Source organism: Gymnodraco acuticeps, unplaced genomic scaffold (genome assembly GCF_902827175.1).
Source record: "Gymnodraco acuticeps unplaced genomic scaffold, fGymAcu1.1, whole genome shotgun sequence".
NCBI lineage: Eukaryota > Metazoa > Chordata > Actinopteri > Perciformes > Bathydraconidae > Gymnodraco > Gymnodraco acuticeps.
In genome coordinates, this window is record NW_022990295.1 from 3,845,586 (window position 1) to 3,917,674 (window position 72,089).

Sequence of the window (72,089 nt, forward strand, 5' to 3'; positions counted from 1 at the left end):
GCTCTATAAACAGATCAGATTAAAATATTCTCTTACACACGTGTGCTAACAGTCTAGCCGTGAATACATCTACGTGACAGTTTTGACATGTCTTCAAATGCCGTTGCCTTGGCAACACAATGCCCGCTATGAAATACGGTTTTCTCATAATTTCAGTGAAAATGCTCCAAACGGCCCAAAACTTCACAGGTTTGGTAACGATGCAGCCATCAAAACATCTAAGCGTATTATGGGGTGTCATCAAATATCATTGCCATGGCGACAGATCATTCGTCATCAAGTTAGTTCAATCGTTTGCAGTTCAAATATTCTGCTGTTTTTCCAATCTTTATTACTTTATTTTCTTCTCTTACATTCAAGCCCCCAGTGTTCATGTATCATTTGAATCTAAATTCTTCACTTTCTTCTTACACATTACATTTCGGAATAACAATTCAGCGTCAGCTTTTCAGCATAAAGCATTCCCACTAGCAATTTCTTCAGGAATTGCATTCTCTAGTTACTACTACTACGCCTTCAACTGCACTCACTGGCAGTTCATAAACCTAATAACCTAGGTTCAAGGTTGGAAATCAAGTACATAGTTCACCACTTGGCAGAATAATTTCTATGTATTAGTATGTAAGGGCGGCAACCATGGGGGCAACACATCATGTATACAAACTTTCTTTTCGAGATGATACAAAAAATAGCTGAAATACTTTTATGCAAAAACATTTACTAAGGAGCTTTAGTTAATTAGCAGGATGATCCATGTAGAATGTAAGCTATGTGGACTTTGCTAAAAATGTAGCTCAGCCTGGCAACTTTCAAAGATGTGTTTGTTTCCACAGATTCCAAAAAATGCAGAACCCTGTCTCTGCTGCTGCTTTTCTTGAGACACTTATGGCATTTGTCTGCGAGCCGGCAGCCTGCCTGTTGGCTGCATGTCATTAGCTCTAAAACTCTGCTTTGGCAAGGCAGCATGCCGTGCATGAAGAATTGTGGGAAATTCAGTAGGCGACCCCCCCACCTCTATTGTTTAGGAAGCTTCTTTAGTACTCTAAACATGTAGTCTGGGGTCGTAGGAGCGCAGCTGTTGAAACCACAGTGGGACCTAACAACACACACATCTCATTTAAAATGTCTTGATTTACATAGATGTGATAGAGCCGCATCATAGGAAGAAACATTGTTATATTCCCCCAACTCGCTTGGTCAGGACACAAGAACATAATGGTAAATATCTGAAAGCACGCACACAGTAACCATACAATAAATGTTTAAATAAACAGAAACACAAATCTATTTACTATATATTAGAGTGAAATCTAAAACCTATATGTACCTTTAATTATCAGTACCAAATGTATATCCAAAGCCATCTAACCTGTATGTGTGTGCCTTATGTACCTATTCCAATGGTCTCTTCCACTTCCAATGGAACAAATATTTAATTTATAAACAAAAAGATGAGCCTATTGCCACTCTCAAATTGTTATAAAAACAGTGAGAATATCATTTAGCTGTGGCTGCCAAACATATGATGACACACACAGAACAAAACTCATATTGTCACTAAAGTGTGTATGTGGGGAGGAGGCTGACGGGATTTAACTAGCATGCTTTGAGCTGAGTATAAGTGAGGAGGGGAAAGAGCAAGTGCTTCAGAAAGGGCGAGAGGGAGTGAGGGAGCATATGTGCAGGAGGGTGGGAGGGTAGGAGAGGGAGAGGGAGCACGAGCGGATGGGTGCTGTGCAATCCGTAAACAGGGGAGCTCTGAGCATTTGTTAGACGTCTTGGCTGCTTGCCCAACTTGGCTCATTGTAATCAAGGCATGATCGTCGACTCCAGGCAGCACTCTCTGCCGTCCCGGCTGCCTCTCGCCTGGACCCTGCCCAGCTCTCAGCGCTGACATGGAAAGACCTGTGAGTGCCTTCACTCTCCTTCTCATCCATCTCTCTATCCCTCTCTCTCTCTCTATCTCTCTCTCTCTCTCTCTCTCTCTCTCTCTCTCTCTCTTCTCTCTCTCTCTCTCTCTCTCTCTCTCTCTCTCTCTCTCTCTCTCTCTCTCTCTCTCTCTCTCTCTCTCTCTCTCGTGTTAGGTTCCCCCTATTCCTTTTCCTCTGTCGCAGATTTAGCTGTGGCTACATGCAGCGTTTCTCTTTCTCTCCCTGCTGTAGCTCCTGTAGGTGGCAGGAACGCTGGGTATGGAGTAAGCCTTGGCAGCGTTCTCCCTGCAGGGCCCCCTCCCTCTGCCTGTCCTGGGCATGGGTGCTGTCCGCTGGCAGACCCACAACGTCTCTGTGTATTTTGTTGTTGCGTGTGTTTGCGGCACAATCACAAGACTGTCCGGCAGAACCCAGAGGGGTACCGTGCCCTTGCAGAGTATCCCCACTTCAGTTTGTGGAGGCCGGGGTTTACTTCATAGCCATTGGCCTCGCTGAGATTTAGATTGGGCAGCCGGACTCTCCCTTGCGCCTATTCTTGGTGGTATGTCCTCATGGTGTGTTGTGTTTGGATACCCTGACAACTAGAAGCTGTGAGGTAACCACTTTTCAGCCTGACACTTCTCTGAGTGAGTCCCAACTTCTGCTCACGTTGTCTTTCCAGGCTTGACACAAAACTGCATTCAGGATGTGTAGTTTGCTATTATACTTAAGGCTGTGCAAACACATTCAACATCTCAGTGTCAGCTAATCTTTGTAGGCGTAACAAGGACAACGGTGGAAAAATACACCGAATAATTTCTTGTCAGTACCAATGTGTTGGTCTTCGTGGGCTCACTAGCTGTGAGTCATCATTCTGTGTATCATCACATCAAAGCTGCCTTAACTTTTTCGTCGTCACTGGGGGCAACAATGGAGATAGACTGACTTGTTTTGGCACATCTACTTCCTGTCTCTGCCGAGAAGGTCTGACCCTTCTAAAATAATTCCTACATGAGTGTGGAGAATGGGATACATCGAGTGAATTATGAGTTTTCACAGTTTCAACAACCACCAGTCAAAACATTTATATTGTCACTTCTTCTCAGCTTTATCTAACAACAGTCAGTGATCCATTATTCATTCGAAGTGGGAAATACTTGTTTTAATTGAGTCTACATTTGAACAATGGTTTTCATTTATTGGATATTATCAGTGCTGTTGTTGTCTGCTGAATGAAAACTTTATTACTATATGAGGAGAGATGCAACCCCTTAGTTGCTGGCATAAAATAATCTAATTCATAACTCTAGTCTTTTTTCATCTTTTCAAAAGGTTTGGACATGTTTCAATCTATCACATCACTTTTTGTCCAGAAAACTAAGGGAATTATTACAAAAATTGACATGTTTGTGCCTTTTCCAAGCTTAAACTATGAGATGAGCCAAAATCAACCATCCGCTTCAGAAGATAAATGTTTTTCTCTGTTTGTATCATCACATTGCCTGGGGCATGTATTTATGAAACAACAAAATATGAAGTAAGGAATTATTGTGATCAGTCCTCGTGCTGGCATTTCAACCTGGTGTACTAATTTAAAGGATTAGTTCAACCTTTTGGAATATGCACTTTCTTGCCAAGTATTAGATGATAAGATCCAGACCACTCTTATGTTTGTAAGTTAAGTTTGAAGCTACAGCCAGATGCCAGTTAGAGCTGCAACGCCAACAGTTTTTATAATTGATTAGACCTTAGAATAATGTTTGCCTTTAAAGAAGATTGTCTGCATTTTCTCAGTTTTTTATAATATCATACTTAATAATATGAGTTTTGGACTGATAAAACAACTTTATTTTAACGACTTAGACTTGAGAAGCTGGGATCGTCCTTTTTTACTTATTTCAGATATTTGAATAAACCAAACAAATAATTTAGAAAATAATTAGCATATGAATTGATAATAAAAATGAGTTGCAGAATTCTAGTTATCTCTGGCCTCTGGCTGTTTTGTTGCATCTCTGACGTGTCATTAATATGATCCTATAGTGATTCTTAAACCTCATGCTGCAGAAAGGAGTCCCTCATAAACCAATCTCCTCGGACATGTGCCTCTTTAGTAGCCAGTTAAAGAAACCCTTAGGCCCCCAAAGAATATAGACCAATATAATTAATGTGCTGCAGGCAAAAGAAAATGATTTGGGACATGGTTAAGGCCTCATCGTTATCATTCTGTAACAATATCCTTATCTTTAATATCGGTGCACATTTCTTAACTCAGCACCTCTCTCTCACATGTTGCAGATGGTACAGTAAGTTAATGAGGGTCCTTTATGAAGGGAAGTGTTAACACACATCTGGTTGCTGCTCCATGAGAGAGATTATCAGTATGGGGCCTCTTGTCGTGTGAGTAGGCCTGCCCTGCTGACCACATTAGGATTTTTAGGATACTCCGCATATGCATTCTCGCCCTGTATCTGAGCTCTGTAATGAATGCTCCATCTGTGGTTGTTGTGCGGGTGTGTTTGTGCTGTGTCTTTTATCACGGCACACTTAGTGGTGTATTGAAAACCATCAAGCACTGTATTTATTGGCTTCTTTAATCAAATGTTATGGACTATTTTCAATGAGTTAAAAAATAAAGTATTGGGTTAGTACCCCCTAGAACTGATATGATATCCAAAAGCTAAAAGTTACAAAAAGGTCTGTGATATGGCACTAGAGAAAAATTGAAATGTGTTAAAAAATGAAATGTGAATTAACTTTTTTATTGTGTCAATGATCTTTTATGATCTGATTTTTTCCAGGCCCCCAGTGACATGATGCCCAAGAGGGATCATGAGAGGGACCTGGAGCTGGACAGGAAAATCGAGGCTCTCCGCAGGAAGAATGAGGCGCTCATGAAGAGGCACAAGGTAAGGACAAGTGCCTGGAGGCAGAGTGGCTTCTGAATGTAGCTCGTGCAGGCTTCCTTATTATTCTATTGTTTTCATTGACTTTCATTTAGGAAGTTGAAGAGGACAGGAAAAGGGCAGAAGAGGAAGGAATTATGCTGCAGAGCCGAAAGGGCAAAGCTGAGGATCTTACCATCACAATCAGCAAGACCACCAATGTGAGTTTGCTATAATGATGTGACTGATGCTATTGGTGCACACAGTCTCATTTAGTCGTGAAAACAAGATGCCACAAACACTGAGAATATTTTTGTTTCTTTGGTTTGAAGCAGGATAGTCGGGTTGTGGTGAAGAAGCCATTCAGCGGTGGATCACCAGCAGGTAAAGGACAGGAGGAGGCCGGGCCCAACATGGGAGAAGAAGGCCCTCCGCAGGGTCCCAGCCGGGGCCACAGGAAGCAGCTAATGGTCACCATGGCTGGCAAAAAGGTAAATACACCTCAGTGCCAATGTTTGCCACTAGGAGTTAACAGCTCTTTTGAACCACAACAGTGCTCTGATCTAAATGCTAACTTCTGCATGCTAACATGCTCACAATAACAATGCTAAATAGTAGGGCTGTGCAATTAATTGTATTTTAATCGCGATTACGATTATGGCTTGCGACGATTATGAAAACAGCATAATTGACAAAATACGATTATTTTGCTGGGTGCGCTTCACCCCTCCCTAAAAGCCCACTCGGCCACGTAGTAGTGATATGTGTTGTGAGTGTTCAGCGCAAGCGCAGATGTCAGAACAAGAGCAGCAACTCGTTAAAAAGAAGGGTACAACTATTTCCACTATTTGGAAGTACTTTGGCTTTCAGGAGTCCGACGTGGAGCAAAAGAAAGTAGGCCTACAGTGCAGGATTTGTTACCAGGTTGTGTTGGCACCACACGCTAACACAACCAATCTCTTTAATCATCTGAAATACAACCACAAAGTGCAATACGACCGGGCAATAATACAACAAAAAGCAGATGCCGCTCGACTTCATCCACCACATCATCACAGTCATCGATTCAGGACGCATTGTACAGAGCAATGGCCTACGCGACGAGCTCGCAGAGACAGAGATATTACAGGTGCCATTACATTTCACATCGCTAAAGATATGTGCCCAGTTAGCACTGTTAGCAACCAGGGCTTTAAGCAACTTGTCAACACGTTGGACAAGCGTTACGCGATGCTGTCTCGGTATTATTTCATTCGGTATTATGTGACAAATGCCGTGGGGAAGTTGAGAGAGATGTGGCTTCAGCTGACTACTTTGCCACCACAACGGACCTATGGTCTAGCCCAGGGGTGCCCAACCAGTCGATCGCGAGATGTGTCTAAAAATAGAACAACAATATTCTGTTTTATCGTTAATGTCCTGTAACATAATCTTCCTGTGCCAGAATAATGCACTTGAATGCATCAAAGCTTTGTGATTGGCCGGCGTCACCCCTGTGTCGGGGCGTGGCTGAGGGTCTTCAGTACAGGTGGCAATATCGTCACCTGCCTGCGCTCATCTCTGAAACCAGACCATGTAAACAGCCTGGTGTTTCTTGCAAAGCATCTTTAAGAGATGACATGAGCAGCCCTACCAGCATTTGCCATGGTGGCCTAAACATTTTTATTTGGTCTTAAATTGTAGTTCAACATTTATTTCCTGTTACTTCTGGACCATGACGGTTGGCCAGCCTTCAACGTTTAACTGAGTGGAATATGTTGAATATGTTTTACCAAAATGTTGGCTATATGTTAAGGAGTGTTCAGTAGGTTGTGACAGTGCACTGCAACATGTTTGATTTCATTTATTTTGGTCTAATTTATTTTTATTTATCATATTAATAATATATGTTTAGTATGGTTTTGGAAGAGCGCTCCAACATATTTGTTGATCTTGTTTATTGGTAAAATATTATTTGTTTTAAAGTTCAATAAATGGTCAATGAATAATCGTCAAAATAATCGTGATATCAATTATTGACCCAAATAATCGTGATTATGATTTTTGCCATAATCGCACAGCCCTACTAAATAGTCTTTATCATGTTTACTATATGAGGTTAGCCTGCTAACATTAGCTAGTTAGCACAAAATAAAACTGATGCTAGAATTGAGGGGGGGCAATAAGTGTGTGTGTGTGTGTGTGTGTGTGTGTGTGTGTGTGTGTGTGTGTGTGTGTGTGTGTGTGTGTGTGTGTGTGTGTGTGTGTGTGTGTGTGTGTGTGTGTGTGTGTGTGTGTGTGTGAGCGTCTGTGACACTGCATTTTATATAAGTAAAGACATGTTTACAATATGTTAGGAATGGGGGGAATGTATTATTCAACTGTTATCCTGTTGAATAATGAAGATGCTTGATTCAATTGTAGGGTTTTGGTAGCTCTTTCACAATCCTTTGACCACATGCCCATTGCTACAGTACTGATACCCTAATAAGAATGTGTGTCTCTCCAGGGTAAGAGGGTGGTGAGTGAGAGGCCAGAGAAGAGGCCAGGCTCTGCGGACGTAAAGAGCCCTGCAGATGACGGACAGACGAGGCGTGTGGAGTCGTCGGGGAGGGTGAAGCATCCACCTCACATGACCAAAAGGGACACGGCAGCACAGGTGGGAATCAGTCAATTATCATACGCTCCAGCATTTTAAACCCCGCCATGCACCCTCCAGTGTGTCCCCACTCTCTCAACCCCCCTTGTTCATCCTCTCGTGCTGCACTGATGTGTTTTACATAGATGTCAGACATGTCGGCTGGCCACACCCCTGCAGTGATGGAGCACAATGGTGTGTAGACAGGAGGTGGACTGGAGCAGTGACGGACTAGTGTGGGATTAACGGGGAGTGGGCTAATAGAGCTTTATGTTAAGTAGATGCACTGTAGATCCTACATATCAGTTTCAAGGCCTACTACTTTTGTGCAGTCTAATCCTAATTACAGCTGCAAAATAACTGTTATTTGCATATTTCCTTTCCGTTATTTATCATTTTTATCTACAGGATATTTTCTACATGAATCGATGAATCATGCGGTCTGTAAAATGTCAGAAAACCGGGAAAATGTGTCTTTATATGTCTTGTATTATCAGTACAAAACCCAAACATATTAAGTTTAGTTTGATTAAACAGAGAAAAGCAAAAAAAAGATCCTAATTTAAGAGGCTGAAAACAGCATTACTGCCATTTTTGGAGAAAAAGTAACTTTACTACTGATTATTTTGTAATGAAAACAGTTTGTTTTTCTATCGAATGACGAATTGAAATATTTTCTAATCGTTAAAACTAATGATTTTAATCAGGTATGATGGCTATTTATCTTCTTCCCCTATGAGCGGCTTTTATTTAGCCATTGGGCGCATGGATCAGGCTGTAAGTCCCTCCAGCTCTTGCAACACAGTTCCTTGTTGTTTGTAGTATGAGATCAGAGACGGCATGTTTAACATCAGTAGCTTCACTATATACTGTAGGTCTCAGACCACATGTTGTGCACAATGCAGATAGGCAGAGACCATAGGCGGCGGGTGAGGCTCAGGTTTGGGAAGGCTATAACCAGAGTTGGGTGTAATAATATTACTTTGTCGGTAACGGGGTAGTGTAACGCGTTACTTTTATAATTTAGTAATCACACTACAGTTACTAACATTGCCCCGACACGCGTTACTTCGTTACTTTTATAAAATAATCACACTCACTGACAGACTAGAGGGGTTTCCGCCGCAGGTTTATATACATGTAGGCCTATGTAATCTGCGCGATTTGCGAGACCACATCTCCGCGTGCAGTGCTGCATAAACATGGCTGAGTCTTGTCATCTGTAAACTCCCTCAACGGGCCGCTCGCTCTCTTTTGTTGATCGCCCTCTCACGGGTGAACAGTTCAATGTCCCGCTTCATTGTAGGAATTCTGTCTCTACCACTTTAGTTTGACCATCTCTGTTACTAAGTTATGGAATACTAAATACATAAGTCATTAGATACCTTACCGTTACTGCGCTCATAAAGAATGATAAGAATAATGCGTCTTGAACTGGTTTCATTAATTAATGTCTTGACGTTTCACAGACTGTTAGCTTGTTGTGGTAGGCTGGTAGCCTATTTTAGAGCATATAAAAAGAAAGACTTGTGTTATGTCTTCCTTAATGCAATAGTAATTGGGGGTGCAAGTGGAGTCTCGCAGAGGCAAAACTGTGGCGCGCACACTGTAGGTGCGCCGCAGTCTGCGTGATCTGCCAGTAGGGAGGGGCGGGCCGGCCCTGCGAGTAAAGTAACGAGTAAAGTAACGAGTTACTTTATGTAGAGAGTAACGAAGTAGTGTAATATATTACTTTTTTTAAAAAGTAATATGTAATATATTACTTTTTTTTAGTAACGACCCCATCTCTGGCTATAACTTTTTTTACCTGACCCTACCCGCCTCCGGCGTCTATAGAAAAGAGATCAACTCAGTGTGCGGAGTTTAAATCTCTCAAATCATATTACAGGATAAAGGAAATACAGTTTAAACTGCGGTATGCAGAGAAGACGCCGACGTGTCGCACGTATCATTCATATTCAGTGTTGTGCTAGTTACTGAAAACCAGTAACTAGTTACCATTACTAGTTACTTCATTTCAAAAGTAACTCAGTTACTTTACTGATTACTCACACCAAAAAGTAATGCGTTACTGTGAAAAGTAACGTTTTTTAATTACAAAAAGGGCTCCCATTAATGCCCTTATAGCCTTCATTTCAGTACTGTTATTGCATTGGAGAATAATACAAGTCTGTTGATCAACTTGACATGCATTATATGCAATCTGGATTGCATCGATATTAGCTGGCTTTCCATTTTTGTATATTCTTTCTCCAGGTAGTTGGAAAAAGTGTTCCGTCCCATATGCCGTGTGCCGCCCGGACATGCTATCATGCTAACTAGCTCCCTGAAAAGCGGGTGACTCCACTGTAGCAATAGCCTGCATGTGTTCTACAACATACCGTGCAATGGCTTTATCGACTTTTCCCTGGCTAGCAGTCCCTTGGTTAAAATCCAGCCGCTGTTGCTTAGGTGGAGGTGGAGTGGCGTCGGCTGAGTCTCTGTGGTCTTAGCTACTAGCTTCGTCCCAGCATGTTGTTTTTGCAGATGTTTTAAGAGATTTGAATTGCTGTTTTGGGCAGTAGATAGGATCTTTGACCCGCCAAGACACAACTTACATTTAACTAAAACGTTCTTTTCTTTGTGCTCGACAAAAGTGAAATAGTGAGAATATCTCCAGGTGGAGAAACTAGACTTGAGCTCTGCCGCCGCCAAGATAGTCTTGTTAGTAAACAACACAAACACGCCCACAGCCCGTCTCCGCATGTGACACAGGAAGTATCTAAGTACATTTACTCAAGTACTTAAGTACAGTTCTCATCTCTGTTCGCCTGGCTGTTGACTATATAAAAAAACTAACGGAGTAACGGAGTAACGCACCATGTAGTAACGGTAACCGAGTTACTGGAAATAAAAAGTAATGCGTTAGAGTACTAGTTACTGCCAAAAAGTAACTTTGTAACGCGTTAGTCCCAACACTGTTCATATTACATCATCAATCATATCATCGATCATATAATATCATAATATATCATATATTTCCTTATCTGAATCAGCTTCTCCAGCCGTATCTGGCCGTGCAACACTCACAGTGTCACATACTGTATGCAGAAGTATTATTTTAAGCAACACATTATGTTGACGAAACACTCGAGTCAAATGTAATTAAAGTCAGATCCACTCGTGTCTTAGATGGGGCAGTGATATCATAAAACTATACGCTTTCAAACACTCGGTAGGCCTAGTTATTTTTTAACCAGTTGTTCTGTATTCACCTTGCAGGGGCAACTCTGTGGCTTGTATCCTGGATTATATGTTTAAATCATGGATGTTTAAAGCTCATATTTGTCTAATATTAGTTTACTTTTCATTAATGAAGTATGACGCTGCGCTGTCAGTACACTTGTCCCTGTTTGTGATTGGTCAAATGTAGCTAACCCCGCCCCCTTGAACGCGCTCTCAGCTGGTGAGAGAAACCCTGGCTTGATTTACCGAGTTGATAACCAGCGTCGTAGGACCGCTTAGCGAGATCTCGTGTGTTAGTTTGTTGTTGTTAGTTAGTTTGTTACTCAAACATATCCAGGGTCTGTTAAACTGGCTTCGTAGTACAGGGCACAGGTGGCTAGCAGCGCTAATGTCAAAGACACAGACATTATTATATTTATATTTTACCAGGATGCAGTGACACAAATATTTGGGAAGGCTTAGCCTTCGCTAGCCTACAGCACCCGCCGCCCCTGGCAGAGACACATGTACACATGCAGTGTCCCTGGTAGGGCTGTGAAATACCAAACTGTCATTGACCTTAGCCCCCCCCCCCCCAGGGTATGCAGAAACCGAGGAACAGCTGCTCTGCCTCAGTCTGCCTCAGTCACACACACACGCACACACACACACACACACACACACACACACACACACACACACACACACACACACACACACACACACACACACACACACACACACACACACACACACACACACACACACACACACACACACACACACACACACACACACACACACACACACACACACACACACACACACACACACACACACACAGCTGCTCAATCAATGAGTTGCTGCACAGCACAGACATCACCAATAGGCGCATTCACACCGCAGTACTTTTCCCACAAAGGTTCATGAGAACTTAGTTCATGAGAACTCTTTAGTTCTCGTGAACTAAGTACAGATCGCATTCACACCGGAATACATCCCTGGGGGTGGATTAGGCAAATGAAGCCGCTGACGTCACTTCTTCTTCTTCTGCTTTGGGTTTACTGGCAGGCCGCAAACCACTTCACGGCGTATACTGCCGCCCAAAGTCCCCGGCCGGAAGTCCCCGGAGTTGGGGACTGGCTTCAGAGTAAATCGCCAGAAGGCCGACACCTCCTCATCTCCAACGCTCCCATGTTTTATTTTGTGTTGCCATAAGTTAGTCTCTCTGCGTTTCTGCGCTGGGCTAATGCTAATGCTAATAATGCTAATGCGAGGATAATAAAATGGCGGCTTCACAAAACTTTTTGGGAGTTTTACGGGGCGTGGTTTGCAATCCGCCCAGCCAATCAGACATAGGAACCTTTTTCTCCCACGAAAGTCTAGCAGGGACTGAAAAGGGGGGTAAAAAGGTTCTCATGAACTAATTTTAGTACCGGCTCTTTTTGGTGTGAACGCGACAAAAGAGTTCTCATGAACTAAGTTCTCATGAACCTTTGTGGGAAAAGTACTGCGGTGTAAACACAGACACAGTCTTGTCTCGGGAAGGGTCTCCGGACACAAAGCTAGTGGCAGTGTTGCCAACTCCATAGTAAGGAAAGTAGCTATTGGCTGTCCGGAAAGTCTTGCCATAAGTCGCTAAATGACGTCATCGCCTAATTTGCATATCATGTAATGGCGGCTGTAGGAGAGAGCATGGTAGAGGGGAGTACAAAAAACGTTCCCAACCCTTCAAGGATCAAATTCTGGACTTCTCCAGGAAAGCATCATGATGTTTAGCTTGTCACAGATATGTTTAGCTTGTCACAGAGAGGCACACACACAGTGGACGAGGTGATTGAGTGACTGAGGCTGTGTGAGTCAAAGCAAAGGCAGTTATTTATTATAGTGTGAAAGTGAGTGAAGAAACATTTACATTTTACATTTAAATCCCGCTCAAAACCAGGACGGCTTGGCAGTTGGCGCATGCGCAATTCATTTGCAGTCTCGACGCGGGGGAGTGTGGTTGTCTCCTCTCTGCTCTGACTGCAGCAGCAGCTCTGCTGCGGCCAGGCAACTGTCAGTCTGAGCGCCTGTGAGTACTATGGGAGGGAGGCGGGGCTCACGGCAGCACCCGCGGCTCGTTAACTGCAGAACAATACGTGAGTCTCCAAACACCAGAAAAGTCCCTAATAACACCATTATAAATCGTTAGATTAGTCGTTAGTCGCTTTTGACACAAATAAGTAGCCGGAGGGTTTGGAAAGCCGCCAAATTTAACGAGAAAATCGCCAAGTTGGCAACACTGGCTAGTGGAGGCTGAATATGTGTGTAAAATACATCTGCCTCTGATTGGCTGCCTACTGGCCTCAGTCTGAGTTCATGTGCACTGTATGGGCCGAACACGGTGTTCTCCTTTCTTTGTTTCTGGCCCTCTTGTTCTGTCCCTTTTTATTTATCATGTGGACTGAATCAGCACTTGAACAGTAGCCAGTAGCCAGTGATCTGTGAATCCCAGAAACCTGGTTTCCATGAGGGCACTGTTTACACAACCGGTATCATTTAACTCGGTGTATGAGAGCTGGGGTGGAAGCGCTGCCAAAGGGTGTTGATGGGGAGAGAACATGTCATGGATCTATCTGGCAAGTGTTAGAAACATATTTGTATGTAAGTTATCCATGATGAGCTGCACATTTATCTGGTTTGGCCTCGCCTCTGAAATATGTTTCCAATAAGTGTGTGTGTGTGTGTGTGTGTGTGTGTGTGTGTGTGTGTGTGTGTGTGTGTGTGTGTGTGTGTGTGTGTGTGTGTGTGTGTGTGTGTGTGTGTGTGTGTGTGTGTGTGTGTGTGTGTGTGTGTGTGTGTGTGTGTGTGTGTGTGTGTGTGTGTGTGTGTGTCTGGGGTACACCCTGGAAATAAATAATAACTGTGAGAGGAGTGTGGTGTATTTGGCAGTGTCCCAAGCAGATTGTATTGCCTGGAAGTATCCTGTGACTAGACTGTCAGTTCACACTCATAAGAGAGAGACCGCAGAATAGGAAATGTGGAATGAATGAGGAAAAACGAGCTGGGGGGTGAGAGAGAAGGGGAGAGACCCCTGGCAGCTCGCTAGCTGTTTCCAGCCTCCATTTCTCCTCTCTGGAACCTTAAGTGGTCTGCCTTCCTCTGGCACGATTGTTTCCCCATTCCCACCACCCTGAAAGGACCGATTTGATCTAATTAACATTCGACTGCCTTCTCACTCTGAAAAGGCTCATTATGCTGCCAAAGAGACAGGCCTGGCGAGGTGCCAGGAAAGGATCAGAGAGGGAGAGGAAGAAGGAGCGAGAGTAGAAAGAAGTAACAAGGTGGACAGGACTCTTTTGTGTTTGTGCATAAGCCTGGCTGCATTTGGGTGGTGTGGGTAGCACAGTGTGTGCACCAGACCATGCTGTCCAGCATTTATTGTCATCCCCCTCCTCGGTTGTTCATACAAGTGTTGCTGTTAATGGCAACATGACTCATCCACTGTGTTCAATGGAGCAGTCAGTAATACACTTCAATCAAAATTCACACAACTCTCTACCTGCAATGAGATGAGTTTCATTTTCCAAACCACTGAAATGCATCCACCTGCACTCTGCTATGATGACCTCATTGCAGAAAGGACATTTCAAGTCATGATGTAGCACCATGAGTCCACATGGGGGCAGTGTAGCTCTCTTAATCTAGGTTAATGGATGAGTCTGTGCTCTGGCCTGATGTGCTTTTACTGTTTATTGCAGCCAGCAGTAATGTGACTCTTTACATCCATGTTCAATTGGCTGGCGACAAGTTGCTGTGTCACCTTTATTGTTGTTATGTTCAACTTCCTTTTTCTTTTGTGTCTCCCCTCTCTGACAGGATGAAGTTAAACAAGGGCAGAAGCACGCTGAGGAGCATCAAAGGCTTTCAGAGCAATGCCAGGTACCAATGCCTCCGTCGACATAAAAGAGCAAAGCCTATTAACGAGCATATTATCACGATCTCTAGCACATACCCTTCCTAGGATGTGAGATATTATTTGCTGGGTTTCCACACAAAAACACAAAGAAATGCAAATACGCACTTTACCCTCCTCATCACAGTTCCTCACAGGGAGACAGACACGAAATGTTGGCACACACAACCTCTATTTCTAGAGCTCATCCCCATCTGGCTCGCATGTTAACGTCGCTGGAGTTTCTCAGCTGTCTCGTAGATCGTTTGTGGGCCAAACATGAGAACCAAGGAGGCAGGGAAGGTGGGCTTCAAAGGCCCACCGAACACACACATGACAAGTGATGCTGTTCATGCCTCTCTGCACCTTGCCTGCTCTGCAGCCCGAGCTGAGACAGTGAAAGAAAATACAAAGCTGAGTCAGACAGCGCTTTGCTTTTGTTTGCTGCTTTGTTTAACAAATGTACCAGAAACCTCTCTGGCCTAAACCAGAGCAGCTTTAAATGGAAGACATTCAGCAGTTGAGAATAAGAGCATTATTATTTACCATGTACCAATCTATCTAAAATCAGCTCCATCCACACTCACTGTGCAACGTCCAGCCTACCTGCCGCGGCCCCCCCACGTAAGCAAGAAATTGACAAGTGCTAATTAGCAGGGCGGCTACTGTGTCAGCCGGAGACGGCCTGTTGGAACATGCGAGAAGCTTCCTCCCCTGTGGCCCCATGATGTCCTCCAGGAGGGGAGCAGAGGGATGAGTACAGATGCCGTGTTCGCCAATAACTGTACAACATGTTTACTTAGCTGTGATTGGTCCACACCTGAGAAGAGAACATCACGCGTCTTGGTTTCTTACCAGCCACTGTGCTGTTTCTCTTTGTGTTATGAAATGCAGAGTGTTTTCCATTTTACACACACGATTCTAATATTTCAGCAACATAATTTGCCTCCTGCTGTAATACAATCTAAACACTGATGAGCACTGATCGCCCGTCTTTTGCGTGATTTCCCTCGGAGCACAGCAGTGTTTTTATCCGCCCAAGGGCTTTGTTACAAGAGCACACAGCCTCTGTCCCCTTTGATGTGATAAAGAGCCTGCATCAGATCTCTCTTTAGTATTAGCAAGCAATCCTTTCTGCTCTCATCGCAGTAATCAAAACAGGTTAAGAGGGGAATGGAAGAAGGGAACCTAATTACATTTACAATTACATTGCACTTTTCCTGGAATATTGTCTGAAAGAATGGGATTGTGTTGCTTTGCAGTCGCCACAGTACTCAAACAAGAAGCTTTTTCTATCAAATGGGAGCTAAGTGGAATGTACCGACACTAAAAGGCCATCATCAGCATTACAGTGACTCAGCTATGGGCGTTAACAGTAATGTGGAATGCATGAAAACAATACAAGTACTATATTGGTTCTAAACCCTACTGATCTGTTTGAAGTTGTTCTTGTTTATGACCAGCCGGGCTTCATTTCTCTGATTAGTGAGTAGATTGTTGTGTTGAGTAATATGATATGATCCACATTCAGTGTGCTACTTGTATTATGCATTTAACACAACTAAACTGCTTTGTGTCTGCTAAGGAGTCTGAGAGCCTGCAGGCCAGCACAGACCTTAACATCCCCACGTCGAAGGAGGAGCAGGAGGGGTATGCGCGATGGAAGAGAGAGCGTGAGCAGATCGACAAGGAGCGAGTGGCACGCCACAAAAACTCCAAGGGCCAGTGGAGACGGGCGTGGGACCTGGACAAGACTGACTACATGTAAGACTCTCAGTTTTCCCCAGGCTCTTCATCTGATAATGTCTCAGATTTCCTACAGTTTCGCTGCCGTGTGATATTTCATTGGCTCCTTATATTTTTATGATGGGTAATTCAGTTCCAATAATATTTTTTTAAACATTTGAATCGTCTGGAGCTTCAAATTCACAGTTATCTTTCAAATAGTCTTTGAGCAGTTGGTAGTTGAGACGTTGTTAGTTGTTATTTGTTCTGTTAGGAATTGGGAATCAATCCCTTAGATAAACACTTTTTTATATTTTATTCTTTATGGTTTCCTTTAACTGTGCTGATAACCCCCATCGTGTATTTAAAAAAGGGGCTAGTTAACTTTTTGGGAAATTCGCATATTCATTTTTTGCTGGAACATAATGCAAAGATTGATGCCTCTCTCATGTTTATATTCAAACAGCTAGCTTAGTATAAATATTGGTGGCAGGATGAGTACTGTAAACTGCTTGCATTGCACTATTCAAAGGTCACAAATATTTCTACCAAATACCTCTAAAGCTCCCAATTTTATATTTTATATTCAGTTTTTTCAATCTGTAGAGTAATGCAGAAATGTAAAAATGACAATTTGTGGTTTTACAAAAATGAATTCTGGGAGTATATATTTTTTGATTGAGCCGTTTTATTTAAAACATTTAAACTTGTAGACTAGGTTTTTTTTTCTTGTGACGTTCAGACAAAGCCATGCTAGTTAATTCCCCTATTTCTCGCATGATGCTAAGCTAAACTATGCTAACAATGTTACTGTGTGTTAACAGACAAACTTGAGTGTGGTTAGGAATCAATCTTTTATAGTTCTCTTCTCAAGTCTCTGCAGGAAAATAAATAGGCACATTTCCCCGAAAAAGGTTTACTATTACTTTATTAATTAGTGAATTAAAAAAATACACTGTAATTGGGTACAAATTATCTTATTTTGGAGTGCAATCAAATCGTGTTTCAATCTTGTTTTTCTTCTGAAACTGCTGAAAAGCTTCATTCACTTTCAGTGCAGATGTAAATAACAAACAATCTGAGCTTGAAGAAGTTCCTGTTTCTTTCAATATTAGTCAGTGGAGGAATCCATTAGACGAGGTTCTTGGAAACTACATTTCCTCCCAAATGACCACAAGACTAAATCTCATGAAGTCACAGGATGTTGCTAAATTATTGTGTCACTAAATAATCAGGCAAATTGACTCATGATATATTCTATTTGGGAATAGTATGTTAGCCTAACTATTTGTGCATTCTCATTTTGTGAACAGTTTTTGAAAACGCACATTAGCAACCTAAACTGACTGGAGGAAAGAAATGCAGCACATTCCTGTCAAGTGTTTGTTAGATTTCAAACAAAACAAGCTGTCGTACAAAGAGTCACAGAGAGAATAATGTGCTGTTTAAGGAAGCTTCGAAATGTAAAGAGACAAGGGAGGAACGGCTATTTTGAGTTCAGGATAAGGGATGGAATACCTTGCCTTATTTGGCGAGGCCGTAACAAGGCACTGGAGTAAGAATAGAAGAGGAAATGTGTTTTTTATTCAACAATATAAATGGCTTCACTGCTTGTAAAATACAAGGGTGTGACTCATGGAGTAAAAACCTCTCACTGATCCTGCAACACCTACAATTCTCATAATGTACAATAATGACACTTCAATGTCAGAAGAGGCTGCTGGTGGGATGGATTGGCTGTTATGTCACCTGGACTCCATTGGTTTAACTGAAACCTCCTCTTTTAGGTTTTCAGACAAATCCATCCCTGACTGGGGGCCTTCCAGCAGAGGTGAGACATGCACACAGGCAATACTGAAAACGTGTTATAAGACCTTTCCCCACACACTATGAAGATAACATCATGTGTTTCGTTATATTGGTCCGGTTTTCTTATTTGTTCATATATTTAATCCATTTTCCTTTTCCAGGTGGACGAAATGCTAGAGGGAGAGGACAGTCCAGGGCAGGTGCAGTTTCCCACACTTAAACATGTTTAGAGCCTTGAAATCATCATTAGATGTACAAAACTTTAATATTTTGTGTTATTTTCTGAAGCCTCAGTGAACCAGTATTCTGAGAGTATCTTGCAGCTATATTTTGGTATTTTTTATGTTGAAACCAGATACTGGTGTGGGATATAATTCACAATGTTAAACTGGTCCAATATTAGCTTGTATGAAATAGGCATATAATATAGAGGCAGTGCTCAAAAATCATATTAAAAGATGTATAACACAAGACGAAGCGTAAACAATTTCATAGACTCTTGTCTCAGCAGAAAGGAGAAATGGCTTTTTATGTAAAATGCCATTTTATTGTGAGCTTCATTCACTGTGTTTTTCGGTCCTAGGTCACGAGAAGCGGGGGAAAGACAAGGGAGCTAAAAACGTGCAAGTGATAAGCAGCAAAGCAAAAGGCATAGAGCGTCTGACAGGAAGAGCGAGGAGGTCAGTACAAACAGCACACACTGATGTTAAAGTTGATCCAACCAATTGGATGTATCTCACCACATCCTCATGAAAACATGCAATAACTAATGAAATACATGAAGCGAATGGGGGAAGGCACGTTGTTGTTTTCCTGCCCTGTGCCCTATTGTACAAATTCTTCTTGATGTCATGAGGCTTCATTTAGAAGTTGTGGCAGCTGATTAAATAGCCCAGAATGCCTCATTGGTATATCACTGCATTCATGTATTTCTCCTCCAGCTTTCCTCTGCTGTGAAAGCAGCTACTTTGATGGGTTGAGTGAGGAGGCTTTCAGGGTATGTTGTTGCACAAGCATCGTCCATCATCTGAAAAGGCCAAAAGGTCACAAACCAGGAAGTGAGACATTTATTACGGCTTTCGGCACTGCACAGCCCAGGGCTAACAGTTGACTCAAGGAAAATTGAGTTCTCTACACACACATTGTAAACCCAGGTTTTACTTGTTTAAGCTGTACTTGTACTAACCGTTGGGTACATTTCCGTTAGGGCTGCTCAATTAATCATATTTTAATCGCGATGACGATTATGGCTTGCAACGATTACGAAAACAACATAATCGAAATAAAACGATTATTTTTTTATTATTATTATTACTTTTTTTTCCAGTTGAATTATACTTAAAGTCCAGGGTAATCAACTGTTAAAAACATACTGTTCACATTTTTTTTCTCTCCAATAAATGGATGTTTTCAAAGTCAAAGAATAATCGCATTTAATAATCGCAATTACAATTATTGACCCAAATAATCGAGATTATGATTTTTGCCATAATCTAGCAGCCCTAATTTCCGTGGTTGAAAATAAAATATGTTTTAGTCCTGTTTTACAAGGCAAACCCTTCTTTTGAGCAGGGCCAACAAACCATAGGAGAAAGTCGGTTGTTATTCCACTTTGGATTGTACCAGTGTGAAAGCTGGGAAATAATTCAAAGCCATATTATAACCTTTTTATGTAAACATGTAATGGGACCGATTATTTCCTTTCTTCGTGTCTCGGTGAAAATAAATAGGAAAGGATCATGAGCATTCAGGTGTGTCCTAACATATTCTTGTTATCAGGCTGTGCTGCTGTCACAGCTGGCAGTAGATTGTAGTTTAGTCAGGCAGCCCATAGGCCACTGAGGCTTCAACAGCTGAGACTAAAGCTAGCTTTAGCTAAACTACTGGCAGCTATCTATCTCCACTGTTCTGGTCCTTTACTCTCTCTTTATCAAATTCCTTTCTCATTTAGATGGCAGGCAAATGAAGACGGAGAGGAACCTACAGGTGAGACATGGGCAAGTGTAAACATGACTTGGTTCATAACTGTTAATAAAGGTGTAAAAATTGATTTGCTGCTCAAATCTCATCCTCCAGTCTGCTGACACAACGTTAGAGGAATTCTTGGAGGAACTTGACGCCCTCACAGACGCTGATGTAGAGGATCAGAAAGATGTGGACTTGAAAATGAAACCGTCACAGAGCCCAGATTCACTGAGAACATCTGAGGAAGTGAGTGGATCCACCACTGCAGTCACAGAGGACACCCCCCCAGATGACATGGCAGATACGTCGTCCCCTCAGGGTTCGGAAAAGAAAGTACGCTTCTCAAAGGAACTCATCCAGGGGTCTCACTCAAATCAAACCACAGGCTCTCAGGACTCTGCCTGCTCAGAATCAAGAGGTGCAAGCTCCTTGAAAGATTCCTCACCTAAAAAACAACAACATCAAGTGCAGGGGCCACAGCTGCCTCTTGAAAGTGCAAAGCAGGACGTGGATCAGGAAGGTGTCTCGTCAGCTCCTCCTATTGCCCAGCAGCAGGCTTCTGAAATCAAATGTGGTGAAAAAGACAGTGGCCCCAGTACAGCTCCCAGCTCCATCTCCACCGAAAAAGACAGTGCCTCTCGACAGGAGACCTCTGTTCAATCTATAGAGCTTGCCAAGTGCAACATCAGCAACACAAACACAGGTACGCAGAAACAACCTTGGCTATGAATTTTCTAACAGTGCACCTGGGTGATATATAACTAAGCTAATGTTGATTTTTCTTTAAAAGAAGAACTAATAGACTCCGGCCTGTCTGTCCTGAGTCTGGAGTCGGGAGAAACACACCCAACACACTCCACCAGCAGCGACAAGGTCAGTGTGCGTGACGGGAAGAGGGAAGAGAGAATCAATAAATGTGTAAATGGACTTAGGGAGGAAAGTGCAAATGTACCATGCTTTTAATGGATGAGAAGAGAGAGGCAATTTTGGTTTTAGTACTTCTCTAATGTGAAAAAGTCTCATGAGAGAATGTGTCTTCATCCCATCCACCACTGAAACAGCTTGACAATATATAAAACCATGCCATATTCATTCATTTAGAAAGGAAATACGTAACTTGATTATTGCACAAAGAAATCCAGTTGAACTAATACCTTTGTGCTGTTCTCTTTTTGTTGCAGGCAAGAGAGCATGGGAAGATTGTTTGACATTTTCGGGATGTAAATACTGAAACCAAGTCACAGCAACACAGACTTTGCCACCTTGCATTTGCATTTTGCTTCAGGTAGCTCATTTGAGATGCCCTGATTATGGCTTACACAGAGCACCATGGTTTAATTCTGCTATGGTTTTCAAATCGTCTCAAATTTGGATGAAGGAATGTTCAACATTTTCCTGCTCAAATATTTTTTACATCCAAGCACTATGAGTATTACAAGCATGTGTACTGACAAAATATTCAGCATGTCAGTACGCTGCCTTAGTGCAATATCATTGAATGTTTACATTTGTATGAAAATGTCAAGGTACATATCAGGAGGTAAGCTAATCAGTAACACTTAGATATAGCTCTTGAATAAAAACTTCAGCCACAGTCTAATTATCTAGTGCCTGATTCTGCCTTAGAGGTTTTTTTCAATAAGTAAATTAAAGTCTGTGTTATATAATGATACAGTAGTGACTGACATACAGTAGAGCCTGTATTTCTACCCACAGATAGTGTTTATTTACTACTTCCTGCATCAGTCTATGGCCTTTCACCAATCAAAAATCAAATCCTTGTTAAATGGCACATTTGAGACTTTTTGGCCATAGGCTTAGGTTTCTCAAATATAACTCCATTTTGTTGTTCTTAAGAGTTTTAAGGGGTACTTAATCAAGGACACATCAAGCTCTGTTTACGCTTCTTGGTGAGCGTTACTCATCTTGTAAAATGTAAACATTTTCTGTGGCTCTAGAGGAAGTTTATCAAATTGGATAAAACAAGCATAATTGAAGTCTCAAACGTGCCCTTTAACACATAGTTTTACAGCTGAATCCCAATCATCTGGTCTTCCTCAGACTCTTATGTTTCTTCTTAACATGGAATTGTAATTGTCTGTAAAATTACTTATTTAAACAACGGACTGCAGGATAATGAAAGTGAACCTTTTGTGAATCAAAAACTAATTTGGGAACTAGAACATTATGTTATTTGAATAGCTTGCTCCTGCTGTTTTAAAACAAGCAGTGTTAAGCGACCCAGTGCATAACAGCCTCCAGCCTTTTTCTCTGTAGAGGCTTTTGGCCCCTGTGGGACCCACAGACTTTCAGCCTTTAGTCCACAGTCAAAACACTGGGATTCAGCTGCAATTCCCTTTTGGCATTGTTTTGTATTGTGAGCTCTTGTATAATCATAAAAGACAACTTATATTTTTGAAAAGCTGATGAAGCTTCAAGAATTTAGCCATTTGTTGTGCCTTGCATATTGGCTTCTTCAAATATTGAAGGTGTACCTTAATTGTGTGTACCATAACATGCAGTAGTGTTAAACACTGTACTAAACATCAGCATTGATTTTATTTATTTGCCTTTCCATTTGGACAAAAGAATGTTAACTAGAATGATTTTACACAGCTAAATATGTTGTGAAACAATGTCTACTCTATGTACATTTCAGTAGCTGTTTTTTCCCTTTGTGACATGTATGGATTTGTTTTATTTATTGCCATTCTTAGATTTATTTTTGGTTTCAAGTGACAACTATAGTAAGAGGCCTCACAAGAACTCTGTCCTCAAATAAGTTGTTGGTTTCCGCCAGGCAATAATACAAAAACAGTTATGTAACCGTAAGTAGTGAACATAGTGGCTTACTCCGTGGGGCCCTGTCAGCTTCAGCTGTAGTTACATACAATATAAATCATCAGAAATCTAGCACACTGGAAAAACTAAGAAACAATTCAGAAATTCTAGACATCAAGAAAGAATGTGTGCTGTTTTTGAGTTGTGGCCTTATTCTATATTATATATGGAATTTGAATGGAGGGTAAAGGAAACATTTGTTTGCAAAACAGATAATACAGATTACCTCTGAAATATTTAAACTTCCCTGTGGGATTCAATTGAGTGAAATGAAATGTAGAACCTACAGCCATAGAGCAGCTGTGCATTTGTGCTTGATTAGCATTTAGTTATTATACATCTGCACTGTCACCTCCACTGCTGTCCTCCATGTTTTCCCATACTCTCATAAGGAAGGAAAATGTGTGAGTGCCTGTGTATAAGTGTGTATGTGATTACTACTTATTTAAATATGTGTGCAACATAGCTTAATTTACCCTAAATCCATTTGGAAGGAGGCATACAGATCATGAATAAAGCTTTTCTGTTTTTCAAACTCTCAAATCATGACTGGCATTGTTTTTTTGCATGTTCAACCCTCGTTTAGCTTCTGCCCCATTTCACTGTTTCCCCTGCGATAAACAACACAAATATGTATGCAAACCTTTCTAATTGTAAAGTCCTAAAAATAAATAAAATATAAGGCTGTGCTGATGTTCAGAGAGAAAGGAGGGCAGAAGTGTTGTAAATGTAGAGCACATTTTGGCATCAACAGCCTTCATGCTGGATTTGATTAATTTCTGATGAGTTCTCCGCAGGGCTGTCGGGTTGGAAACGGCTCCCTCTCAGCCCTACAGGTGGGACCTCCCATAGGTGCAACTGTTTTAATTATCCTCTCCCAAGGCTATCTCCATAGTAGCCTTCTGCTGCCACTCAGGCTTTAGGGTATATGTGACCTCCTGTACAGTTGATGTAAAAAAACATGGTTTTAATCGATAACACTCCTGGAACACTTTGGTGCTAGGCTACCCAAGGTTTAAGGGTCTGACGCAATGGTACAGTGCTACAGTGGGGGTGTTGATATTATGGAAATTAGTCCCGTAGGCTGTTAGAGGATTGAAGTGCAGTGTAGGATTATTTCATCTGCACTCTACCTAAACTTGCTTTGCTTTCCTAAGGTAGACAAAATAGCTAGATTTGTGGACTAAAACAGCTTTAAACAAGATGGTGCTGAGACCTGTCATTGTAGATTTCATAGGATCCTTTATTGTGTGCAATCACAGTTCTTTTTTGGTGCTAGGTGTCACATTTATGGATTAGAGAAAGTCCTGCACTGACAGTAGCTTTCGTACTGTAACTAAGTTAGGCCACAATTATGCTTGAGGTTCATTTTAACCTTTGAATGCCTAATTATTTTTACGGTAGTTTAAAGCAATACAGAAGGAAAAAACGCTACCAAACAAGTTAGAAAATAATAATAAGATTGGAACCAAACATGTCTGGCAAATTTGAAGCTAACGCCAGCAAACCGCCTTGCATTTTTAAGTGTCAGACCATTTGTTTCCTAAGTGACTTCGTCTACAATGTGCATTCAAACCACGAATGAGCAAGTATTAGATGTGTTATTCATAATCAGAAGTGTATTCTTCATTAACACATAACTAAATGATTCTGTTGTGCTACAGTAGCCTACAGAACAAATTAGACATAAGTACGTACTCACAACAGTAGCCTATTTAGTCAACATCATGGTGATGGCAAGACTCCAGGAAGTCACTGCATCCGGGCCAACGGAAAATCAATCACCTGGGAAAATCACTCCATCCTATAATTTTCTGTTTTTTATTAACTTAATAAACAACATATCGTGCTAGCTTTAGAGACAGTGAAGCGAATAAGCAAGCATGAATAAGCAAATTCATTTTTGAATCTTTAAAGGTTCAAAGTAGCAGAAAGCTTGCCTCCAAACGGCTCTCACCATGGCTACGACTGAGCTTACGGCTAGCGGCTAGCGGTGCTAACAGCGCTAACAATGCAAACAACGACAGACAGAGTGTAACACAAGTTTACCTGAAGGGGAACTAGAGAATGTCCGTTTCGTTTTCGCAAAGACGCCTTTGGTCGGGAACTTTCCGTGACCACCAATATTCACAGTGGAGGTAAGCTAGCTATGCATGTGCTACTGCTAACCAACATGGCTTTGAGCTGGCTATGTAAACAAAGCAAGGAGGAGGCAGAGCGACTTGCTCTCTGTTCAGGTTAACATTACTGCACTTTATTGTGAAATAGCAAATAGTTGTGGATGCTATATTAATGCTCTTGATATCAAATTGACAACTTTTAAGCTGAAATCTGAATTGCTATAAAGATATTTCCCATGGTCTATGAGGCCATGTAATTGCCATAAACTCAGTGGGGTGTGTTTTTGCAGTTGATGGATGTAGGTTAAGTGGAAGTGTCCCATCACAGAATCTCATACAGAAGATTGGCAGACCCACTGATGTCGTGCGTCATCCCCCGGCCCTGCCATGGTTCAGGATGTACTGTAACAACAACAACATCAGCTGGCCTGATCATGCAGAGTGTGGCCCCCCACCACCACCTCCCTCCAGCCAGGGCACACTGACAGGAGACAGGAGGCTGGGCTGACAAGGTGTCCATGTGCTGTCTGCTATATTGATCTGAGGTCGGTCCTTTTGTTAGAATTATTCATTACCTCCCTGTTTTGGATTTCTGTTTAGGAATAGATTAGAGTTTAGTGGAAGCAAGCAACCTTCTTTCCCATTGTGATGTTTTAGTACATGCTTGATAATCAGTTTGACATTATTTGACAGTGCAATTTGTTTTAGATTAAAAAAACGTTCAGGTTTTTTGAAGCGTAAAGAAATATTAGGAAATGTGTGTATTTGTACTGATGCTACCTTATTTGACCTTTTAATTCAAATATGCCTCTAAATATATTTAGAGTGAACTGTGAAGTCCACTGAGACAAATGTAACATTTGTGATATTGGGCTATATAAATAAACATTGATTGATTGATAAATGAGCCAGAAATAATGTCCCATCTCACTGACACAAAAGTCCTAGAGTCTCCATTACCTTTTGACCTTAAACTATTTTCTCAGTAGTTATTGTTTGCATCTTTTGCAATAATTCCATACCTTTTTCTCATTTTGAATATACATACATATATCTTTAGCACCTGCATCATAAAAAAACACATAATTGTAATGTCAACCTGCTGAAAACTAGCAATGATTGGAAAATTAATACAATAGATATTTTCAAAAGGTCTTGAAACAACATTACCATAATACCTAAAAAGATGCCCACCAACACACATCTTGGCTTTTGTTTTGTTATCACTCTAGAGTTTTGCCCTTTCAGTTTAGCTTTTGTTTCGCACCCTTCATATTGTTCTCATATATCACAAGACATCCTGTTCAAATTGCAAAACTTTTCTGATGGTGTCTTGCTCAAACAACATTGTAACAAAAGGACTTAAATCCCTCCGGCTTTGTTGGTAAGGTCTCTTAGCTATAGTGTGACTGCCAAAAGCATGTAAAATCTGATGAGGAAAGTACATTCTCAAAAGCATAATTTCAAATCCCCGCTCACAGCAAACACTTTTAGTAACCTCCCTTGGATGTTTAAGCTATACTGAGCTAAATGACATAACTAAAGAGTTTAACACTTTATCTGCTGATGATTGTGAACATTTTTGAGTATGGACTTTTTTATATTGGCTCTTTCGTCTCACTGTAGATTTTCTGGTGGATAGTTGTTTAGCATTCCTGACAAATCTGGCATTAAAGTAGCTATTAAAGCTCAAATAGCCAACTATTAAAAATGTATTGCAGCCTTTAATACATTTGTATGATTTAATAAACCTGTTTAAAGAAAAACCATGTGATGCCTGGCTTGTGCCTAGAAACAAATCCCATACTGCACTCTAATTCAACAGATGACGATAATGTAATCACCTGCCTGGGTCATGAGGTCGCATGCAGTGTCCTGAACAACTCTAAATGCTGATTAATTCGAACATCAATAGGTCGTTCTCCTCTCATATATCACAAGGAGCCATAAGAGGCACAGTATCACATCGGGCACGACCCTCATATACCGTGGCCACTGTAGTATTGACAGGTCTGTTGCTGTTTAATTCACACTCTGTATTACATTTGTCCGGTACACTTGATTTATGATGTAAAGATGGGGGGATGTTTGTGTCTTGTGCCGTCTTCCCCGATGAATAGACTTCCTCTGTGGCTCACCAGACGCATACCTTGGCTTCTTTTCTGAAAATCTGTCATATTGACACAACAGTGCATCACTGTTTACATCACAGCGTACCATTTCTGATGCTGCTCAGCCAATATCAAATGGTTTTAGTTTAAGCATGATAGTGAATGACGATTATTTTAGCCTGCATAAAAACCAAACCAGCCTTTTAAGAGAGAGTTGGATCAAAAATAGCATCGAGTGGTATTGTGTAATGTGTTCTTCTCTGTTTTGTATAGCGCAACAACAGAGCTCTCAAATCGATACACCTCCCTCACATGTTGCTGAGAAGGACGCATGGGGTGATTGGTCTTATTTCCACTTCATAGTTCGTCACATGTGACTGTGTGAAGTGGTTTCAGTGAGAGACGCAGCGACTGAACTGTGGCACACTGGGAAATGAATGCTTCTCTTTCCACAAGGAGCAGATCCCTCCCTCTGATCACACACTGGACGATTCACTCAGGTGATTAAAGTGCCTCCACTCCGTGATCTGATTAAAAGTTCATTATTATTCCTACCTCCTCATATCAATCAATAAATGAAGGTTTTTCACTATTACTTTTTTCCTAATAGTCTGAAGTGCACCACAGTTAATTTAAATCCCCATGGCTTTAGATATGATGTAAGAGGTTTGGAAAAAACTTAACATTTATTTGAATATATATCATCCATTCTGGCTCGGAGAAAATAAAATATTATACGTACAGAATAATGTAGTCATGAATTAAAGTACAGTAAAGTAAATCTTTCATAAAACAGAGCATTATTTTCTAAAGATGTTTATTTGTATCTTGTGATATAGTTATACCTATCATACATACTGTACCTTTTTTAATAAAAATTATCTAATTACACTAAAAGTTAATCAAGGCCCAAATGAAGTATGCCTGCCTCTTATGTATAACCAAATACACAATACATTTACATGGTTATATGCACATACCTGAGCATAACTCAATAATGCAGGTTCTTACTTGGAATCCAGGTTTGTTCCACAAAAATAAAACACAGCCTATGTTAAAATGCAGTATTGATTTCTAGACCAGTGAATGGCAGTGATTTCAAGCGCTGTATCGCCTGTGGGGAATATTTATGTCCTGCAAAACCACATTTCTGGCTCCTGTGTCCTATTCATTTAACAACATATTATATACCAGTGTTGTCCACGCATACGGGCAGGTTAGTGGCTTCTGAAGCTTTCCGAGGTAAAGTAGACACACATTGATTTAAGGCATACAGATGGCCTAAACAAAAACAGAAAAACGCATAGTTAGTGCTGAAGGGGGAAACAGTGTTCACTGGTCTCATCTTTTCTCAGTCATTAGAAGAAGATGTCAGTTAATAGGTGCAGTTTAGCATCCATAAGAGGCTCTGCAAAATGAGTTTAATGTGTGTGTTATCCGACCTGCGGCACCGATTCTGTAAAACACTCCTTGTAGGGTCAGTGTATGTGTGTCAGGGGGGTGTGGTGGCCGGGACGAGGCCCGATCAGTCCCCTCTTTGGCCGGCTGTGGTTGTCGCGGATGTTGGAGGAACATCTGCAGCCGCCTGATCAGTCTCGCTTTTGTCAATTGCCTCCTTATCCTCCTCACCCCCAGCCTCCCTGGTGCTTGACGGGATGAAGTGGCTCGCTCCGGGTTGATCCGTCTGTCCCCCCAATGTGTCCGATCTCTCCTCGCGTGTGTGACCGTGGGAAGATGCGTACAGTCCTTCCTCCGGCTGCGAGTGCGCAATCGCCGCCCCGGACACGGCCACACTCTCGGCTCTCTCGTCCCACTGAAAGCCCCGTCTGTACCGGGTCTGGTTTAGCAGTCCATTATTCTGTGTGGAGTTCCACTCTGACACATTGTGGCTGCTGGAGATGTTAGTTGAGATGTTCGCGGTGGGGGTGACCTCGCCGGGCACCCCTGGCTTCCCCACAGATGAGGATGAGCTGGTCGGTTTCCAGATCAGGCTGTAGTAAATCGCCAGGATAATGGCTGCTAATGACACGGACAATACATATGCAAAAACAGTGGCTAGTCTCACCCACTTCTTATTAGTCTTAGCAGCCATCTTAGCCTTTTTGTCCCCCGTATAAGTAGCAGGTTTGCCCCTCTCCATATTGGGCATGAAGTCCCGCTCTCTCATATTGCCCCTGTTTTTTCCTCGTTGCTCCACCACCCCCTCCGTCTTGAAGGTTTCTTGTTATCCACAATCCAAGAGAAGAGAGAAAGCTGCGGGCTGAGCAGAAAGATGCCGGACCTCTTTTAACCGTGTAGTAGCCTGTTCTGCAGCTTAAATTGATTTCCTGTAATTCCTTTGATCTCAAATGCAATGCCCCTGATACCCGGTACTGCGTTTCATAATGGACATCCAGCATCCACAGGCTGATGCGCGTTTCAGCATCCGACAGCGGCGGGACAAATGTCTACCCTGTGCGACATGTCCAAGACACAGCTGGCTGCATAGGCCCACGGCAGATACGCAGCATAAGATTTGATTTATTAAAAACGATTAAGTGAGATCACACGGTACACAACTGTCTGTCTTATCCTGCAAATGAAGTGGCATGGCTCAGCTAAAAATACAGGAGAGGGGGCGGGCGGTGGCTCTTAAAGAAGCAGCAGCTGTGCATCAGCGAGAAGAAAGCATGAAAGAAAAAACACACACACACACACACACACGTTATGTTCACATCAGGACGCTTGTGCAACACATGGAGAGCAGGATGTTGTGGGGGGGATCAAGGGGGTCGCTGCAGTGTGTTTACCTTAAAGTGTGCGCACCCAAGTGGAATGGATGTGTACAATTGTGCCCATGAAGTGGTGATTCATTTAATTTAATCCGATATTAATTAATATTTCAATGCTTTTGGATACAGCCACATAAATAATACTTTATATCAGACCTATTAGATTTTGTAATCACTTTGGACCTGATCCTATCCTGGTTCACTTAACCTCATTTCAGCACAATGGACAGAGCCCAGTGTTTGTCATTGCGCATGTCCTCTGGGAAGCTGGTGCGGTGAAACAGGTTAAGCACAGGGGCAATAGCATTAGTGGAGTATTAATTTACCAAATTAATAATGTTATATATAGTCTAATGTTTGAACTCCATTGGTTATCATTATAACTCGCACTTAAAGTAGGCTACTTTGGTCTAGATCAATTTCTACTTGGCAACATGTCATCTTATAAATACAATTATTTCAAGTGAATTTGACTCTCTTTTATATCACTGCATCTAACAAACAACTGTTATTTTGTTTCCAGTGTCACAAAAACTGATATGACAAACACAGTGGACGGCCACAAAAAAAGAACATGTATTTGCTGTCACGAAACTAGACTCTGCAGACATTCCTGCTGCTATAAGTCTAGCTGTCAGCTCATATGGGATATGTGACACTAATTCAAGTGTTTATAGGAAGGCTGCTTGTTTTGATTATCATTGTTAGGGAATAATTCTCCTAGACTCCTAGATATCTAACCTTTTTGCCCTTTGACGTGTATGACCAATTCTGACGTCTATTATACTCCCTTAAGGAAATGGGCTGATTCAGCCATTTGTTGTTGTTCCCATTTCTATGACTGGGCAACTCTAGGTCACAGATGGTTTATTGTTTTGGGTACACTGACTGGAACACTTCCTTCTCGGTGTTTGTGGACTCCAAGGTGTGAAATCTTCGAGGCCATAAGTGCCAGGCACTCGCGTGAGGCAGTCACAATTTCTACAGGCTCGCACTACCTGTTAGCATCTGGCATCTGTTAGCATCTAGGCTACACAGAAGTTTCCCCCACAATCATGTTTTAAGATATGGAGATTTGGAGCAGGGTGATATGCTCTACCGTATGGTTGCAACATAAATGGTGACACAATTACACTAGAAATGGAGGAACCAGTATGTATATACAGTCTAAGGGCAGGCTTTTCTTCACATAAATTCTGCAAACATAACCTGTTTTGACCTTTTATTTAATTGTTTGCTCAATGTAAATAAATGGCTGCTGTGGGAAGCCCCAGCTTTATAGTATGACAGCAAATCACCTGGATTTTATTTACGTGTCAGCTTATTATTTTATCAAATCATACCACCACCAGCTGTACAGGGTCATAATGCAGTGTCATTTATAGCTGGAGGCAGGACTCTGCCTGCTGTTTCAACAAAGGATTCCCGGTCATTTGGATATCATTCAAATAAACCTCAAGACGGTCCAATATCTAATGCAAATGTTCAGACCGCCAGGGACTGAGGGAGTGTCATTTGATAAAACAAAGCAGACTCAGTTTTTGTCATTCTGTTAAAAAAAAGGCTGATATGCTGACAGCAAATGGCAACTTAAAGTGACTGTGGAAGTGTGAAAATCACTTATTAAAGGGTAGGTTCACCCTAACTACACCAAAAACATTTTCTCACTTATCCCCAGTGGTGCCTACCCCTACCCATGCTTTTTATTGATATGTCTGCCAGGTTTTAAGACATGTGTGAGAAATCTGCTTCCACCTCAATACAACGGAGGCATCTCTTTCCATAAAACGTCTCGGTTACTCAAGCCACAGTATAAATGGTAAATGGTAAATGGACTGTACTTATATAGCGCTTTATCCAGTCTTTAAGACCCCTCAAAGCGCTTTACATACTACATGTCATTCACCCATTCACACCCATTCATACAGAGCAGTGTACCTATACTCTATGACCTAACATTCACATACCGTTGGCCATGCCATCGGGAGCAACTCAGGGTTAAGTACACTGAACAAAAATATAAATGCAACACTTTTGTTTTTGCTCCCATTTTTCATGAGATGAACTCAAAGATCTAAAACATTTTCTATATACACAAAATAACCATTTCTCTCAAATATTGTTCACAAATCTGAAAAAAATCTGTGATAGTGAGCACTTCTCCTTTGCCGAGATAATCCTATCCCACCTCACAGGTGTGGCATATCAAGATGCTGATTAGACAGCATGATTATTGCACAGGTGTGCCTTAGGCTGGCCACAATAAAAGGCCACTCTGAAACGTGCAGTTTTGCTTTATTGGGGGGGGGGGTCTGGGGGGGTCCGAAAACCAGTCAGTATCTGGTGTGACCACCATTTGCCTCACGCAGTGCAACACATCTCCTTCGCATAGAGTTCATCAGGTTGTTGATTGTGGCCTGTGGAATGTTGGTCCACTCCTCTTCAATGGCTGTGCGAAGTTGCTGGATATTGGCAGGAACTGGAACACGCTGTCGTATACGTCGATCCAGAGCATCCCAAACATGCTCAATGGGTGACATGTCCGGTGAGTATGCTGGCCATGCAAGAACTGGGATGTTTTCAGCCTCCAGGAATTGTGTACAGATCCTTGCAACATGGGGCCGTGCATTATCATGCTGCAACATGAGGTGATGGTCGTGGATGAATGGCACAACAATGGGCCTCAGGATCTCGTCACGGTATCTCTGTGCATTCACAATGCCATCAATAAAATGCACCTGTGTTCGTCGTCCATAACATACGCCTGCCCATACCATAACCCCACCACCACCATGGGCCACTCGATTCACAACATTGACATCAGAAAACCGCTCACCCACACGACGCCACACACGCTGTCTGCCATCTGCCCTGAACAGTGAAAACCGGGATTCATCCGTGAAGAGAACACCTCTCCAACGTGCCAGATGCCATCGAATGTGAGCATTTGCCCACTCAAGTCGGTTACGACGACGAACCGTAGTCAGGTCGAGACCCCGATGAGGGCGACGAGCATGCAGATGAGCTTCCCTGAGACGGTTTCTGACAGTTTGTGCAGAAATTATTTGGTTATGCAAACCGATTGTTGCAGCAGCTGTCCGAGTGGCTGGTCTCAGACGATCTTGGAGGTGAACATGCTGGATGTGGAGGTCCTGGGCTGGTGTGGTTACACGTGGTCTGCGGTTGTGAGTCCGGTTGGATGTACTGCCAAATTCTCTGAAACGCCTTTGGAGACGGCTTATGGTAGAGAAATGAACATTCAATTCACGGGCAACATCTCTGGTGGACATTCCTGCTGTCAGCATGCCAATTGCACGCTCCCTCAAAACTTGCGACATCTGTGGCATTGTGCTGTGTGATAAAACTGAACATTTCAGAGTGGCCTTTTATTGTGGCCAGCCTAAGGCACACCTGTGCAATAATCATGCTGTCTAATCAGCATCTTGATATGCCACACCTGTGAGGTGGGATGGATTATCTCGGCAAAGGAGAAGTGCTCACAGATTTTTTCAGATTTGTGAACAATATTTGAGAGAAATGGTTATTTTGTGTATATAGAAAATGTTTTAGATCTTTGAGTTCATCTCATGAAAAATGGGAGCAAAAACAAAAGTGTTGCATTTATATTTTTGTTCAGTGTATCTTGCCTAAGGATACATCGACATGTTGACTGCCTGGGCTGGGAAGTTGTTGTGGCGATTTAGCACTCACAACAGGAAATAATGAAACGGAGAGGAATCAATAAAACACAAACACAGATATAGCTGATCAGTAATTATTATTTAGTTGTTGCAACAAACCAAACAATAATGGGAAATACATCACCTGCTGCCACAGCAGCCAATCGCGGAAATGCCCCCCAACAGTAGCAACAATCATACAGCATATATAGCCACTGCAATGAACATACACACATTTTCCCTAAGCATGTTCAATGCACACACATTTTATCATGCAGCCTACCACACAAATGTCACATGTTTTTCTCTCTGAAAGCTATACTTGTATATGTTAAAAAGTCATCATCTCATGACATACTTAGGAGTAGTTAACTAACAAAGGTTAACTGTTTTTATAACCTGAGGCCTTCTCTGAACTTTTTCTGAACTTGGTATCAGCTCAATAACACGCATTATATAGCTTACCATGAAATGATGCCTTACCACTTTATAAATGGCTATTTTATCATTTCATCATAACTCTAATAATAACTATGTTTACACATGGCTATAAGCAACACATGCAAAAATACATTCTCCTCCCTTGCTAAAGGGAAAAATAGAAATATCAAACAAAATACATACAATGAGATGGTTTCTTTTTGTAATTCAGGTGAATTTACTGTTTATGATTAGCTTTTTTTCAAATACTGTCAACAGATACTGCTCAATCTATAGGGTTTGACATTCGGCACTTTCACCTTTAGTTGGGTTACGTATTTTTTGCAAACCTAATTTGCAATGCATATTTCTCAGGGTGTGCCCCGGGTGCTCTCGGAGGCTGTGCACTAAACTCCACTATAGTTTATCTTTTGAATGCCGACGGAGGGATAAGCTAGTCAATGGTTAAGACCATGGTGGATCAGTTGTAGCATTGAGCTGTCATAAGACTCACAGTAGAACGACAAAATGAATAAGAAAAGACACTTTCTGGAGCATCCAGAGGTCAAAGACTACTTGGTGAAAGGAGAGAGATTCACCAAGTGGTCTGAGGTGAGTTAAAATTTCAAAAAAATCTTAAAATCTTTGCTGTATAATTTGATACCAGCTAAAAGTATCATGCTAATATGTACCTTTTTATTTTTCATTACCTATTGAGTGATGTGAGTTTAATTTAAATCCTACAATAACTTTATACACTGATTATGAAAATTGGTTAGTCCTACATCAAATTAATAAATGTCCAAAATGTTGGAACGCTAATGGCCTTGCCTCCATCCAGGACTCCATAAAGACCTTTCCTGTCACCATGAAGATGGATCCGAAAGGTTTTTATGTCTACTGGGTCAACCAAAGCAAGGTAATCAATATCCAGGGTCTACAAAAAAGAACAAAAATGCCCTTGCACAAAATGTCAAAGTGTTGACTCCAATTCCGTGGCTAATATAAATGAATTTTTGTGTATCATGCAAACCCAACCTGACAGATTAAAACACGTGATCAATAGAGGTGGTCATGTTTCAAATAATCCACATCTGTGTAATGTGTATTTGATTGCGTCTGCCAAAGCTGTGAGATAGCCAAGAGCTGCAATCAGGTCCAAGCTTCTTGTGGAGATTATTGATCGGTGCTGATGTGGGCTCACCATTCTGCAACTGCACTTTGATGAAGAGGAAAGCTTCATCTCTCTCCTTGACTCTATCATTCCTGTCTTTCTTTCTGTCTCTCTCTCATTTAGGCCACGTCTGGTTTCTACCACATTACTAAACCAGTGAAGCCAATTAAATAAATGTCTCCTGTGTGCCTGTTTGGGCCCAATTGTGTTCTGTTGTTGACTTAAAAGCATTTGTTGGAAATGTGTATGAAAAGGCAGTAACGTATACGTAATGTTTTGACAATGCAGTCTTAATATTCTCCGCACAAACAAAGCCAATCCCATATTTGTTGCATTTTGACAAAACATGAGTTGTATCTGAATCCATATTTGGACTTGTGCCTACATGTTGAATGAAAATACTTCTTCTTCTTGTTTCTAGGAGACGACGTTCCTGGATGTTGCTACTGTCAGAGATACCAGAACAGGAAAATATGCAAAACTTCCCAAAGTGAGTGCATTATTATTTTTTAATGTAATATCTCTGCTGTGGGCCTTATGTAAGAATCTGTTCAGGCATGTAAATGGTGTCAAGCCCTTAATTTGCCCATTAGTATTAATGGCATATTTGCATTGCAAAAACAGCAATGGACTTCGGTGCCCATGCTTCCCCCCTTCTACAGAAACACACACACATATACAAACAAATAAAGACACACACACACACACACACACACACACACACACACACACACACACACACACACACACACACACACACACACACACACACACACACACACACACACACACACACACACAGAGTGATGATCTGAGATTTCTCTGAGGGGGGGTTTTCTTTTTTGGAAATCTAACAGCTGTATTATTTGTTCCGCTCCTCGCTGGTCTCCACAGAGAGTAGCATCACGCAGCCATCGTCATCCCTCGCTGAGGGTTCAGAGGTGACATTTGTAAAGTGTTCCCCTCAGGGAAGAGCGCACACAGAACACTGCATCATTCCATTCAGGTTGCTATTGAAAGCACATATTTCCCCCCGGGGCCCCTGAGCAGATTTTTTGGGGACAGCGGCTGCAGCACTGACGTTAGCTCTGAACTTCTGAAAGTACCAAAGAAGTGTTTGATTGTAAAGTTGCAGAAACAGGAAGGTAGCACCTACAGTAATGCTCTGGTGTTCTTCCTCCTGTTTGTGTTGTACATGAGTGTGTGTCTCTTTGTGTCGTGTGCATATGTTTGCATGTCTTGGCCAGCAAATTTGCCTGCAAACAAACTACCAGAGAACAAAGGCTGCAGACACGATTTTACTTCTTAAAGCAAACAGGGCGAACACATGAGGAATAACCAGCTCAAAGTATTTATCACCCACATTATGACCCTTTTGCATATCAATTGCTCATGAAATGTATGTCATGCCTCCATGAAGTAAAATCCGAGAAGATTATGAATGAATTGAAGTGAATGGAGGTTGCGTTCATCACAGGAAAACGTATTAACAAAATCTTATACAACTCATGCTGTATAATCCAAATGTATTTCCAAACACATACATTTCACTATAACATTTACACACTCATATTGTCCAAGTGTATAAAATAGGAGGATGTTAAACATGGCCACCATTTACTTCAATTCTTCAAGAGTATTCTCCCTACACCATGGCATGTGAAATAAAAAAGTGTTCTTAAAACCTTAACAAGGTAAGCAATTGATATGCAAATAATTGTTTGTGGGCGTTGTGTTTCTTTAGGGATTTCACTATGTATTTTGAGCCAATGTGATGTATTGGTAATGATCTTCTCTGTTGTTTGCCTTTCAAAGCACAGCAAGGTTCGCAATGTGTTCAACATGGACTTCCCCGACAGCAACCACCTCGCCAAAACTCTGACCCTGGTCTCTGGTCCTGACACGGTGAATCTGACCTATCATAACTTCTTTGCATCTAAGGAGAAGGTGACACAGGTAATAAGCCATCCTCCAGCTGTTCACAATTCTCTCTTTCTCTGATTGTTCAAACACAGCTACAGGCCATTACTTGTTACACATTGAGCCTTTACTTCCTCCAAATACGGCGCCTTCTGTCTCCCCTTAAGTCTTTATTGGACTTTATGACTCCAATGACCGGATTTCCTCAACTGTAATGAAATAACAATTGTGATTTGTTTAAATGCATCATGCATCTCTCTCATTTCCTGTGTTGTTATTATATTAATGCCCTCTAGTGGTGATATGTTTGTCCATTTAAAAATCATTTATAATGAAATTTCAAGCACATTTCATCTTGATATCGGATGTAATATGCCTGTTTGTATTTGTAATTAAATGCACATCAGAACTGGGCAAATGAGATACTTGCGATAGCCTACAACGCTGCAAGAAACAATTCCTGCAGACTAGTCTTCCTGGAGAAAATGTAAGTGAACTTCACAACAGTTCTGCGTATATAATTTACTGCGAACACAGCATCAATTCATTTCACCATGTATGACAATCATGTGTTAATGGTATGTCTGTGCTGGATCTTAGATACGTCCGCATTTCCCTTCACACCAACAAGGATGGCAAGATCCCAGTGAAAAAGTAGGTTACAGTTCGACAGACAGAAGTAGTTTGTACTGTAGATTTCCTACTCAATGTTTCACTGTGGTTTTTTCAGTGTATACAAGATGTTCCCTGCAGATAAGAAGAGGGTGGAAAGTGCCTTAGCAGCAGCGCACCTCCCTAAGGGAAAGGTTAGAAAATGTTGACATTCTTGTGGGTTGGCTCTGAAGTTTTACTGCACTTTTTGTCACTTCTCCTGATAATGCCTTGTGTTTGTTGTGGATTTTGACTGTTATTTATGTGACAAACTCAGGCTTCTGCATTAGTATTGAAAGTGTGGTTTAGATATTTTGATGAAGAAATTACCATCTTTTGAAATGATGTAGGTAACATGCTTTTTTTATTTCAGTATGACAGCATGAAGCCTGACGTCTTTACTGAGACTGCCTTCAGGGCCTTTCTGACAAACCTCTGCCCTCGGCCTGAGATCTATGAGATCTTCACTTGTTAGTGAGTCAACCTCTTCCTTGCTTCGCTGATTATCTGCTGATATTGCTGAATAATCCTCTATTTATCATCATATATCCAAACGTTTTTATTAATACACACCTACTGTAGCTCAAATAATACATATTAATCTTATAATTAGTTAAAAAAGATTTGAGACTTTCGCAAGTTTTCAACAAAACAAATTACTACATTTTGTCATGATTGTCTTTATCATCATCATTTAGCTTTTTTTTGTAAAGCCTTTTGGGTTGCATCTAAATAATCCTATTCGAAAAGGCTCAGTTAGTTATGAAGCCAGATTCTTGCTTTTCTACATATGCTAATTTGACAGCATAAAACAAAAATAACGGCTTATGTTAAAATGACATGCAGCACTCATGTGATTGTTACACCTTCACTGTGCCCCGCAGCTCCAACAAACCCATCATGACGAAGGAGAACTTCACCAAGTTCCTCAACGAGAAGCAGAGGGACTCCCGGCTCAACGATGAGCTGTATCCACGTCTGAGACCGGACCAGGTCAAGGTTCTGATGGACAAATACGAACCCGTCGCCACTAATTCAAACAGAAGTGAGATTGATTGATGGTATTTTTGATGCATGCAGGCTTGATGAAGCATTTGTAATTTTGTTTTGAATCCTTGAATGCATCTCTCTTGTTTATCTGCAGGTCTGATTACCCCCGAGGGTCTCCTATTCTTCCTGATGGGGCCAGAGACAACTGTCGTCATGCAGGACAAGTTGGCCAAGAATCAGGACATGACCCAACCCATACCGCACTACTTCGTCAAGTCCTCCCACAACACGTACCTCACAGGTCAAATACACCACTTTTGTTCAAGCTAAACACAAATGTGCACCTGAGGATTATTTAGGAGATGTTTCCTAAGACTTCCTGTCCGTCCCCCTGCAGCCGGTCAGTTCTCTGGCGTCTCCTCTCCAGAGATGTACCGTCAGTGTCTGCTGTCCGGCTGCCGCTGTCTGGAGCTGGACTGCTGGAAGGGTAAACCTCCAGATGAAGAGCCCATCATTACTCACGGTTTCACCATGACAACTGAGATCCTCTTCAAGGTGATGACTCATCATTTTGGGGCATCTCCAGTGGGGTCTTTTACAATTAATTCTAATATTTGACATATTGGCAATTATTTGTCTCCCTTTCAAACATTAGTTTAAACTTTATTTGTATAGCACATTTCATGCAAAGTTGCAGGCCAAAGTGCTTAACAAGGAGAAGATGAAAATAAACAAAAACAATCAAAAGCAATTATATGAGAAAAATAAATACAACTTTTTTCCGCAAAAAAAAAGCCTTACAAATTATACTGATAAAACAGGAAAGAAAAAGCCAGATAAAAAACATATGCCATGATAATAACAAGAAGCCTTACCAGATTTATTGTGGGACTAAATGTATGTTTCTTTTTGAACTACCGAAGCCTAGATCTTCTTTTCATTGCATAAACTTAAAGAAATGCAATAAACAAATAATTATTATGACTATAAATGTTTATCATAGACTCGAGTTAAAATTCATCGTTCCATATAGACAACCCTTGCTCTTTAAGTACAAATCATGGAATATTGCCATTTGTATCATAAACAAATTATTTTTAAATAACATTGTATATTTTATGGAAAACTTTGATGTACATTGGAGCAGTGTCTACTTTTGAAACAGAAAATGAAGAACTGTAGACTTTTTCAGGGCAGAAAGCTTTTTGTGTGAGCCCTCCCCACTTCCACTGAGTATTTCCTTTCTGCTATCTATCATACATCTTGGAACTTTTCTTGTAAATGGCCAACTCCCAGTTTCCTGTGAGCACAATTTGCATTACTCAATATTACATCTCCGTGTAAACACTCACCAGAAGCATGTCGGGACCTAAGTGCAGCAATGTGTCATGGATATCATAAAAGCCTTTAAATTATCCTTATATTCATGCACATGAAAGAGCAATATAGTTTGAAGGCACACACACACACACACACACACACACACACACACACACACACACACACACACACACACACACACACACACACACACACACACACACACACACACACACACACACACACACACACACACACACAGGCCGTCCTGTCATCCTCTTACTCTCAACACTTCCATTTAAGGGCAGTCGGAGCTCGACATTCCCAGGGGCCGGGACACAACACCTCAGTTTAGTTTACCGTCAGCCTGTAGATGTGAAGGTTTGGAGCTGACTTTAGGGCCTCTTCACAGAAGCGGACGCTCTGCAGTCTGTCATGTCTTCTCTCTTCATGTTTGGGAAGAATAGTCATCATGAGCTCAGTCTGCTTGTCTCATGCTTTTTTGCTTTTTTCATGATTTGTACCATTCTATAAATGCCGTTTGCTGCTATGCTTTAGCTTATTTTTGTACGTTTTTTAAAGCTCTTTCCCAGTGTGACTTTAATCATGTTCTAATTGAAATACAATTCAAGTTACATGCATTATAAATATCTCTTTAATGGCAGGATGTGATTGAGGCCATCGCTGAAAGTGCCTTCAAGACCTCACCGTATCCCATAATCCTCTCATTCGAGAACCACGTCGACTCGTAAGACCTGAGTTTTTCTATGAATTCATGCCCTTTAATGTTATTAACTCGATGTAATAGTATCATAATGCCATTATCCCAAATGGAATATTGATGGTGCATATTGAGGATGTACTTGAGCTTTTAGTTCTGGCAGTAGAACAGCAGATCTCACCAAGTGTTGTTACTTTGTTCCAGGGTGAAACAGCAGGAGACGATGGCAGACTATTGCAAAACCATATTTGGTGATGCCCTGCTTACAGATCCGCTGGACAAATACCCCGTGAGTGCACTGCTGACACAGACCTCTGTCAAAATAATACAGCTAGATAACGTTTATAAATATAGAGGGGTTTGTTAAACAGAAGAGTTTGGTGATACATTAGATAAAGTGTTATTCCGGTACACTGAGTGTTTTTGTCATGAAGGCAATAAAGTTCAAGTTTCATGTTTTTCTTCTTTCTTGACTCTGCTAGACATGAGACATCAGGCTCCTGTACTCATCCAGCTGATTTATTTTTAACAGCTTGTTCACCTCCTCTAATCTGTGTGTGTGTGTACATGTGTGTACATGTGTGTACATGTGTGTCTTCCTCACAGTCAAAGAAAGGACATTTTTCACAATTTCAAATCAAATCAGGGCCGTAGCCTGGATTTAAGAAATGCTGAATTCATGACTCAAACTCCCACCAACCCAAGCTCCCTAACAAAACATTTAAATACCCCGAGTTATTGTACAAGATAATCCGTTATTGTGATTTTAATGTTTTTCTGCCTAAAAACAGTTTGATAAGTTTAAAGAAAAGTTGATGTTCTTCATTCGGCACCCTCTTCAAGTAGGCTTTTGAGTGTACGAGATAATAAATCCACTTGTTTGTGTTTAATTGTACAATTTTAATGCCTTCCCTGGTCATGAAATAAATAGTTTTTCTCCAAAGAGTGAGAGGAGAATATCGATGTAAGGTCTTTTTCCTGCACACACCCAAACACAGTACCCTGAACCAGCATTTTACCTGCCTTCTTTCTGTTTGTCCGCACTATGCAGCTGATGCCAGGCCAACAGATCCCCAGCCCCTCTGAGCTCATGGGTAAAGTCCTCATCAAGAACAAGAAGGGAAGTCATGAAAAGCCGACGCAGGCTAAGAAACCCAGCACAACAGCTACTGACCAAACCGCAGCTATACCCACCCAGGACCCAAACACCACCTCCCAGGATCCCACCAACGCAGCACCCACCACCCAGGAGAACCAAGGTTGACCTCAAGCCAAATCAGATAGCCCTAAAAAAAAGGCCTGTTTGGTTTTACTCACTGACATTGTGTTTATATGTTTCACCAGAGGGGGACGCAGCTGTGGAGGATGCAGAGGAGCAAGAAGAGACAGAGGAACAGGATGAGGAGAAAATGAAGACATCAGATGAGGTACAGTGTGGTTGCAATGATAGTTTCTACATCTTCCATTAAAAGAAGCTCATAATGACTTTCTGTCCATCCCCCACAGGGCACAGCTGGACAGGAAGTCACAGCATATGAGGCGATGTCATCCATCGTCAACTACATCCAGCCCACCAAATTCATCTCCTTTGACAATGCCAGAAGTATGTCTGTCTTTGGTCTATAAATCTCATCCAAAATAGATTTGACAACACATACTTCACACATCAAAATCAGAGTTATGTAATTATTTTCTCCCTTGGCAGAGAAAAACAAGAGTTACGTCATCTCATCTTTTGTCGAGACCAGAGGGGAGGCGATGATTTCCAAGACTAGTACCGAATTTGTCGAGTATCCTTTAGAGTGCTGTAGATGCTCTAAATTATGACAACCTGTGTTTAAAAATGCTGAATTATATTCAAATGAACACAAATGTTGACCAAATATGTTATCCTGGTACAAATACACAGACATAAAACTTCCTGAACCATCTTTCCCAGATACAACAAGAGGCAGATGAGCAGGATTTACCCCAAAGGAACGAGAATGGACTCATCCAATTACAGCCCGCAGCCTTTTTGGAATGTAGGCTGCCAGATGGTGGCGCTCAACTACCAGACAATGGGTAGAAATGCACACTTTTGCAATGAAAACCACCTAAAATGACATAAATGTGTTGCCCTACATGAGGGGACTTAACCATTCACAGTCTCTTTAATCCCCACTTCAGTCTGACATGTAAAACAAATGTTTGTTGTATTTATTTTGAACCTGAGCTTCTGTTTTCCACCACAGCAGGTCAGTGTTGCACCTCTTTGTGCTGCACTAGCCTCAGATCTGCTTTGCATCCCGAATGCTCTCTGCTCCTCTTTGCACTGATGAGAGAGGGCATGAATTGGCTGTTGTGTTTGTGTCTTACTTTCAGATTTCCCAATGCAGCTGAACATGGCTCTGTTTGAATTCAACGGCAGAACGGGCTACCTGCTCAAGCACGATGTTCTTCGTCGCAGTGACAAGAAGTTTGACCCTTTCTGTGACAGAATTGACACGGTTGTGGCGAGCACACTAACCATAAAGGCAGGTTCACAGTACTCACTTTTACAATCCCTGTGCTGTGAATGGCATACAGATCTTAAAGGTCTCCTATTATACTCTTTTTCATATTACAGTTCTCAGATATATATATAAAACATGTCTCTGAAGTGTTTGGCTCGAAATACCAAACAGATCATGCATTGCAGCATCCCATAATCCCCTTTGTTTCAGCCCTGTTTCAAAAGTGCTGATTCTCTGTCTGTTACTTTAGATGAAAATAAGGAGCCCCTCCCCACGCCCCTCTGAGAGATATTTGGTTTAAAAGAACACAATGGTGCTCTCGGAGGAGATTCAGGTGATAAGGTGGGAGCCAAAAAATCGTTATGACATCATAAAGTGGACAAAATCTGATCATCATCAAAAAGTGAGCGAATCTTTGTTCCTGAAACGTTCAGAATCTCTTTACACAGAGGGGACACATGTTTATGTATAAAAGACATGAAAAAGGGGATTTTGCATAATAGGTGACCTTTAATATCTGTGTAAACTATCTGCTACTAAAACAAATTCAACATTTTCACACATTTATGCTGCATCATTTATGGTGCCGTGTTGCATGGAAACTGGTGCAATGTGTGCATAGCTCTGAGCTGTTATTGCACTTCTAAATGGAGCTCTAAATGAGCCTTAATAGCCTTGGGAAGCCTGCGTCTGTTTCTGTATTTCTGTGTAGATGAACAGTCTGTAATAATACAAGCTTCCTGCTGAAGCTGATATATGGTTCCTGGTATTCAGCAGACTCCGCATGGGTGAAAAAGCTGTGCTATATTTATACCCACAGTGTCCTGAACACGGGTTCACACAACAGGACACATCCACATATATTATTACATGTCTTTCATCAAATAAGGTATTAAACTCACCTGCCTCACTAGATCTACTCGGGCCAGTTTCTGTCTGACAAGAGCGTGAAAACGGGAGTGGAGGTGGAGGTGATCGGGCTGCCCGGAGACCCCAAGAAGAAATATCGCACCAAGTGGACCACCACACCCAACGCCATCAACCCAGTGTGGAATGAGGAGCCTTTTGTTTTTGAGAAGGTGTGTCAAGCATTTTAAAATATGCACCTAACGATGTGCTTTAATGTGTTTATCTAAGCTCAGCTATTATACCATAAAGAAGACAAGGTCACTCTCTGAAATAAATCATTCAATAAAGTTGCGTGATCATCTTTTTGGCAATACACAACATTTTGGATCATCCGGCCATTCATCATTACGCACAGATGATACAAGCTCTTCCTAAGGAGCCTTTAGTCAACAACTCAATGCAATGTGACTTCAACCAGCAGGAAATCACATTGAACCTCAAAGTCAGTCATTGCTATACAATGAAACACCTGTCAGACATTGAGAATGATCATTAAACACATCTTAATGTACACCAATGATAGAAACAGCAAAATATTCAAACGGGATCAAAAGGAAGGGATCTGTACATCTTAAAAGAGACACCCGTTTGTATTCAAGTCACATGTAATATCCAACGAAATATAGATTTGAAAACATTTTGGTAAATATATCCTAGCATTGACGTAGAAACAGCAAAATTGTAAACGTTTTGTTTTTGGATGTAAGGAATAGTTTATGTTCTGGAGGATATACCATTGACAGAAAAGGGATCGAGCTATTCCCGTGTGAAAAACAGTAGGACAAATATTCATAGATAAAGAAAACACTATGCTATTTCCTTTAGATTAGAAGATTACTCGCTCTGTTGTTGAGCCACTATTTTTTTTTAATTCAAATACAATTTACATCCTCAGTTTTCTGTCCATGTTCACAGATATGTCATGATATATCATATTGGACTGTCTAATATTGTGAGGTCATTGATTAATCTTTTTAATTATCGACAAGTTTGATTTGTAGTATTTATTGCATTACAGAATGGTATTTATATTACATGGGCATTAGCACAGGTATGATTTTGTATCTTCCTCAGCCATTACGTCCCTGTGTTTTTTCTGCTGTTGGTTTTAATATATGTGTTGTTGTTATTCGGGGGACGGGTGGCGCAGTGGTCTGTGCATCTGATCATCAGATCAAGGGGGGTGCTGGGGAACTCCAGTTCGAAACCTGCTCCTGCCGCCACTGCGTCAGGCCGTTGTGTCCTTGGGCAAGACACTTCACCTGAACTTGCTCCTGTGGGTATTGTCCACAGTGACCATTGCATGTATAAAAAATATGTGTAATGTGTATTTGTAAAGCGCTTTGAGCATCTGGAAAATTGCTATAATAAATGTAAGGAATTATTATTATTATTATGCACAGATCCTTCTCCCAGAAATGGCCTCTCTAAGAATGGTGGTCCACGAGGAGAACGGTAAATTCTTGGGACACAGGATCATCCCACTGGATGCCATCCAATCAGGTGAGAGAAACTGAGAATAGAAAAACCTCACTTCGTGCTCCCTCTGATCTATATAAGTTAATACTCAAATGAGTCATATGAGCCCTCAGAACACGTTTAGACAGCTTCTGGAACAGAGGAGCTGCGGTTTTTTTCTTGTTGTATAAGTTCACAGAGGTTTGTTTTATGACCTGCAGGTTTCCATCACATCTGCCTGCGCAGTGAGAGCAACATGCCGCTCACTCTGCCTGCTCTCTTTGTGTACATTGAGGTCAAAGACTACATCCCTGCTGCCTTCGCAGGTGCTTGGCCTTTTGCTTTGGGCATCTGCAAAAGAAAATCCTACGCTGCTGTTGAATACATGTTGTTAGTGACAAGACTTATTTAGTTTGGTTGTGTGAAGCTTCATAGCATTTAGGTAGTTTTGGTTTAAATGTAAATTATTGACACATCTTATCTTACCTCAGATTTCACAGACGCCTTGTTTAACCCAACAAAGGGAACAGAGAAGACAACTAAGACCCCTAAGGAGGTAATGAAAAAATGAGCTAATGGAAACTTTAATTGAACCATCATTTAGTGAAATATACCTATCAGTAATGTCCCCAGTTCTCCCTTAAATCATTAACATTAATACTCTTCTTGGAAGATGACCAGCCTTGTTACATTTTGATATTCCTGACATTTTCTCGCCCATGCAGTCTTCTTCCACCTTCATTTCTCCCTATGAAATGCCTCTTGCGGTCCAAACCCCCACAGATAAAGCTAAGGAAAATGAGACCCCCGCTGCAGGTAATAACGCTTGTGATTGTGACGCAGCTCAGAGTTTATTTATAAAAACTATACTAAGCTTTAAAAATGATTTCATAGTTGGTCTTCAGTGCTTAATTAAGGAGCTGTACTTGAACGCTTTCCAGAAAAGGCAACGCCCGAACCAACCCCTGCAGTTGAAGCCAATGACGAATCATCTCAGTCCCCCCCGGAGGCAAAGACAGAAGAGGTTGCTAAAGAAGAAGCTGAGATCAAGTCAGAAACTCCACAACCCGAAGCAGAACCTCTTCAAACTCCTGAGACCCCTCCTGCTGAAGCTGCAGCCCCGGACGCGGTGATCCTTCCTGAAGCCGCTCCTTCCCCTGAGGAGGAAGCAGTTCCAGAGCCAGAGGCCTGCCCTGAAACCACAGAGGTGAACGACTCCAGTACGAACCCTGAGCCCGCTTCAGACGATAAACCAGCCACAGAATCATCCACAGAATCAGCCACAGAATCAGCCAGTGTTGCTGTCGAGCCTGTGGCCTTGCCCTCTCCAGCCAGTGCATCCCTGGAGTCTGCCGGGTCAGGTGACTCATCTCTGCCCCCGACATGCAGTGAAGGTAACACCAAAGTGCTTAATCGACTGCACTCACCGTAGTTTCCATTGTATCAGTGCACTGTAGATACAGATCCATTAGAGCAGGGGTGTCCTGAGGGCCACATGCAGAAAAATATACGAAGGGCTGGGCCGCTCACTAGAGGTGAGGTATATTGCCTCATAAGTTAAGATATGCGTTAGCAAAATCAATCAAATAAATGATGCTTGATACTTGAAAATGCTTTAACAAACACAACAGCCTACATTTCATTTCATTTTTATTTGTCCCGCTCGTGGTACGCAAAACTCAATGTACAATAATTGCCAACAAAACATGTCTCTACAAACACACCATTGAGCGAAAAGGAGCAGGGAGAAGAAAAAAATCTTATATGACCTGCCCCTTTCTAAAAAATAAATAAATAGAAATAGATGGTCTGCCCTTCATAATCATTTTTTTTTACATCACAGCTTACATCAGGGTTTCATTTATTTTGTTGGCAGCTCATTGTTTAAAACAGAAGCTTCAGATACTTATGAAAAGGAAATATGAAGGGCAGATGTCAAGCTTGTTATGTATTTAAGTTATTGGGCTTTTTTTACCAACTAAGATTTGTTTGAAATGTTTTCAACTTAAATTGACTGAATTTATTTGAAAAGTGGGCTTATTAACACATGAATATGGTGTTATATATGTTTGTGTTACATATATATTTAAGAAGTACTATATATTACAAGCACAAGTTTCATTTGTGGGCCATATTTCATTATATATTTGGACACCCCTGCATTAGAGGAAGTATTTAGACGTTTTTTGTTTGATAAATCTATTACAAAAATGCATATCCTGCCGACAGTAGAAGGAGGATTATCACAACAGAGCCCTGTTTGTTTATAATGCAGAGCCGTCGACTGTGACTACTGAAGAACTGACACAACACAAGAACTATCTGAAGGTCGTCAAGCGGCAGGAGAAAGACTTGAAAGACGCAGAAAAGAAATATCAGAAGAAAGGAGATGAACTGATTCAGAAATACTCTGACTCCTTCAAGGCCATCAAGAAGAAGGCCTCAGTGAAGAAGAACGAGTAAGGGGATTCATTCTTTACTGAAATAATGTGTGAGGTAAAAGGTTTGCAAAGAAGATTATATAGAGTTGGTTTACGGAGGGTAATCTTGAAATGATTTCTGAATACTTTGATCCATGTGTTCAATTGTGGATGTTTACCGAAGACTGTTCTGTTTCTCACAAAGTAGCCGGGCCTTCAACAGCATATTAACAGACTGACCTACTAATTAAGTTGTTGTTGTTTTGGTCAATGATATAAATGAGATTAGATTTAGAAGCACAGAGAATATTCCTCGGCTAATGTGTTTTTTCCAGCTGAAGCAGAATATTAGAGGAGGAAGAGAACGATAAATGAATATGGGCCGCAGTGCTTTTTGTTCACCGCCCTAGACACTAACCTTTCAAGGCCAAATGTGCTTTGCTGGACAGGATTTGCAGTAATCACTCTTTTGTACATTCAATTTCCGTACTTGGAGGGATAGTGGCTGTTAGCCGATAATCTATTCCCATTCCATATGTGTTGTTATGTTGCATCATGTTGTGTTTCCTCCAGGGGAGGGGGAAACACCTCTGACTCCAGCGTGAAGACGGAGCGCGTGCAGGAGCAGAAGGACAAAATGCAAGTGGAGCTGCAAGCACTGTGGACGGAGCAGAGCGATCAGCTGAAGAAGAAGAAAGAGCAGTATGCTACAGAGGTAAGTAAAACAAGTGGTTGACTATGTATAATATGAAAGGCCTCACTCATAATAGCAACACATCAGATAATAATAAACTCCTTTTGTTGACTCCGCTGCTCCTCTGTGCTCTAAAAAGCGATTTATAATCTTTCAGCTCATTGTTTTGATTTTACGGCCTTCTGTTTTGGTTCGGTGTTCAATGAAAAAGCTGTAGAAACAAACAAGCGAGCCCCAACAGTTAGCTTCTATTGTGGTGGAGCTCTTAGCAGATGAAAAGCCTGATAGGTTCATCTGTTAATGGTCGACATGTAAATAAGCAAAGTTAGACAAACAACTTTGCCATATCACTTTTAATAGTTAATTACCAAGATAAGAGTTTCCCCTTCAAAAATATATGATGCATAGTTAAAGATTACAATTCCCTACAGTATATCTATTTGTTTTCATGCACAAGCGCCACCTTAGTAGCTAAATGGCTACCAAATACTGTATATATGGCTTGACAGGATTTTGTCTTATGGTTGAACGCATTTAATTTAATTCAAGATAATGATGCAAATCATTTTTATCACCCCTAATAATGTAGAAAAAACCTTCATGTTGGATTCTATTAGGAGAAAACTTTAGCTATTTGTCAAGTTATGTTCACATTTCTTGCAAGAATGTATGGCATTTTTTTCACAGTTAGAGAGTAAAACACAATTTGATCTACTATAATCTTGATCAACAATGTCTTTTTTTTTTTACATTTCATCCATGTATGAAGATTTTTAAAGTCAAGATCTGCTTCCCTTTTCTCATGTGCTCCTTATCCAACCATCCTTAGTTATAATCATCTCCTGACTGTCTTTATGATTCATCCCAAAAATAGGATTTATTTACACCACTGAGGCGGATGCATAATCTCTCCCGAAGCACCTCATCTTACCTCTCTCTACCTGTTGTGTGCCTGAGATAACGGGCAAGCAGCCAGTACTTTAGATACTCTATTGATTATATACCAGTCCCAGGATCGGCATTAACCAAAGGGTCATTCAGGTGCTTTTCTTAAGGGTTGCCACCTCATTAAACAGAGTGTAGAACGTACTGTAGCGGTGCTGTGAAACAATGTTAGAGTCGCCATCCTGCATACAGGTCACATGGAAATGAACAGAGAGGGATGAACTTTAGTTCAAACACAGCATGGACGTTGTTATTTAGAGCTACTGAAGCCTCATTTTCTAGCTTTCTCTCGACTGTCATTGTGTCACTTCCTTCTTCTTTTGTGACAGAGACTGGCCAAACTGTTGGAGATGGCCACAGAGAGACACGACATTGAACTGAAGACCCTGGAGAGGTGTGAGCACACATACAACACATTTGGGACATGCTGTACACACAGAGAGTGCAGAGGGCTTTGCTGAGTCTGTCCAATCTGTGCCTTGAGATGTTAGTGTGACACTGTGTGTGTTTGAGTCATCTGAGGTAAAATATTTGACATTTTGCAAAGTAAAAGACCATTGAATAATGAATAGATCACCTCAAGGCGTGGGTCTTTCAAAGTCCTCGGCCGGCTTATTGTGTTCTGGGTGTGTGTGTGTGTGTGTGTTATCATCCCCAGTCTCCAGCAGGCAGATGGTTATCTCAGGACGCATTATTATTAGAAGCATTGTCCAACAGGTGTTTAAACAGCAGTAGGGAATCTCAGGCAGCCTTCATAATCTACCTGTCAACAAACACTATAACCTTACATTCAAGCCCTCCCGTCACTGTAAGGAAAAGGTCACCTCAGAGACTCACAGCCTGGGAACTTGTGTATGAAGGGAAAAGGTTGTTTATGGGGACATTCTTTTAGAATTTCAATCAACCAGGAGTCCTCATGTCTCTCTTTGCCTTTTTTTGCAGTGAAACCAAAGAGAATAAGAAGAAATCACTCTCCAAATCTCTGTCCAAATCAAAGTGAGTGCAGAGCATGACCTTGCCTTCAGTTACTTTGTGTATTTGCATTAATTGCTATTCCTCTTACCATGCTACATCTTTTTGTACATACATATTTACAATATGTGCAAGAGGTTTCATTGAAATGATTGATTATTTTCCCTAAGGCTGAAAAGGGCAATGAGCGTGGAGGTGTTGGATGAGCCTAGTCCGTCTGATTCTGCAGTAAGTCACCTTTTAAATTGAGTTTAAATGAGCAGATTAAGATGTTTTGAGCATGTATAATTTAATGATTTATTTAAAGTTTAAAAAGACTGGAAACAGAGGAAAACAACTAGCCTTGATCTGTCCAGAGGTACAAAGAAATCTACCTACCAGTTTACCAAGTTACTTACAGGACAGGAGTACTAATGCCAGAGCAAGAAAGGCCCACCTAAGAAAATCTAAATCAGTTTAAGGATCACTATATTTAGAATATTTCCCATCAAACAGCCTTCTCTAACAGGACTCTGAAGCTGTTATCTAGGCTCTCTTCAGATCCAGTAAACTCTTCTGTCAAAAAACATTATTTTACCTCAGATGACACCAGAGATGCTAGTGACTACTGTCAGTTCATTTGTGTTATTGTATGACTTTGATGAATCCAAACTAACCCTTTAAAAATCCAGTCACACAATACAACAAACTAATTAATAAAAGGGGCCTTTCTTTGAGATGGTATTAATATGGTTTGCCGCTGCCTCAGTCCAAAGCAGTATATTGGCTTGATGAGCGCCATCTTTTGTAGGTAGGTTATTAACTATGGATTAGCACCGAAAACAACCCTTTTCTACTATCTATGTAACAGTATAACTATGGTTATAAAGAGACAGAATGCGTCTAAAACCCCGGCCACACGAGGACGAAAACGGCTAAACGCATAGGATTAACGCAAACGCAATCGCAAACAAGCTTCCGTCCACACCCAATAGTTATCCGGATAGTGTCTGCCCACACGAGACCGCTCCGTTTAGCTCCAACCGCTGGAGAAGCTGCAGTACATATGCAGGAGCCTGTACGTGGCGCTGTAACTTCCTCCACAAAAGCAGCGAAGAAGCATGGTTGTCATGGTTGCCCTTCTGTTTATTCTCCGCGGTGGGGGCCGAGGGAACCGGGCAGAGTTTTTCGCCAGTCAACGTGTATTCAAGTTTAAACCTTCCGACAACATTATAAAAGTGCCGGTCAAAGGTCTTCTTTGTTATTTATTGAGCTTTAAAACAAATGAATAACGACTCTATATAATATAATATAAAATACACGGAGCCTCTCTTTGGACAGCGTCAGTGTCTGTCTCATGCAGCAGCTGATCCAGTAATGAGTGACCCGGCCGACAGTAAAAATAAACATATTTATAACTAGTTTAGGTAGTTTGAGAGGTAATTAAAATAGCTAAAGGTGATGATCTGACTTGAAGTGTGTGTTTTGCTCCGTTCACCGCTGCATCACAGCGGGAGGAGCTGCAGGTGAGCAGAGCTGCGTGTCTCCGTCCTGTCAGATTAGACTTCACTCGCGTTTATGTCCATATCGAGAGAAAGATAAATAATCTGAATTCAGTGTGCAGTTTACTTTGACGCGGGGGTGAGCAGCAGAGGTGGGGAGAGGCGGGGCTATTGCGCAATCATTATCAGAAAATGATCGCTGAAGCTGCAGTAGCCTACATATAATAATAATAATAATTTCAATTTATATAGCGCCTTTCACGAAACCCAAGGACGCTTTACAATGGGAAGTAACAAAACAAAAAGTAATAATAAAGAGACATAGGCTGAAGAAAACAAAAACAGGAACAGGTTGCTGAGTACTGTATATTAGTTGAGGCCAAAGGCCTGAGTGAACAGATGGTGTTTGAGGTGTTTTTTGAAGGTGTCCAGAGTGTCTGCATTCCTGATTGCACAGGGGAGATATCCACAAAAGCAGCGAGTAAGATCCCCCCCGGATGTGTAAGTCTGCTGTAGATGTTGCACAAAGAACTGTTGCATGGTCAGTAGCGTCCGGAGCACGATAGCAACTCTGCGATCCGCCATTGTTGTTGTTGTTGGTGGCGAAACACATCAGCAATGGCGCGGGGTACGCGGAGGTGAGCAGCAGAGGTGGGGAGAGGCGGGGCTATTGCGCAATCATTATCAGAAAATGATCGTATAGGGCGCAGATTTGGCACAAAAAAGGGGGAATACACGTTTCGCAATTATGCCACATCAAGGTGGAACGCTCTTCCCACAACTGTAAAGGAAAGTAAAACTATACTTACCTTCAAAACCTCTCTTAAAGAGCACCTTCGGGGGAGAGCATTACAAAACTGGCCCCGGTTATTCTTTCACACACACATACGGGTTTTGGGCCGAGGGCGACACCGTACTTCCGGTATCAACCATTTCACGCGAGGTGCATACAGAATATCATAGTCGATTGCCTTAATCAATATAGTCAACTCTAAAATACCACATATATGCATTGGCATGATAATATTATTGTGACAAGTGGGGTATTCACCTGGTGTTTCCAGAAGATAGACGTAGATGCAGCCAAAATCGACCGAAGGCCACTTTTGAGGGTCGTAATTCCATACATTGTACATCCAACAACCCACACAGCTCTAGTTTACGCTGGTAACGACCTAGAGCACACCCCTCAAGTCCAGAGATGTAATCCGAAGACATGCAGCGATTTCTTCGGTCGTTAATTCAGAAAAAAAACCTAGTGCGCTCTGCCTGGCTACATAAGCTAGCTGTTTATATTAGCATTGCCAGGATTTTTGCACCTCCTGAAAAATGGCGTCTTTATAAAAAAATATATGGCGCGCTGCATTGTGGGTAGCTGTGACGTCACTGTGTGTGAAAGAATGGTACAAATCTCAACCTGTCGTTCAATGGACAGCTCCCCCCCCCCCCCCCATCTATGTATATCGCATTTTAGACTCTGTTACTAACTGTATATCTGTAGACTTGGTATGTCTTAAATGTCCGGTTAGGATGTATTAGAACGAAATCTAAAATGAAAATTGTAAATAAGCAATCTGTATGTAAAAAACCACCTGTATGTAAATTGTAAATAAGCCATCTGTATGTCAAATATGTCTTATATGTCTTAAATGATATGATGAATTGGAAATGGGGGACCCTGATGTAAACAAGACGAAAGTCTTTCTCTGGTCTGCATCCCCTTAACAATTGTATGTTTTGAGCTGTACTGTACTGTACCCAATATACAAGCTGTTAATAAACTTTTCAATCAATCAATCAATCAAGCACACACGGAGCTGTTTGACCCCCCAGAGCGTTGCGTATGCTGTTCTATCCACCTTGGGACCCGTTATCGTTTCCTCAGTCGTTTAGTGTCGTATGCGGTCGTCCTCGTGTGGCCGAATGGTCTATATGACACTAAACAGTAACGCAAACGGCCGTTTTTGTCCTCGTGTGGCTGCAGCCTAACAATACATGGATGTTTCAGCGCTTTCTCTTCACACATCTTCACATATCACACTTGTGTTTGTTTATATGCTTGTGAGCAGGCACACCTTTTCACCCACACCGTGACACACAAACACACACTATTTTACACACTGAGTAAAGTGCAGCGGGCCTTTTCCATAGGCCAGGCTTGTCCATTACTCACAAGCTGTTTTCAGGGAGCAGGCTAATCCATGTGTGGTCGATGACTCACTGGGATCTGCTCTTGTTCCTCTGTTGTCTCATCAACATTCAGACTGGCTGTATCTGGGTTAAAGACCTGGCCCTTTCTCTGGTCTTCTCTGATCGACTCCATCTGGACCTTACCTGCACCTCGAGCAGCTCATTTTGATTAACGTAATCAGCATCAGCCCATTAATTACATTAACTATTTATTAAACAATCACTTAGTTAACCAACACTGCCTCTGTATTGAGTTGCCCTGCGCAATAATGGCTGTGTTACCAAACTGGACAAGTCCAACCTGTTGAGATCTAACTGTATTGATTCTGTTGCTCAGGTTGCATCCCATGGGTGCATTCACATCTACATATACATACAGACACACACAAAGGGAAACATGAGCAGAACTGCTTATAGACATGTCTTGATCTCTCCCTCGATGCACACACAGTCACACAGACTCACACGCCACAGATCGATCGTGTTTTTCAGGAGCTTTATGTTGTGTTGTACTTTATTGTATTGTTACAGTCTTCAGATTTCAGCCCGCAGCAACTGGCTCTGATGAAGAAACAAGCGGCCACACTGGAGGAGATCAAGACCCTGACTAACCAGGTATAAACCCCAGTATTAAACATTGCAATATTATGATACAACTTAATTCCTCTCTGTTACTTTTAGATAACGTAAATATCAAATATGCAAATAAAGACAAGACACAAGAAAAATGCAGACATTATTTTGTGTGTAGCTGTAAAGGTGAACAGCATCACATCACAATACAGTTGCTTCCTCTGTGGAAATGCTGTCATCATACAAGGAATTGAATCATTCGGCACATTAGTTGAATTAATTTGAACATTGAGCAACAGCAGTAGCAATTTAAATATAATTAAGGTAACTTACATGCACAGTTCTAGGTATATTTTGTATTTAAAACCCTTTGTGAGCAAGTCACAAATCATAAAACATTACAACCTAAGCAAGAAATAACCATCACAGTTTATTCGATTTAGTCACTGACTCTTCCATTCAAAAATAATATTTAATTCCTGAGTTTCTGGTGGAATACTCCTTTCAAAGGGGAGGAGTGTCCCCACAATGTTATTAATACAAGCAAAGTCAAAAATATGAAAACAACAAATCCTTTTTTTTCAAATTCATTGTCATCCTTGGCCATCTGTACACTTCGTGATCATACGTAACGTTTCACGGTGACGCATTCGTTTAAGGCGATTGAGAAAGTGAAGAGTGAGCCACCGCTGTAAATGATGTGAAAGCGCAAAGGGAAATCTTGGCAGTCACTTTTGAGAAAAGAGGTGTTAGATACTTCAGACATTGACGTGCGTGCACCAGATGGATGCTGTGTTCTTATGTCTCACCAATAGTATTAGCTTACAAATAGAGTTTTTTTATATTGAGAGGAGTAGGAGGAGGAATTCAAAAACGCGTTTCGAGATAAAGGGGCAAATGGGGATACCGCTTTTCTTCAACATTTAAGATGATATTTGTATAAGTATCAACATCCTTGATTGTGAGTTCTTCGTAAATGCAATTTCCACAATGCTTCAATATTAGATACCGCAACTATAGCTTATCGTCACTCATTTGTTTTAAATCAATCCACTGGGTTAAATCAAGTTTCTTAGTCCGAGGTTGAGCATTGATCTTTACTCTCACTGGTGCCAACACACAAATCCATACTCTCAGGATTATCATGCGCACCTGTCAGAGAAAAGATACTATGAACCTGTCATCAGTCAAACTAACCTTTGGCCCCTGTGTGCAGCTCAATCAGGAGGCCCTGAAGGAGCACGATCAGAAACTGAGGTCTCTGCCTGCAGAGGTCAAGGAGGCTGTCAATGTATGCGTGGGGGGCCACTTCCCTGAGCTGGTGGACCAGGATGGAAACAAGAAGGTGGAGGGAGAGGGCTTCTATGGAGACGTTTTCCTGGGTTAGATGTGCCTTTTGATCCCTGACCCTTTAGTGTAACCCTCTCCTCGCTGTTATTTTGTACATCTTCTTGAAACCTGTTACATAACCTACAGTCTAGAAGATTAAATTAGCGCTGTGTGAACTTTCTATTTAGAGGTACTAATCATAGAGGGCTCTTTTAACAGTCATTTGGCCATAATGATGTTTTTGTGCTTCAATTGGAGAAAAAAACAACTTTCTTCTCAAGCTCTTTATTTGTGTTCTTAACCAATGGAAAATAACCTACTGAAGAGACAGATATCTTCCAGATGAAAGCCCATAAATAAAAGCATTATCTTTGGCTCACATAATCTCCTCAATGTTCTCTAAATTAGTTCAAAAATGGAAATTAATGTAGCTAGAAAAATGGGTTATCAAAGTCTGCAGGCTGAATTGAGACAATGAGTCTGTCACGCTTCAGCACATGGTGTGTGATATTTCATGAAGCAACAGCTAAGCAATCACTCTGAGATGTTGGTACGTTGCAGTTGTTAAAAAGGATTTGCAGAAAAAAGCTACATTTACTTTTTAACTGGGAGACAAAGTGCTGCAGTAGTCATGGAAATTGAAACAGGCAGCATTACATCAATGTTCCCTCTGCACTAAACATTTGAATATTTATTATTTATTGTGATGAATAGTTCTTAATAAACTCTACTTTGCACTGTACAAGTGTGTTTTTCATTTATTTATTTATTTAATTATTATTGGTCATATGATGTTGAAATAAGTTAAAGTATTTCTAGCACTGTTTTTAATGATTTTAACAGCATCCAGGTTTTGGTTCATCTGCATTGGAGCATCTCTGTTCACTGCCTGGATACAATTCAATTCCCTTGTTGTTAATAATATTCATATTGTCTTATTGGCAATTCTGTGAATTGAGTTGAAGATGCCGCAGCATTTAATTTGATATCAGAGCACTCCAGCTAGCTATTCAGGTGTCTGAAACAGACATTAGATTTACATGTACAACATTTTAATTATATATACATCAAGTAATAGGCAGTTTCAGCAATATTTCAGCTCAATCCACTTTCTATAAATGTTTACACACATGCATGCATTTTATTAATGAGCAGCTTTTATCTGACTCAATGCCCAAAGCATTCTGTCAGGGTGGAGGGTCTGGACAAACCACGTCTGGGAGACACAGCCTGTGCCTGAGAGTCCTGCCACCTCATACACAGCACAGATGAACTGTGAGCTTTAGAGTGTGAAACCAGTCAGTCGTGAATCACCGGGCTGATAATCTTACATAAGACCAAGAACGCTCCGGCAGCTCGGTCTCATACCAGCTGGAGAGGGATGGCCTGAGCAGGATCTTTGCCACCAGGCAACACTTGGCTGCTCACTGACACTGAACGGAGAGCCACGGAAGTGCTTCTTAATCACACACACTGACCGAAACGCTCATGATAAAACATTTACAGAGGAGCAGATGTTTGGTTGGACAATTTTACATCGGTTACTAAAATTCCCAGAGCATGCGACCGTAGCTCAGTCTGTTGGGACGTGGCTTTTTGAACCATAGGGTTGCAAGTTTAAGCCCCAAATTGGACCAGGTACTGACAGTGGGCTGGTACCTGGAGGGGTGCCAGAGCAGGCACTGGACCCACTCTGTTCCCTTTACGCTGCATAGTAGTTGCCAACTGCTCCTAATACTAGAATGGGTAAATGTTAAGTCTCAATTTCTCTCTCTGTGCTGTGCATATGTGACTTTAAGAGTTGATTTGATAACTCTATTTCCCTTATTTCTGAAATAAAAATGTAAGAATATATATCATGCTCATTTTTATGTTCATGTATTTTGGGATGTACACTGAACAAAAATATAAATGCAACACTTTTGTTTTTGCTCCCATTTTTCATGAGATGAACTCAAAGATCTAAAACCTTTTCTATATACACAAAATAACCATTTATCTCAAATATTGTTCACAAATCTGAAAAAATCTGTGATAGTGAGCACTTCTCCTTTGCCGAGATAATCCATCCCACCTCACAGGTGTGGCATATCAAGATGCTGATTAGACAGCATGATTATTGCACAGGTGTGCCTTAGGCTGGCCACAATAAAAGGCCACTCTAAAATGTTCAGTTTTATCACACAGCACAATGCCACAGATGTCGCAAGTTTTGAGGGAGCGTGCAATTGGCATGCTGACAGCAGGAATGTCCACCAGAGCTGTTGCCCGTGAATTGAATGTTCATTTCTCTACCATAAGCCGTCTCCAAAGGCGTTTCAGAGAATTTGGCAGTACATCCAACCGGACTCACAACCGCAGACCACGTATAACCACACCAGCCCAGGACCTCCACATGCAGCATGTTCACCTCCAAGATCGTCTGAGACCAGCCACTCGGACAGCTGCTGCAACAATCGGTTTGCATAACCAAAGAATTTCTGCACAAACTGTCAGAAACCGTCTCAGGGAAGCTCATCTGCATGCTCGTCATCCTCATCGGGGTCTCGACCTGACTCCGGTTCGTCGTCGTAACCGACTTGAGTGGGCAAATGCTCACATTCGATGGCGTCTGGCACGTTGGAGAGGTGTTCTCTTCACGGATGAATCCCGGTTTCCACTGTTCAGGGCAGATGGCAGACAGCGTGTGTGGCGTCGTGTGGGTGAGCGGTTTTCTGATGTCAATGTTGTGAATCGAGTGGCCCATGGTGGTGGTGGGGTTATGGTATGGGCAGGCGTATGTTATGGACGACGAACACAGGTGCATTTTATTGATGGCATTGTGAATGCACAGAGATACCGTGACGAGATCCTGAGGCCCATTGTTGTGCCATTCATCCACGACCATCACCTCATGTTGCAGCATGATAATGCACGGCCCCATGTTGCAAGGATCTGTACACAATTCCTGGAGGCTGAAAACATCCCAGTTCTTGCATGGCCAGCATACTCACCGGACATGTCACCCATTGAGCATGTTTGGGATGCTCTGGATCGGCGTATTCGACAGCGTGTTCCAGTTCCTGCCAATATCCAGCAACTTCGCACAGCCATTGAAGAGGAATGGACCAACATTCCACAGGCCACAATCAACAACCTGATCAACTCTATGCGAAGGAGATGTGTTGCACTGCGTGAGGCAAATGGTGGTCACACCAGATACTGACTGGTTTTCGGACCCCCCCAATAAAGAAAAACTGCACGTTTCAGAGTGGCCAGCCTAAGGCACACCTGTGCAATAATCATGCTGTCTAATCAGCATCTTGATATGCCACACCTGTGAGGTGGGATGGATTATCTCGGCAAAGGAGAAATGCTCACTATCACAGATTTTTTACAGATTTGTGAACAATATTTGAGAGAAATGGTTATTTTGTGTATATAGAAAATGTTTTAGATCTTTGAGTTCATCTCATGAAAAATGGGAGCAAAAACAAAAGTGTTGCATTTATATTTTTGTTCAGTGTATATGTTTTAATGCTCTAAAGCAGTGGTTCTCAACTGGTCAGGCCTCGGGACCCACTTTTTCCTTTGTCAATAAATCGCGACCCGAATTTTGAACCACTCAAATCTATTCAACAAAAAAGGGTGCTGTAATATATACGCTTTTCAGCATACCATATTAATAAAAGTGAAGTGCAGTGCATATATCCCTTCACAGAACTAAAGAATGCTTTTAAAAAAGGTTTAATGAGATGATGGAATCAAAGCTGAACTGTATTTATTATATTATATTATATATTTATTGTATTATTTATAACATAAAAAAGCACACATGCTGAAAACCCAACCCCAGAAGGGGGTCTGGGGGGATTCTCCCCCAGGAGATTTTTTGAAATACTAACATATAAACAACACATTCTGGTACACTCTGAGAAGAAAATAAATACATCTATTACTACCCGACATAATAATAATATTTTATGCCATTGTTTGTTTTTCACTTTTTTCTGACAGCTGAACTTGCTGCTCCACACAGAGAGGAGAGTAAAGAGGAGATAGTCTGTGTGAATTACTTTAAATTGTGGGTAAGGGTAGATAGCTCCCATTGTTCTGTGACCTGTCAATCATCAAACCGGGGGTCATATTTCATTGCGTTCATTTGTATCTGAAGTTGTACCCATGGATGTATAAAGAATAGTTCTACCGTAGTTATTCTCTGTGGGGACTTCCGGCAACAATCTTGATTCTGATTGGCCAGAAGACTCGAAAAAACATCAGCAAAGATGTTTTATTGAGAAAAAAAAAATTCAAAACCGTTTATGGTCTCCGGTACTTTGAGTACGGTACGCTGCATGCACAGCGTTAGAAAATAGGGCCTTCAAAATAAAAGATTGATTTTTTTCCCAAAAAAAAAAAGATATATATTTGTTTTCAACTTTTCTTTTTCTTCACTCACACATCTGCGACCCACTCGAAACGTGTCCGCGACCCACAAGTTGAGAACCACTGCTCTAAAGTACAAAAAACACAATATGTTCTGAAATGCTCTGTTTTTGTATTGCCCCAGTCAATAGAAATAGTTTATTTGCATTAATTATATTTTAATCTGTTTGAGGCTAGTAGGCTATTTGGCAGGAAATGCAGACGTATTCACCTGCCTTGGCATCACTATCAAACGCAACTATCAGCATAGAGCTTTTCTCAGCCGCAGCTGTGGATCTCCAGTCACAGTTCGCCACAGACTCACGTGTGTTTGCTCAGGCTGAGTTCAGGCTGAGTTTCGCCGTGTCTCGCTGTCTCGCAGACCCCACGCAGCAACCAGTAAAGTAACCTCTATTTTATATACTGCTTGAATAAGTACCTTGATATGATAAACATGTATAAGAAACCACTAGTAAAGCTGGTTTCGTGTGTTAAGGGCCAATAGTCTGTACATCTGCAGCTTATGAAAGAACGTTGCGCTTCAAGGACAGAGCTGATTTGGCAGACATAGGTTGAAACTACTCCTCTTCACACAAAGTTTGAACTTTTTACTTCTATATACCGTTATAGGCTACTTTCTACTGCTCAAGGACACAGGAGTCTGATAACAATAACGTTAGGAAAACCTTGAATAACCGTCATATCAGGAACACAGTGTATTCACGAGACGCGCCAGCGCAGCTGAAACTACAGCTCCTCTTTGTTGGAAAAGAACACCCTGCTAGAAGGCACAGCAACAGATAACGCACTCTGACTCACTGCCAAGGGCTCGCCCAGGAGTGAAACTGGCCAATGGAGAACTACCAACTCACTGTCTAGGGCCCGCCCAGAAGTGAAATCACCAATAACAAATAGCTAGGGAGGAGCAACCGACAACTCCTCCCCACTTGTGTGTATAAATATTGTGATATTCTTCTTATACCTATTCTTATAGAGGCCTCTTCTGACTGACCGTCCCGATACGTATATCGCACGGTAGTAGAATTGAGCCCGAAGTACTTCGCCTGAAATTGTATTGTTGCTTTTACCATTAAAACAGATTATTGTTTTATCCTTTATCCCGGTGTTTGAATCCTTCTTCCTTTAACACTAGAACAGCCAACGTTTTTTTTTTATATTAAATATATATATTAAAGTCTCCCAGTCCGTGACTTTTCCTGAAAGTGTGTTATGTAGCACCCTCTGTTGTTAACAATTGTCAATATGAAGTCAGATTGAAAAAATCGCCAAAAAAATGCCATTTATACCTATATCCGCCAGCGGGTAATATTTACCTCATAGAAAATGCAGCGTAAACATAACGTGTTGCTATAGCAACGCCTTTTGTCTACTGCGGTTCCTTATAGATAGAGAGATAGATTGAGAGCGAGGGATAGATAGATGGATACATTGATAGATAGATAGATAGATAGATAGATAGATAGATAGATAGAGAGAGATATAGACAGATACATAGTTATAGATAGTGTAACATCTTGGAGAATACAAGATCTTGGATGACTGAGCTCACGTTGAGGACGTAATGCATGTGTGCAGGTTACGTGCCAGTTGAATAAAGATGGACTCGGAATGAGAGAAGTAGTTCGCGTCGTCTGTTTATGTAGACAATTATATGTCCATAGAACAGAACATTACGGATAGATCGATAGATAGTTATAGATAGATAGAGAGATTTGTACCTAAACAAAACACAAGTCTAACACCAAGCGTTTAAATCAGCACCCTTAGCGATATTTTATACTTCATGTTATCTGCACAAACTATGTCATATGAAAAGCTGAGAGTCCACAGATTCTATTGGTATACGTTTCATCCCTGTGCGATCAAAACTCACTGTTCTGTATGATAAATAAAAGAACATTGTACCATGAAAATCAATAGCGGGTACATTTTACCCGTTGGCGGTTTTAGGTATACAGCGACCTCTGGCGGGTCTAGTGTTAAAGATCAAATGCAAAGATTTTTTTATAATTGGCAGTAAAATCGAAATCATATAGCTACAACACTATCTAAGATATTGCAGTATTAAAATCGGAGATAATATGCGTCTGGCAATGCGCAATATTTATTTTGTTCAACCCCCAACACCAAGTCCGACGATTTATTTCTCAGCCGCTCGTCTCCACAAGATGGCGTTGCGTGACGTCAGAGTGGCCAAACATATTTCCACCTGGCTTATCGCTCACAGCTGCTTCTGCCGATAGTACAACTTAGTTTCGTTATCATCAGTGGCGTTTTCTCCCGGAGGCCAAGGGAAGCCAGGCTTCCCCTGTTTTTTCGGATTGTAGTTATAATTTAAATAAATAAATACAAACACTTTGTTTTGTTTCGATAATTCTCCTTTGCTGTGTGTTGCTGCCGGCCCGGCTCTCCCCCATTCTCATTGAGTATTTTACAAAGAGTGAAACAAACAGCGCCCCTCTAGATGTTATGGTGAAACAGTAGATTGCACTCACTGTTGCGAGAGGAGGCCAGCCGAATCTAGCTTCCCTTGGTGAAAAAAAATGGAGGGATTGACCAATCAGATGAGGCCCACGTGATGCCCCTGCCAACCTGTGATTGGTCAGGGCCATGCCAAGGGAAGCTAGCCGCCTCTTGCTTCCCTTCAGAGGCGGCTGGCGGCTGGCGATTTGATTGGACACTGCCATCCAATCAAATCACATCAACATCAGTTTTAATACTGTAACTGTCATCACCGCCGTTAGAAATTATCAAGCAAATGAAGCATTATGGAGGGAGGAGATTTGGCGTACTTAATCAAACATAACTTTACTAAACTTCCGCTACAGCAGCAACTAAAAATTAAATCAGATGACAGGCCAATGCCCGCACTCGAGCTGTGTACGCAGAGGAAAAAGGGAGAGAATCGGACGTTCAATGAGGACAATTATGTCCGCACGGAGTGGCTAACTGGAAGCGCTAAACTTCAGCGTCTAATTTGCTGGCCATGTCTTCTTTTTGACAAGGATTCGTGCTCCCTGAACAATCCTTGGGCAACTTCAGGATTCATCGACCTTGCCAACCTGTCACGGGCAATTGAGAGGCACGGTAAATCCAAAAATCACATAGATTGTGTGATTGTCTGCATACATTAATAAGTAAAATGCTTAAATTAATAAGGAGAGAGTTTCAGCTGGAGAGTGCGTGCGGACCTGTCGGTTAGATAACAGGCGTGTGCAAGTCCTGCATCTGTGTGATACAAATGTGTGTAAAATGATACCGGGCGCTGTAATCACTCATCTGGTTACGTTATTGACCACCCCCCGACCCAAAAAATGGGCTTCCCCTACATTTTTCCCCACGCCACGCTACTGGTTATCATGTCTGATTCTGAGTAGACTATAGACTAAAAGCTTTAGGAATCCAAACTATAACATATAATAAGTACCCTGTATCAAGATTGATGCAAAACAAGTGAAATTTGACCTTTTTAGAGAGGTTTAGAAAAATAAAGTCCAGGCGACCTCTGGGTAATTTGGGAACCATCAGTTCCATTTGAACTTTTTCACTGTAAAAATCATTTTATTACTTTGAATTATCACTATAGGTATTCATTCCATCCAAATACAACTGTTGTGAAAAAAAAATAAAACATACTCTGTTATCCTCTTAGCCCCACGGACACGAAATCGCGTCATTTGCAGGAAACGACGTCTAAGGAACCTTAATATTTAATAAACTATGAATATTTTATATCCATATAACGGGAAAAAACTCATTTAACTGATCTTTTTCCTTTATTTTTAAAAAAAACCCACAATGCTAACAGTGAGTCTCTGAATTAGCCCCGAGCGAAAAATGCTAACCTATTACTGCACCGAAAATCACTCCTAGCTCCCTTATTACTTATCCTAGCTCCATATCCAACACATTGTTTATGATCGTAAAGACACAGAATCTAACGGTGCCCACCTGAACACTGAAAGATACAAACTCGCGAGGTTATCAACAAAAACGTACATCAAAACAAGTGGCGCTAGGTACTAACATGAGCTAGGCTTACCTTCCTCTTTGTCTGGTCTAAAATGGCATTAAAACGATAAAAACGATGATGTAGTTAATCCATAGGTTAATATCCAATGGGGCTGTGTCCCCTTTGAAATGTTCTGATAATCTATAAGCAATAAAACTGCAATTCCGTTATCTGCTGTCCGCTCTGTGCTCTGTGCGCTTTGAAATCAAATAAAAATTAGTTTACCTCAATTCTTTGGCGTTTCTGCATTGCCCGGCTCTTTCGTTCTTTCGGTTGTTTTTTGTGCTCAAATATGAAGGGGACGGCTCCGGGTTTCAGCCTCCGATGTACTTTAAATGCTTCTCCACCAACAGACTTGACGATGGCAGGATCAACATCGTATGCATCAGACGCGAAGTGGTCAGAGCACAACTTGCTCCATTTTGTCGGCTGCCAGCCAACACGATTCACTAAAATAATCCAGTTTCGGCGGATGATTTTGTCTTGGGGAAATGAATGACAAATCCTCCCAGATCCCGCACCGTTCGTACATCCGAAAGCACAACAATAACCCATGTTTTGCGTGATTTCGCGGATATAATTCAGAGTTTTCTGCACCAGTCATGAGCGAAAAACACCGCTGACATGTGAACAGCGCACGAGACTGCCGAGTCGGGATATTTGGCCCAGAGACTGTTTGGCCACAATGACGTCACGCGCGCGGAGGCTGCTGGGAATGACATGTCAGAAATTCAGACGGCTTTGGGTCGAGTTTTGTATCAATAAAAAGCTTTTTTTCGGGTGTATTATCTCGATTTAAATTAAATAAAAAATACAGGCAGTCTTAAAAACAACATTTCTATAAAAATGTAGCATATTTGGAAGCTTTGCATTTGACCTTTAAAGGTGGGGTAGTTCATTTTGGAGAAACCCGCTCGAGTGCGCTGGAATTTGAAAATACACAACCGGGAAAAATCTGCCACTTCCTTACAGAGCCCCTCCTCCAACACACACGAACGCACACATGACCAATGAGGGCACGAGATAAGTTTGTGCACAGATGGAAGGCTGACAGGCAGGTAGGCCATCCAGTTATTTTAGCCGGGCCGGCTAAAATGATTGGTCGTGCTTTTTACAGCGCCACGGCTTCCACAGATGGAATTTTTTTATGGATTTTTTGTCAAAGTACTTAAGATATTCATTGCTATCGGGATGTTAAGAGCATTCCATGCAATATAACAAAAAGTGTATCTCGAGCCGGTTTCTCAAACTTACCTACCCCACCTTTAACTGACCACTCATCAACGGACGGCACAGAGCAGAGGTGAACCTTCCACCCAGGCCCGGTTCCAGAACAAAATGACTCAAGGTGCATCTGAGATTAGAGAGGGTGCAGTGGTAAAGTGCTATTTTGTGGGGAGTGGACCTAACACCCTCTAGGGGGGTCCTCACCTCCTCTAGGAGGGTCCTCACCTCCTCTAGGGGGGTCCGGGGGCATGCTCCCCCGAGAAGATTTTTTTTAAAATATTGAAGTTAAAAGCATCAATCTGGTGCACTTTGAGAGCAACATGAAGAGATCTATGGATCTATGTGCTCTTTGCTTGATTCATGCCTTGCCAGTCCCTTATCACGTAGCCTATAAGGGCATGGCGCCAGTTGTTGTAGCCCGTTGTGGTGAAGGCATCTGAATTACTTGAACCGAAATGTCTACATGCATAGCAGAATATGGCATCTTTTTTACACGAATATTCCAGCCAATCTCTGTTTTGAAACCATGAGCTGCAAAATGAGCGCTCATTTTGCAGTTTACAGCCTGTACAGGCGAGTTGGGTACTTTTTTTAATATACCTGGGAAGGCTCTGTTTTGCCCAGGTCCTCTGGCACTTGCGGGCCGCTGAGGGGTGGCCGTGTTTGGGGCAACGAAGACGGCTGCTCCGCCTCCGTGGGCGAGGCGGGCAAAGCCGGCGAGTCAGACGGGAGGACGTTAGTGTCCACGACAGTGGCCGCGGGTAATGTAATGTCCCTATGATCTGAACTGTTATTACCTGCAGTAGATGCAGTGTTACTGCTGGCGATTAGGGCTGGTTGTTTTAATCGTTTTCTGATGTCCATCACTGACTGCTGTGTAAGCACCTTCCAGATGACGAACGTGCAGCGGCACAGGTCACGCACGTTCTGACATTATAACGTTCCTTACCATTTAAATTGACCAAATAAATGCAGCAGAAAATGTTATTTAACCACATTTACAATTTATTTTATTTCAACTAAATTCTTCTTCTTATTATTACTACTATTATTATTATAATATATGTAATATTTTTTACTTTTCTTTTTACTTTTTTTTTTCAAATGAGGGTGCATAACGACTCAACTGAGGGTGCAATGCACCCTTATGCACCCCCGTAGAACCGGGCCTGCTTCCACCACCGCTATTGGGTGGCGCTCCAACACCAGGAAACGACACCAGTAATACAGCTCACACTGTTGGCTCCAGGAGTATCAAACGGTCTCAAAGGGCGGAGCAGCGAGTCCCGCAACGTCCCGCCAACACGGCACCCAGACCCCACGCAACATTCTTATCTGTTTGTCATTACTGGTGTCCTTTTCTGGTTGCTAACACATTTTAACACATACACACACATCAGAGCACAGTGGGCTCATAGGGAGGTGGGGGCAGGAGCTCCAACAAGCCATTTAGGACAGAGAGTGAATACACATAGCCTACTATACAGAGATGCTGTATAGGGTTGGGTATCGTTTGAATTTCCACGATTCTGATTCCGATTCCGATTCTACTTTTCGATTCCGGTTCTTAACGGTTCTCAATTCCGATTATTTGAGGGGCAGGGTAAAAAAATGATACATGCTTCTTCCACCAAAAAAATTACATTTATTAGAGAAACTTTTACACAGGTTAGTTTACAGTAATATTCACATTAATCAGTCTGTTTATATTCACTGCTAAGTAACTGTAACCTGAGAAGCACTGAAGCTACAACAGTGCAACAGTCCAACTTTTAAAAACAGTTCTTGTTGAGAAAAACAAGCATATCTGCCTTCTCAGGCATACCGGGAAGAAATGTTTGAACATTTTAAAGTAAAATGCTTCAATCTGGTGCACTTTAAGCAGAATGACTAGAGACTAGATCTAGGGGGTACAACTCTAAACACCCATATGAAAAAGATCGGTTTACATTTGAATAATTAAATAAGTATGTGAACATAACCAATAACCTACCATAGCCAATAACATGTAACGTATTTTATTTTTGTTGTTCATTCATATCTTATTTTACTATTTTATTTATGCATATTTTTGTCTCTCCCCAGTTTAAAACGATATGTCTGGTTTACTGTCCTATAGTATACATTGGAATGATTTCAAACCTGTTTTACCCCAATAATTATAAAGGAGTGCCTTGGAAATATGTGTTTACATAAATTGTGATCAAACCGTTTGAGACCCACTGAGATAACTTAGACTAAAGTGAACTATCTAAATACTCAGAGTCCTTTATCTCACTGAGCTGTAGTTATCAGCCTCAGTCTGACTGGAGAGGACTCTCCCTCCACATCATTGTAGAAACATCTTCTTCTTCCGTTAGAGCAGCTAGCACCAGATGCTAATAACAACAGCGCGTACCGGTGCATCCTCGCTCCCACGCTCACTCGCACTTTGGCTGTGAGCTGCGGGTGCCAGATAAGCCAACATCCCCCATTTTCATCACTTATACAGCGCCCATCGTACAGGGCAAATGAAAAGTGTAACCGGGATGAAAAGGGTGTTACATTTACTTAATTATGAATGTTGTTACATCAAGGCCGAACATTAGGATGAGCACCAACGGTCAAAACATTGTTTTTTCTCCCAGAGCTGTCAGCGCAGCGCCTCCACAGATCTGGCGCCCTAGGCGAACATCTATAACGCCAGTGCGACGGGCCGGCCCTGGTCTCAGGTTACGCTGTAGGAAGTGTAGGTACAACCGCAATGTGTGGGTTGTTGTCGTTGTACTATGGGTACAACGCTACACTTTGGGTACAACGCTACACTTTGGGTACAACGCTGCATTTCCCTTCGCAGTCATACAGTAGGCTACGGAGAGCGGCGAGAAACATTTCCTCAGGCATCGAAAAGCGGAACCGAAATTCTCATGTCTAATGCCCCTTTCACAGCAGCGCTTTTTCAGCTCCGGCTCAGGCAACACTAACCAGGCTTCGTGTGATTCTGTTTATTTGTACCTTACTTTGACCATCCGTTCACTGTTATTGATCATTGTGGAGAGAGGCAGACGTTTTGTTTTGTATTATAGCAGCTATCGGATGGAATCAATACATGGGCTGCACAGGTTGTCGTGTCCGACTATCACAAGTAGAATCATAATAACAATACGCCGGTAAAATGTGCCTGCAGAAAACGGTTTATGCCACAATAGGATAGCAATAGCAAGTAGTCAGTTTAGCTTCGGTTGCTATGCTAACATCACCCATTTTATACCAGAGAAACTTTCATAACAGCGTTGTGATACCAAATAGCGTCAATTCAGACTGACACACATTCACTTAGGCTAAGGGGAACTGGGGATATGTATCAGCTGCTTGTGTGAGTCGGACAGTGAATACTTTAGAGCGGCCGCTGCAATGTGAGCTAACCGGGAGCTAACGGAGGAGAATAAACTCCCGTAGAAGAGCAGCCAACACTGCAGCGGTCGGTAAATGCTGCAGAAACACATTAATAAACAATGAACCACGGCACTCTGGAGCAAAGTATAAGGTTGGAGAAGTCGTTATTCAATTTATTCTGGCTTCGTGTGATTAAAAGCAACACGATCATCGACCCGACGCAGTTCCCCGTTGTTGTGAGCGCCGTAATGCCGTTGGGGAGCAAATCAGCGATGTAAACGGTGACGTCATGACGCAGCAGCGGCAGCACCAGTCGGGTGCTGGGCGGTGTGAACAGAGCGGGAGCAGAAAAGGGAAACCGGAGCTGAACCAGAAAAACTCTAGCTCGGAGCTAGAAAGGGAAAAGCGCTGGTGTGAAAGCCGCATCAGATGCCGTTGGAATCGAAATGTTGGAACCGGTTCCGAACTGGAACCGGTTCTCGGTACCCAACCCCATGTATGAGGAATAGTGCTGCGTACCGGTACGCCGAACCGGTACTGGACTTGTAAAAAGTTTCGGTTCAAGTCCGGTTAAAACCGGAACGTCGGGAAACGGTTCTTGGATTCACAAAAAAACTAGCACTTACGTATTCTGGTGTCTGTGGTTATTTAAACATTCCCTGATAAACGTTATTCAGCGTCAATAAACGAGTGCTAATCCCAGTGTGCTCAGTGTACAACATCACATGTCATTTCACCTTCGATTCACGGTTTGAAAACGTAGCATTTCGCCACATGCTAATGCTAACCGGAAGTGAAGAATTTTCAGAATAAAAGTATTAAGTTAATAGTGTGAACTTCCGGTCTTTTCAGAATAAAACTGATTTAAATTAAATATTACGCCATATCAACATTGATTTTAATTTCTAACTGTATGTACATCACTATGTATGTAGTATGTACTGTATAATGTACACATGTAGAGTTGTAGAAAATACATGGTGTACAGACAGTAGCCTACAGTACACTCTGACTGTACAGTCACTACAGTGTATACTGTATAGTAGGTGTGTAACAGTGTAATGCGTATAGTATACTCTACACTCTACCTTTCAGCAACGTTTTAGGGATTTAGGCTCAGTCAGCTCAGGGACTGTTTGGTTACTTTAGTTTGATAAATGTTTGAACTTTGTAGTAGTTCACTGTAGTTGCTGTCATAAGTCATTTGTAGACTAAGTGGCAAAAAGTATTTTTTTTACATTTGTACTTTGTAGAGAAATGTAGACACAAGTTCAGCACAATAAACCTGACGAGTTTGAATTTGAGTTGATTATGAGTTAATTTTCAATTGATAATTAGCTCACAATAAGTTCACTTTAGTCACACAACTTGACACAAGCCATGGGTTCAGGTCCGGACTTATAAATCCGGACCTGAACCTGAACCTCTGGACTTGAGTCCGGATCTGAACCTGAATGTGAGTCCAGGTACGCAGCACTAATGAGGAACCAATGTGATGTTGGAACATTGAACAATGTAAATCTTTAATAGACCTCAACAATGGAAATATGATCAATAGAAATTGCCATGACATGGACCTTTAAATTGGAGTTGAATGAATTTCCCCCGAATTAATGCAATTAGAGAAAAATGAAAATCAGTCATACAAAAATCTTGGCAGGGGCTGAAAACAGAAGCTTTTCTGATTTGCTGTTCTAATCTGTTCCAGATTAAAACAACAGAGCACATAATAAAAATTGAATCAGTACACAGTGAACGGTGAACTATTTTGTTGTCCTCTTTGTTGTTTCCTGAGGAAGCAGGCCTGACCCACAGGAGGCGGAGATTCATGATCTATAGTCCGTCTTGGCTTGAAGTTGATGCCATCCTGGCTGAATATCCCACACCACCCACATACTGCATACACCACCTGCTGAGGCTGAACTGTGACAGGCTTCATGGGTCTGTGTGTGTTGGATAAAGCTGTGGGCTGCATACGGTACAGTATTAAAGATGTAAAAGCCTTTGCCAGGATAAGAGATTGCGATAAAATATGAATTCCTCTAAACATGATTTGCATGTATGCTTTCGCCAAGATGCAGGAAGTTGTTTTTTTGTTCCAAAATACTTAACACAAATCCCATTCAAATCATGGTTATGGAATGGGATTAGCAGGCTAATGAGTATTCCAGGATGCTCATCTCCCTGCAGTCAGTAAGCCTCTTCTGTGTTTCACATGAGCTTCAAGGGCCTGTGAGAGGCGCCTCCATGCACCTTCTCATTGATGCAAATGTTATAACTTCCTACCGTACGTGTGTTAAGGAGTCGATGCTTGCATTTACACACACTGACACCCACATACCGTAAGCGAGACAGCACACTCATGGCTACTTGAATTCTGATACTCTCAAACTCCCTAGGCCCAAGTCAGGTGATTTATTCTGCTCTTGTCCTGGCTTTTTGCTCCGTTTGGATACCCCGTTGCCTGGTGATATCTCCATTACGGTGACGGTCCCAACCTCTCTGGGATGAGAGCATCTGTCTCACTGTGAGTAAAGAGGACTCAAGAGTCATATCAGAAGCCTGGCAGCTGGCTGCACTGTTATGTGTTAAGTGTCAAGAAGCCTGATTTGAACTGCAAATGACTGTAGCCTGCATAATGATACACAGTCCACCTGTTACTGCAATGTTGATCAGTAAAAGTGATGTGATTTAAATCCAGGCACAAATAAATCTATAAGTGTAATAGTTTAATCTTGTCAAACGTTTTTATTTGGAAGTAGCAGTTGCACAGCCAGCAGCAAGTTAGCTTCGATTAGCACAGACTGGAAACA

General features: G+C 41.6%; 3 protein-coding genes across 6 annotated transcripts; 2 read left to right on the forward strand and 1 right to left on the reverse strand.

Moving 5' to 3' along the window:
• The first annotated feature begins 1,709 nt into the window (after window positions 1-1,709).
• LOC117549940 (coiled-coil domain-containing protein 9B) lies at window positions 1,710-23,436 on the forward strand. The gene is made up of 14 exons (XM_034222116.1): window positions 1,710-1,907; window positions 4,712-4,819; window positions 4,912-5,016; window positions 5,128-5,286; window positions 7,284-7,433; window positions 14,478-14,540; window positions 16,139-16,317; window positions 18,066-18,109; window positions 18,249-18,287; window positions 18,671-18,767; window positions 20,039-20,062; window positions 20,154-20,755; window positions 20,843-20,925; window positions 21,234-23,436. Exons 1-14 carry the CDS (start codon window positions 1,896-1,898, stop codon window positions 21,258-21,260), a joined length of 1,692 nt encoding a protein of 563 aa, XP_034078007.1. The 5' UTR covers window positions 1,710-1,895; the 3' UTR covers window positions 21,261-23,436.
• Window positions 23,437-24,653: 1,217 nt separating this feature from the next.
• On the forward strand, window positions 24,654-56,898 carry plcb2 (phospholipase C, beta 2). Of its 4 annotated transcripts, none has more exons than XM_034222111.1 (33): window positions 24,654-25,031; window positions 25,304-25,558; window positions 34,837-34,914; window positions 35,591-35,659; window positions 36,985-37,125; window positions 37,497-37,576; window positions 37,690-37,743; window positions 37,820-37,895; window positions 38,114-38,214; window positions 38,625-38,785; window positions 38,885-39,031; window positions 39,128-39,285; window positions 40,716-40,798; window positions 40,976-41,060; window positions 41,823-42,030; window positions 42,116-42,198; window positions 42,278-42,374; window positions 42,477-42,561; window positions 42,711-42,835; window positions 43,136-43,287; window positions 44,181-44,345; window positions 45,579-45,678; window positions 45,855-45,959; window positions 46,125-46,189; window positions 46,359-46,449; window positions 46,575-47,027; window positions 47,909-48,092; window positions 48,627-48,768; window positions 50,022-50,086; window positions 50,635-50,688; window positions 50,835-50,892; window positions 54,867-54,950; window positions 56,125-56,898. In XM_034222111.1, the coding sequence occupies exons 3-33, from the start codon at window positions 34,864-34,866 to the stop codon at window positions 56,293-56,295; spliced, it is 3,693 nt and encodes a 1,230-aa protein (XP_034078002.1). In that variant the 5' UTR covers window positions 24,654-25,031; window positions 25,304-25,558; window positions 34,837-34,863; the 3' UTR covers window positions 56,296-56,898. The 4 variants fall into 4 exon arrangements, with proteins under 4 accessions (XP_034078002.1, XP_034078003.1, XP_034078004.1 ...); XM_034222112.1 differs by having other exon boundaries at window positions 25,342-25,558; window positions 56,125-56,295; XM_034222113.1 differs by lacking the exon at window positions 45,855-45,959.
• Window positions 27,925-29,750, reverse strand: LOC117549939. Its single transcript, XM_034222115.1, has one exon. It carries the CDS (start codon window positions 29,289-29,291, stop codon window positions 28,650-28,652), a length of 642 nt encoding a protein of 213 aa, XP_034078006.1. The 5' UTR covers window positions 29,292-29,750; the 3' UTR covers window positions 27,925-28,649.
• Window positions 56,899-72,089: the final 15,191 nt, after the last annotated feature.

Bases quoted from the DNA above. Each gene is read 5' to 3' on its own strand.
- LOC117549939 (XM_034222115.1), bottom strand. From the start codon at position 29,291: ATGAGAGAGCGGGACTTCATGCCCAATATGGAGAGGGGCAAACCTGCT.
- LOC117549940 (XM_034222116.1), top strand. The intron at 18,110-18,248 runs GTGAGACATGCA...TTCCTTTTCCAG, and splicing joins CTGGGGGCCTTCCAGCAGAG to GTGGACGAAATGCTAGAGGG. The intron at 18,288-18,670 runs GTGCAGTTTCCC...TTTCGGTCCTAG, and splicing joins GAGAGGACAGTCCAGGGCAG to GTCACGAGAAGCGGGGGAAA.
- plcb2 (XM_034222111.1), top strand. From the start codon at position 34,864: ATGAAGATGGATCCGAAAGGTTTTTATGTCTACTGGGTCAACCAAAGC. The intron at 37,744-37,819 runs GTAGGTTACAGT...TGGTTTTTTCAG, and splicing joins GGCAAGATCCCAGTGAAAAA to TGTATACAAGATGTTCCCTG. The intron at 45,960-46,124 runs GTGCTTGGCCTT...ATCTTACCTCAG, and splicing joins CATCCCTGCTGCCTTCGCAG to ATTTCACAGACGCCTTGTTT.